The sequence below is a fragment of the Scleropages formosus genome, chromosome 18 (assembly GCF_900964775.1).
Source record: "Scleropages formosus chromosome 18, fSclFor1.1, whole genome shotgun sequence".
NCBI classification, from domain to species: domain Eukaryota; kingdom Metazoa; phylum Chordata; class Actinopteri; order Osteoglossiformes; family Osteoglossidae; genus Scleropages; species Scleropages formosus.
Genome location: NC_041823.1, coordinates 9,768,229 through 9,823,801, shown reverse-complemented (window position 1 = coordinate 9,823,801; position 55,573 = coordinate 9,768,229). Strand labels below are relative to the sequence as shown.

At 40.8% G+C, this 55,573-nt stretch overlaps 2 protein-coding genes across 2 annotated transcripts; one reads left to right on the top strand and one right to left on the bottom strand.

Moving 5' to 3' along the window:
• Positions 1-5,801: 5,801 nt before the first annotated feature.
• snrka (SNF related kinase a) lies at positions 5,802-32,507 on the bottom strand. The gene is made up of 6 exons (XM_029259976.1): positions 32,225-32,507; positions 28,516-29,215; positions 17,162-17,303; positions 13,194-13,406; positions 12,640-12,774; positions 5,802-9,557 (listed from the first exon to the last, which is right to left on the bottom strand). The coding sequence occupies exons 2-6, from the start codon at positions 29,102-29,104 to the stop codon at positions 8,165-8,167; spliced, it is 2,472 nt and encodes an 823-aa protein (XP_029115809.1). The 5' UTR covers positions 29,105-29,215; positions 32,225-32,507; the 3' UTR covers positions 5,802-8,164.
• Positions 32,508-38,042: 5,535 nt separating this feature from the next.
• On the top strand, positions 38,043-54,057 carry pomgnt2 (protein O-linked mannose N-acetylglucosaminyltransferase 2 (beta 1,4-)). The gene is made up of 2 exons (XM_018762713.2): positions 38,043-38,111; positions 51,922-54,057. Exon 2 carries the CDS (start codon positions 51,987-51,989, stop codon positions 53,745-53,747), a length of 1,761 nt encoding a protein of 586 aa, XP_018618229.1. The 5' UTR covers positions 38,043-38,111; positions 51,922-51,986; the 3' UTR covers positions 53,748-54,057.
• Positions 54,058-55,573: the final 1,516 nt, after the last annotated feature.

Sequence of the window (55,573 nt, the reverse complement as noted above, 5' to 3'; positions counted from 1 at the left end):
GAACATGATGAATGCTTCCTTTACATGCCGAATCGCAGCGATGGCTCTGACTCAAAGAGCGGAGAACTGCGTGTCACAGGGCGTGAGAGACATACGTCCCCAAGGGCTGCTTGTCACACCGAGGGTCATCTGCCAGTTGATGTGTCCTCATCTGACCCCAGAGAGTGGGAAAACCACTTGTGTCAGCACCTGGAAACCACACTTGAATGTACGCATAAGGGCTGTCATTTCTCTGAATGGAGCGATGTAACAAATCTGTGTTAAACACTCCTTTTTCACCATTTTTTATCAGTATGTTGTATTTACTAATACGTTGTTCATTCATAGTCAGTAACTGCATGTCTAGTGCAGGGTCACAGTGATCCAGAGCCTGTTCGGGAAGCACAGGGTGTGAGGCAGGGTACAGCCCGGATGGGAAGCCAGTCCGTCATCGCAGCCCAATCAGAGGTACACACATTCACTAGCACATACACATACTAAGGGCAATTATAGTTGCCAGTTTGCCTGAAACATATGTTTTTGGGCTGTGGGAGGAAACCAGAGCACCTGGAGGAAACCCACACTGGAATGTGTTGTATTGTCAGAAATGAATTAAAATCAAATGGTGTTTATTTTTTCCTTTGTGGTGTGTAAGTGTCCAGCTCCGATTTCATACCTTGCAGAACAATTACTGATAAACAACAGAAGGTCCAGGAAAATATTTTTATCCCTAGAACTATTTCTTAAAGTCCCACAATTTCCTGTTATAGCACTGACAGATGGATCTGAACGTTTGAAGCTAAATTTTAAGTGCCAGCTTATTAGTTATACTAGGTAAGGGAGAGGCTTTCTAGAACAAAAATTTAAGGAAAAAAGAAATGTTATGGATTAAAAAAAAAAAAAAATTTCTTGGAAAGGCTCAGGCCTCTGACTTCATAACTTAAAGAATAAACAGGCATTTCCAGCACGGTGGTTAAAGGCATAAACAGTGCTTTCTGGTGACTTGGAGGCGTCTGCATTATAACTGATTATGCTTTTAAGGCCTCTAAGGCTGCACTTTTAATGCTTACTTTGCTGTCCTCCATACATGATCAATATAACAAGAGAATAAACGTAAGATAATACAACGGCACGGTCTTGCTGCTCCCCACTGACAGCTGAGGATGCAGACGGTCTCGGGACTCGGCGTCCCCTGAGAGGTGCCGCTGTTGTTACTCTGGCTTTTATTGCCGTCCGCGATGAAATTTGAAAAGGTGTCTGGAGAAATCAGAAGAAGTAGTACATTTTAAAAAAGAGACGGCGGGTTCAGATGGTTGCTTCGCCGCTTGTTTATATACGGTTCAGGTCACATTTACCTGCACTCCATGTGTCTGGCTAGTGTAGCTATTTGGATTTACATCTAGAGTTCACATTTATTCATTTACCCGACACTTTTCACCAGAGTAAATGTACAATGATTAATATCGAGTATTTAACTGCAGCCTCGTCCACTGTGACTTAGTGTTAGATACACTACACTAAACTCCCTACATTCACCTTTGTACATATCACTGGAGCACCATAACACATACAAACACACATACAGTGCTGGCTGAAAGTGTGTGAGCCCCTTGTGTCCCTTACAGTGGAAAGAAAAACTATGTGAACCCTTTTAAAATTACCGCATTCATGTATAAATTTGTCTTAAAATCTGGTTTTACATTCATCTAAGTTGCAGTAATCAACAAACACAATCTGTTTTAACTAATAACACACAAATGATTGTATTGTTCTTGTAAATATTGAAGATATTCAAATATTCACAGTATAGGTTGGAAAAAGTATGTGAAACACTAGGCTAATGACTTCAACAAAAGCTAATTGGAACTAGAAATTGGCAAACCTGGTGTCCAATTAATGAAACAAGATTGGAGGTGTGGTTTAGAGCTACTTGACTTATAAAAAGCACTCAAACACTTTTGAGTTTGTTATTCACAAAAAGCATCTGTTCATGTGAACCATGGCTTGCAGAAGACTGGCAATCAAGAATTATTGTGTTGCATAAAGATGGAAAGGGTTACAAAGTTATCTCAAAGAAATTAGATATTCATCTGTTCACTGTTAGACAAATTGTCTATAAACAGAGACGATTTAGTACTGTGGTTGCTCTCCCCAGAAGTGGCCGTCCAGCCAAGATGACTCAAAGGGCACGCTGCACAATTCTCAATGAGGAAAAAAGAACCCTAGAGTGACAGTTGAAGACTTCAAGAAATCATTGGAACTGGTTAACATCTCTTTTCATGAGTCAACTATAAGGAAAACATTGAACAGGCATGATGTCCATGGCAGGACACTACGAAGAAAGCTGCTGCTTTCCAAAAAAAAACATTGCTGCGCATCTGACATTTGCCAAAGACCGCCTTGACAGTCCACAATGCTACTGGGAAAATGTTTTGTGGACTGATGAAACTAAGGCTGAGTTGTTTGGGAAGAACATGCAGCACTATGTATTGTGTAAAAAGGGCACCGCATGCCAACATAAAAACCTCATCCCAACAGTTAAGTATGGTGGAGGGAGCATCATGATTTGGGGCTGCTTTGCTGCTTCGGGATCGGGACCACTCGCCGTCATTGAGGGAAAAATGAATTCCCAAGTTTATCACCATATCCTACAGGATAATATCAGGGTGGCTCTGCGACAGCTGAAGCTCAGTAGAAGTTGGGTGATACAGCAGGACAATGATCCTAAACATCGAAGTAGATCCCACTACAGAATGGCTTCAAAAAAAGAAAACTCGCTTTTGTAGTGGCCCAGTAAGAGCCCACACCTTAACCCCATAGAGATGCTGTGGAACGACCTCAATAGAGCTGTTCACACCAGACATCCTAAGAATATGGCTGAGCTGAAGCAGTTCTGTAAGGAAAAGTGGTCTAAAATTCCTCCTGAATGTTGTGCAGGTCTAATCCGCAGCTACCAAAAATGCTTGGATGAGGTTATTGCTGCCAAAGGAGGATTGACTAGCTACTAAATCCAAGTGATCACTTAAGCATTCACAGTGCTGTGGAAAAATTAATTGGATGTGTTCAATAAAGCCATGAAGGATAACTGTTCATGTATTGTTAGCTTAAGCACATTATTTGTCTATACTTATAGCTTTGAAGATGAGATGACATTTTATGACCAATACAGAAAACCAACTAATTCCAAAGGTTTCACATACTTTTTCTTGCCACTGTAGTTTTACTCAGTTTAATCAGAAACAGTCTTTCTCATCTTGCTGTTTAGAGGAACTCGTGGGTGTAGTAGAAACACAGAAGAAGTGCAGGGGCAAAAATAAACCCCAAGTAGGTAAGCACAATCAGGTGTGTGAATCATAATTTACTCATTCTATAGGTCTAAGAAATAATCATGACCATCCCTATAGGGTTCACATCCTTTCAAGCAGCACTGTACATACAGTACATACATACATATTAATGGCAGTTTAGTCACCAGTTCACCTGAAACATCTTTGGACTGCGAGAGGTTTGCAATTTTGTATGTATTGGCATTTCAGTTAACTTTCCAAAGCCCAAAAGGTCGACTAAAGGCAAAGGATAATCTTTTATCATTTAATCGTACATTGTATGTACAAAACCCCTGGAAGCTGAATTACTGATGTAGTCAGTTTTTTCCCTTCACATCCCAATGGATGAGAAATACGGTGATCACTGAGCAGCTTTGCATTTGCTTTGTTTAAAAAAAAAAAAAAAAATTAATCAACAATCCTGAACAATGAGGTTATATGGAGAATAAAGCCATATAACCTCCGACAGCATATCTCATGATGTGACGTAGAGAACATCAGTCTTGAGCTGGGAAGGGTTAGAATATCCTTTCTACAAGATGAACCCAACAACTCGCCCTGTCTATTCACAATTTACACTTGTGCCACATGTCATAAGGTATACAGCCAACAGTACGCCTCTTTTCTTTGTGCATCCCACTCTGCAGGTATCCTTCCAATGCCAGTGAGGTGACTGCTTGCTCCTGGATAAAATCATCTGATAAACAAAGCACTTGAATGGCATTTGCAGAGCTCATCTTTCTGAAAACATTCACCTTAACCTGATCATACCTCAGATTGCAGGGCATGTGGGACAAGTTAAGTCCAGTTTAAACATAATCGGTGTTAATTTCATGCACTTTAAAAAAATAATGAAACAATACTAAGTCGTGATTTTTAAAGGTACCCATTTCTGACTCTTTACCCGTGTCAGCATTTTCTCTTCAGAGTGCCAGAAAATCAAAAAAGAAATTAATTACTAGAATTTAAAATTCAACTGCCGTTCTTTGTCATTGAGCACATTGTTTCACCACCTGGCATAAGCCATTTACAAATTAACCACTGGCAATCTAATAATCTTAAAAGAGACTACTACAGCAGGGTTTTTCTCAGCTTATTACGCTCTGGGTTCTTGAGCGAGGAGAATTTGTATTTCGGAGATATCAACAATTTCAGTTTTTTAATTTTCATCACTTCTCTTTTTTGAAAAAAGTTGCTGTGGAGCAAAAAAAAAAAAAAAAAAAAAACAGTTTCTGAAACCAGTCACTTACTTGTCAGTAAAACACCCTAGAGTAGTCAAGAGGGACTGGATTAATTGATCTCACTACCACAGCATCTATAGCTTGTATTTGGTGTTCCTGAATGCTGGCGATCAATAAGATGAAAAATTTTACAGGTTTATGGGATAAATCAGTGAACAACTATCATGGGATACAAGTTTTATTTTTAATGTAGCCTCAAGCTAATGTTAAATTATCAGTATTTATAACACTGTATAGTTGAGATTTTAAAGAACCTACCCAGCAAATGAATTGAGGTATGTTTATTACGCTTTCATTCATTGTATAGACCAATACAAAATGAAACAGACCAGATGTTGAATATTGCACATGCTTATATGATGAATCGCTTGACAATCATAGAACTGATGTATGCATTTCAACCAGGGTGTCTCACACCCTACACTTCCATTACAAACTTTAAAGCACCGAGACCAGGCATAGGATTAGTGGTCATCGGAAACTGGCAGAAAGTCTTACAGCAAGTTTTTACATCAGTACAGCTTTATCTGAGGATTTCACAGAATCTAAACCATGAGCAAATTGAGGGATGATTATATTAACCTTGGGGGTGTGGTGGCGCAGTGGGTTGGACCACAGTCCTGCTCTCCGGTGGGTCTGGGGTTCAAGTCCTGCTTGGGGTGCCTTGTGATGGACTGGCGTCCCGTCCTGGGTGTGTCCCCTCCCCGCTCTGGCCTTATGCCCTGTGTTGCCGGGTAGGCTCCGGTTCCCCTGCAACCCCATATGGGACAAGCAGTTCTGAAAGTGTGTGTGTGTGTGTGTGACCTTCTATTCACCATGGCAGTGGGTGGATTTACAAAGACTGAGTACTGAGAAGACTTCTGGTCTCAACTGTGTGCATGTTAAGTACTTAATTTCTCTTGTACCACATGATGGTCAGCACTTTGGACAACTCTGCACTCAGTGCGCTTCTTTTCCAGCAGAATACCTTAGCCCAGAGCTGTTTGCAAATCAGTGGATACTACCTTTAATTAGGGACATGTGTGGGCTGTAGAGACAAAAGTGGGTATTATTCTGTATCATACCAAGATAATGGTCAAGTACATTAGCTTTGACCGGAAACACCCATCTCATCTGGGCCACATGACCACCCAGCTCCATGTATCGCTAGACAGATTCAGAGATGTTTCCACATAACTATCAGCTCAGTAGGCACAGATTCAAGAAAATGTGCAAAGGAAGACAAAAACAAGAGCCACAGCTTAAAAGAGCTTTTTACACAACATTTAATTCTGGACATTATCATAGATATGTCATTTTTGAGAACAGGCTTCAGATTCAGCGATACAAAACATTCTCTCATTTAAGTCAGTACATTGTTTGGTCCAATAATATATCTCAAAGTAGTGGTTGTTCTCACCTTGATCAATAATGAAGAATGCTCAACACATGCTGTCTTTCACCTGTTTACATCTGGGTTAAGACAAGTTATGTGTTCTTGTATTTTTTAAATACACTTATCTAATAAGGCTATATTTTACAGTTATGCACCAACGCTACTTCTCTAAATGGGGAGCAATATATTTACACCTCTATTTACAAACTTCTAAAAGAAGAAAATAAAAAGGAGATCTTTTTGTTTTAATGAGCTGCCATAAGTGGCTGTACAGATTTAAAATATATAAAACAAATATGTACATATAGCTGCAACATATAGCTTATTGCCAATGCCCTTTAAATATATTCCCTATATCTTTTCTCATATTTCTCATTAGAGTCTGATTCAAGCCTGCAGCAAATTGCATCTCCAGGGAAAAGAACATCTTTCTCCCAAGAGTTTGCACTTGCAACTATTCCTGAATGAATGAATGAGTGGATGAATGGATGAATGAACAAATATCTCCTTTCTCCGCAGCAGCCTGACAATACAGTAACTTTTGCCCACTGACACGAGTTCACTCCACAGTGAACAACCCGCATCAACCTTGAGCCTTGCTCTCAAACAGCATCTTATAACGGCAGTCCTCATAAAATCCAAAAATAAATTTTTAAATATGCAGTCATCCTTTAAACTTCAGAGAAGTAGCTGTAACATGATTTTACAAAAAAAGACAGGGCCATGCTGAAAAAGGTGCAAATCACTTAACTAGATTAAAAAAAGAAATCCAAAATGTCAAAATAACTGGTAGTAGTTAAGTATGAAGTTGCTTTGATAGCCATTCTTTCTAGGGTAAACTATGATTTGAAAACATGCAACATTTCTCTTTCCTCCAATCCCAATTTTTGGTTGGACAAAGTGGTGCAATAAATTCTGACAGTCAAAAATGAGTGACCACACACGTATTTCACTCTATTTCAGATATGTATTTTTAAAACAAGTTCAAAATAATTTATCTACAAGAATTTGCTGACTAGATTTTCCCCAAGTACCACAGCTATGTAAAAATATTATACATTCTTTAGTTACTCCTGTGTGTGTAATATAGCTTCTGCCTATCTACTGCATTTTACCCTTTATGTAATCACGGTAAATGGGGTCAGTGGGTCTATGGGCAGAGGACACAACTTACTCACAATTGTGGAAATGTACTGCATTATGTCACCGTGTCAGATTCTACTGTAAATATGAACAGTGTAAGCAGACAGCTCAGTGCCTTCCCTGCTATTAAGTGGAAAGACTGCTATTAAAGACAGCTATATAGTCATAAAACCTGATTTAAAATGTTGGGTAAGATAGTGACATATTCACCTGACACCTTTTTGTCTTCGGAATGATGTGCGTGCCATATCAAGGTGGGACACTTCGCCTAGACATCTGGAATGAAGGCAAACCCTCATGTGGCTGCCCTTTGTCCTCATGTGTCTGACAAGCATGTAAACTCCTGTGATGTCTCAAATATTCAAAATAAATTTTCAGTACTGAACAAAACAAGTCATCTGACACTTTAATCTAATATGAATGGGATAAACATTTAAAACAAACTTCAGTAGCAGTAAAGATACAAATAGATTGTCTCTGTGAAGTAATAGCACTCCAGGGTAAAATGCATTCTCCTTTTCAAAAAATAAGTATATATTGACCCTTTTTTATTCTTTTTTTTTTTAAATTTATAACTTTTTCCATTAAGACTTGAGGGGCAAAAACAAACAATTCCAACTCTTAAGGCCCTCCTATGGCCAGTCTTATTGCTGCGCTTCTCTGCTACCGTCGCTCTGCCTGCAGCGTACACTGCACAGGCTGTTCCACTCGATCAGACTCTTAGGAAGCCCACCATTAAGTGCTTGCCCAGAACCTACCCTACATTCTGTCTTAGAATGTAATCTCTATCTCAGATGTTTAATTTCTAATTTTTTGCTTTAAAATTTCCAAGCCTTGACCCAGTTATGATTTATATAATTTTGTGGGACATATAATTTGAGAAAAAATAGTAATGGTGAAAAAACTTTCAGCTATAAAAAGAGAAAAAGAAAGAAATGCTACCAAATGCACATTATTATGCAATGTGTGGACTACAGAAAAACTCAATTTATAAGACAATGGAAAAATTTGATCTGGGGTGAAGATGTGCTAAGGTCATTGATGGCCGATGGAGGAAAGCCATCACTATCGCTCCATAGATGCTACAGGTGTGATTGCTGTTAAATCACCTGACAGCAGCTGACCTGGCTGGAGGTGCACAGCAGCCCATCCTTGGGGTGTCGCTGAATGTTCACAGAGATGGTCTTGTCACAGAGAGGTAGCTGAAGAACGCCATTTTTCAAGTTCATGTGGTTCTCCCTGGCTGCCAGGTCCAACTCATTGATTGCTGCCGACACTGGCCCGGGGTACGACATTGGCCCGGAACGGCCCAGGACAGAGACAGGCAGTGGCGGCCGGTAGAGACTGCTATCAGAGCCAGTGCACATCCTCCAAGAGGTGGTCTTCTCGTGCAACTTGACGCTGGAGAAACTCTGAGGGTCCAGTATGAACCGGCCCATTCCCATGGCCACACCTCTGCTGCCTGCACCCAGGTGGTGGAGCTGTGAGCTCAGACACAGGCTCATGAGCTTCAGGCTTTCTACCAGCTCCCCAGCTGCCCTAACAGAGCTCCGTGTTGAGCCTGTTGTCATGTTGTTGGAGCCACTGCTGGAGCAGTTTGATGGGCTGCCCTGGTTCTTAGTTCCTCCTCCTTCGCCTCCTCCTGTTCCTTCCCCTCCTGCACCACCTGCTCCACCCCCTGGGGGGCTGTCCTTGTCCGGCCCCTGGCTGGCATCCCCATGTGGCTCACCCTGTGCTCCCCCGCTGCTGCCACCACCATTGCCCCCAGGGTTCCCTGGTGGACCTTCACTGCTGTCCCTCCGGTTCCAGTTGTACCCGAAGCCTGAGTCCTTGTCCAGGCGCCGGCGGTGGCTTTCTGAGTCATCATCACTCGTCTCAGAACTGGAGCAGCTGGATCCACGACCCTGGCTTTTACGGCGGGGGAAGCGCTTGTGCGCTGTACCTGGAGACGCCATACTCATCTTCAGCCGACTCAGCTTGGGTGGTAGCCCCTCGTTCATGTCAAAGTCATCATCCGACTCTCCCTCTTCCTCAAAGATCTGGTTGAGCACTGGTGCACTCCGACGTGATGTCAGCCGGCTAGTCACCGAGGGAGGCTTGCGCCGCAGCACCACAGGGGCAGGCAGTGGTGATGGCTCTGCCTCCTCTTCCTCCTCATCATCCTCCTCCACCCTGAACAGGCAAGCTCGCTGCTTTGCGGATGCTACTGTTCCAGGCTTAGGTGGACCAGAGGTAGGAATTACAGCATGGGCAGGGACTGCAGAGGATGGTGGTGGGAAAGAGGAACAGCCAGGAACAGCAGGTGACAGTGGCAGAGGCTCACTGGCATCTTCACGGCGGCCCAGGTCTAACAGACCCTTGCCACGGTGCCCGTTGAGCAGGTTCTCTGCACTGCGAGCCGGTGACTGCGGACCACCTGCATGCGAAATAGATGAGGCGGCCAGGCTATCCTCAATGTCTTGGTGCATGTCAATCTTTGTGGGCCACGACTGCCTGAAGGCAAAACACAAAAACTGATTTAATATTTTATAGGAATACTTGCTGGAAACTAGTTGTATGCCCCCAACTAACACATATTACATGCACTGAAAATGGTGGGGGAACTGAAAATTTAATTTCTCAGAATAACCTCCCTTCGCTTTATCAACAGCTTCCCAAACAAGGAATTCAATTGAGAAGTTTCAGTAGGTCTTAAATGTCTGACATGTATTGAACAGAAGAATCAAGCACACAAATGATACATCTGGGAAAATTATGTACAGTTTTAAATAAGCTATGTAGCTCATGAACAAAGGAAAAAATTATTCGAAGACAGACATTTCTCATAAAATTGCACAAAAGTAATGACAAATGACAGCACTTTGTTCTTATTACAATTCCTCGCTCCTGAACATCGCATGATATACTGCTGTATAGCTCTGCTACTTGTGTGCATTACTACACAGCAAGAAGCTGGTTAGCAACCCTCTAGTGCGGTGAAAGAGGTTTGTCTCCACATCTTGCTTCAGCTATTTCACTCAAATACGGCTACCATGAAAACCAAAGCAAACAGTGAGACACTGAGTGGTGAAGAGAAATAAAGTCCACCTTCCACCAAATTCACGATTCTCATGCAAGTACTTTCCTTTATTCAGAGGTTAATATTAGGTTAACATGGACCTCTCCAAGGCGTGCCAGGTTGTATTAAATACGGCAGGAAGCTATAAGGATGACCTTTGAAACACCTGCTGTTTTCCGGAGTGATAATCAGACTACAAAAATCACACATGCCTGCTTGTTCTACAAACTACTACAGTGATTTAATATGCAGCACACTTGCACAACAAATGCACTTGGCATGGTGACAGAGCACAGCAACAGACAGCCTCTTTTCATATTTTTATTTGTATAAAAAAATACGAGCTTCAAGCTTTGCTGAAACTGTCAGATTTAGTTTCAGCCGTGTGGTTTAGACCCAGGCTCCTGACATGTTTCCGTCAAGAAGAAACATTCCCGGGGCCTCCTGCGACTTGGCACAGCGGGAGTTGCAAAGGACAAATGATAAAACAAATTTTACTGGAGGTTCCTGCTCCCGGCAATGTGCTACAGCTGAGCAGCTGGCCCTTCCCATTCTGACTCATACTAATTGTACCCATTGTTAACCCAGTGCCGATATGATTAAAAGTTGAAAAATGTGACACTGGACCCCAGCATTCAGATATCACTGTCAGGAAGTGATCACCCCTCAAATCTGTAATTGTCTGCATCAGGGACAAATTCAGGCTGGATAATTGAGAATGTACTTCCATATACTTAAAAAAGCAAGCAGTTGTGTTAACAAAATTAATAGTCACGGGCACATGCTTGATCTTCAGAAAGAGTTTGACCAGAGCTGCTGTCGAGATCACACTGCAGCACCTGAAATAAAGGTCACACCTCAAACTAAAATGAAATCTTTCTAAAATTGAAGTGGGTTTACAGCAAAGTGTATAATGAAAAAGAACATTCCTCCTACTGAATCCAACATCCTCCATCCTCCAGGGACAGATCAGAAAAACACTTCTGCCATGACCCACCTTGACTTAATCCTCTCCTATAGAACTTAACTTTGTAAGACCTGGCCACACAAGTCTTTGATTACACAATTACATTAGCTATATTTATTTTCAATTTCCCTCCATTTTCACTGCAAATCTTGTTTTTAATCACTTTCCTGTCTCATTTACAATTTCTATTCTCACCTCCCACAGGGAGATCTGAGCAGCCATTTTCTTCCTTCAAAATCACACCTTTCAAAATGCACTTAAGGTCAAATGAAAATATCTAGTGTTGTTAAAAGCAGCTTTTGCTTTGAAATAGAATTTTCTGTTTTGCACTGCCAGTAAATTTTATGGGAAAAATATATATCTTTAACGCCGAGTTGTTTTTCTCATAACAGTGCAAAGTACATTCCCGATACTCAAGCTGTAACCATGCTTGTTGTCTCTATCTGCCTAATGAGGCAACTAACAATTTTATTACACATATGGGCCACCATTTGAAAGCACCAATTAAGAGTACTGATCTCAGAACACCTCACCAACAACTCGGGGTTGTACCTTTCCTCACGGAATTTCAGTAGTCAAGGCCAAGTGAGGAATTAGCGATTCAGTCCTGCATGGTGCAGTAACATCACATCAATTTAAGGCTACTAAAAATTCTAGGAGTACTATGTACATTCCACATCAGTTTTACTTTTTTCCCCATAACATTTATGCTCAAAAAAAAAAAAATCCTCCTGTGTGAAACTGCATAATAAAAAAAACAAACATTGATCAATTGGCCGTGAGCAATTTAAGCACAAGCCTGTTCATGTGCTTTGAAAAGTCCCATCTGATGCAGTGAGTCAGATGTTCGCTGATAGCTCCTCTCCAAGGAGCACTAAACAGTCCTTAGTTTGCCTGAAAGATTTACCGCCCAGTGAAATGAACATGCTGTCCTAGACATATTTTAAAAAAAAAAAAAATCAGTGCATCCACCTTCCTACTCCTATCAGCCATTTCTGCTTCCTAAAACAATGTCTTGGTAAGTAACTAAAAACATGCATGTGAAACAGGTCTGAATTTTAATGAAACATGTTTCTCAGTTTCTCACTTCTTATGTGCATATACATAAAACATGTTTCCTCATGTTTTATGTATACAAGTTCTGGGCTCTAAACAGCATAAGAAGATAGGGAAGTGTCAATGTTCACTATGAATTCATGAGCTCCCTTTGTGTGGATTCTTGAGGATTTGTCAAGCGTTTTAATGAGAATATGAACTTTCCTCAGGCTAAAATTTGAACAGTAAATTGCTTAGTGTAAAGATTAAAAATGAAAATGTGTGTACTTTGTTAGCTATAAAACTTGTTATGCATTGAGACAGCAAGCACACACATTATACTTATAAAACGAAAAAATTTGGTGTACTCCTTTATGACTTATATTAAAAATTTAGGTTGTTGAAAACTGGTGTACATGCTGCATTTCTCTTTTTTACTAAATGCACCCCAGAATACTTTCAAAAGTGACCACCAATGCCGAAAACAATCTGTTCAAGCTATGACACACTGATACCTGAACTGGGCCTTGATGTTGCTGGGACTGGAGGAGCGGTTTTGGACCTCTTTCTCCTGTTTCTCCTTAAGGATCCTTTCCGCCAGCAGGAAGTATGTGGCCGTGATGTGATTGTACTTGTCAGCCTCCAGAGCCCTTCCAGGAAGACAGGCAGTTGACATTTAAAAAGCCATGAAGAGCTGAGTAAAGCAGGAAAGGGTTAAAGACTCCAAAGACAATAGAGGCTTTCCCAAATGAGTCACTATATCAAATAAGCCTACTCAGATTCTGAAAAATTACATTAAGTTTCTTTTTTATATAAACACTTTCTTCACTAAGGACATTAAAGAAAAAAAATCCCCTGAAGTACTGAGTTCCATATTATTGGTTATATCTTTCATTTCTAACAAAAGAAAGGAATGAACAGAATGAAACCAAATGCAGAGGTTTTTAAAGCCTCTGATCCTCTGTCTATATTTTTTGCCCAATTTATTTATTGTGGATTGTCTTCAATATGTTGTCAATCTGTTTGTGTATGTTTGTATGATGTTCTATTTTCCTGCAGTGTTCCTTACTCTATGATGGCCTCACGGTCAGCAATGTCCCCTAGAACCATGCGCTGGATGATGCTGTTATGCTCTTCCTCCGAGAGGTTCTTGTGGGACACCAGTGGAACGTTGTACTTGGTGGCGGGGGAGGGGTCCACTCCTTGCAGCCAGGCATGGTGCTCGATCTCATCAAGCGACGCCCGTCTCTTTGGGTCCCGCTGCAGCATACGATTGATTAGGCTGGGAAACACAAAAAGGAAATCAGGTTAGATGTGCGTAACTACTCTTCTCCTTCCTGAGGTGATGCTTGAACACTGACTGGGGTTGAAAAGAGGATAAACCAGCTGGAAGATATCAAAATGATGACAAGTAAACATCAGTACATATCCAGCCTGGCCCTCACGTGTTTTCTGTCAGCAGCTGGCTGATGTTATAACAACAACCAACATCTAGGAAAACGAAAGAAAATGCCCATCATTATCTTCACAGACAAGTCCACACATTTCTGTTTCACTAAGTTCAGTTCTGCGACAATTTGCCTCTTAAAAAGAAATTAAAACGCATGCCACTCAACATATCTTTTCTGTTCATGCAATAGCCAGCAAAACCTTTTTATTCAAAACTGCAACTAGCAAGAAGTACTACTCTCATTTCATTGTGCAACGCTGATTGGAATGTCAGGTTAGAAACTCAAAAATGACAGACACGGTCTTCCTTGCCAAACAAAGCTTTCTGGGTTCCAACATAGATTTTTGTATCGCTCTTCGCACTGGCTTCAGCGGCAAGCAGGAGACTAGTTTTGGTGGATATTTTTAGTGCGCTGCTTGGAGCTTTTCTGCCACTTCCTGATTTATGTTGGCTTGCACATAATAAAACAAACAGGCAGAAATATTTACAGAGGAAGCACATTGGGGGGCAGGGGTGGGGAGGACACATTGCTCTGCTTGCTTCACTTGACTTTCCATTCTTCCCAGTCTACTATCCCAACTTGGACAGCTTAAATATCCTTTAAGAAGTGCCAGTATATCATTCAACTGAAGGTAGTCCTGGCAAAAAGAAAAAAACTCCTAAAAATTAATATGTGCAGGTAATTTTTGACATCCAACCAGACTGACTCCACAGGTATTATTTTAAAAATGGCACGGAGGCAACCACAAGATCTATGCATTATAGATCTATACGGCAAACAGAAGAACTTCTGAATAATTTATAAATCCGAGGTTCACATCGATCTTCATTTTAAGACAAACACTAATGCTGTTTGGCTCACGGCCGAACCAGCAATCCCGTCTCTTGCTTCACGAGCACGTTGGACACAGTCATGCAGCACCAGCTCAGTCTCTGATTACAAAAAGCATTAGTCTCCTCCATCACAAACCGTTGTTTTGTTCTTGTAGTAGTGGCTCACAAGAAATAGCGTGAGAACATATGTTCGCGAAGCACATCTTGAAAGCAAACAAAAAAAGCTTGATTTCACTTAAATTGTTCCTCGCCATAAGCACACGATATTAATGAGGCATTCGTCCTATGAGTGCCATGTAAAATGAGGGCAGAAAAATTTTCCAGTAATTACTGAGAAATCATGCCTGACTCTCAGAGGAGGGCAAATACAAAACAGCTCTACACTGTGGTTAAAAAAAGTGGACATTTCTGGGTATCATAGCAGAGCTGCTTGGTTTTACATACCGCTACATATTTAATAGTGGACTACAAACTGTTTCCAAGGAAAAACTCATTTGAGTTAATTTGCTTATGCTGAGATTACCAGAGGCAATTTCAGCACCCCTGTTGAGCTGCAGTCAGTCTTGCTGGTGTCTGTCATTCCTCATATGTTCAGTCAAGGGAAAACTCTTCCATTTCCCAGCCTCCTCCTGGGCACTGGCTGACTGACAGCAGTAAAGAACAAGCGAGGCCATCGAGCGGTGCGGTAACGTTTCAGCTGATGTGCCAGGCTTTCAGTGTTTCTCGCTCCGAAAGGTCCCGCTCCCCGCAAGGAAATTAGCCTGCTAGCAGGGGAGGAGTTGCCACCTGAGGCCTCTCTGGTAATAATTTATCCACATTTGATTCAATGTTTTACTGTGAAATAGCAAACGTCAGCAGCACATAAGTGCTGTAGACTAAAAAAAAAAATGTGTAGATACACAAAAATATTATCTAAGATAATCCAGAAAAGCAGAGGGACTGTTCATCAAGGTAAAATGGCCAGTATAATAGTCTTTTCCTGTGAATTAAGGCTTTACTTTCAGGAATACACTATGAACTTCCTGTGTTATCCAAATGTGAAGAAAAGCAGGGCAAACAAAAAATGGACTTTGCCTCGTTCAAAAAGGAAACGGACTTCACTGAATATGACCAAGGTTGAGCAGTTGCTCTGGTTACTGTTTCTCCTCAGGAGACTAAAACTGAAGTTTTGGTCTCTGGTGTGATGCCAAATCGGTCAAAGGCTTGTCAGCGGGTGGCAGCAGGGAGCAAGACTCCGAGCCTGTGGTTTGTTGCTGACCAGGTCACACGGGACTGGGAGGAGAGATGAAACACTGGACAGCTGCCGATTACCAGAAAACTCCTGTAAGCCAACAACCTGCTTGACTGGTTGCATCAGATTCTTACGGTTTTGATGCAACCATGAAAAAAAAACATCAGCAGCGTTATGCTAGGTCAAGCATGCAGGAGTTTGAGGTCTTCAATGAAGCAAGACTCCTATCACATCTTACAGTAAACACTCGATTGAAATGCAATTAAAACTGGGCTGTACTCTGATAATGAGCTACAGTGCAGTTGCGACAGTGTAAGCCCAGTGTGCTACCTGCTTCATTAGCATATTAATTTAAGTTGTAAGTGGATTATAAAAATGTAAATGTGGAGTCAGACTTGAAATTGAAGGTAAATGAACCACTAAAAAGATTTCAGGGTATCAGAAATTAAATAAAGCTATGCTGGGTCTGGAAACTGGTAGTGTGTTGATTATGACAAAGGGAAAAAAATTTTATCAGCAGAGACACCAGCAAGTAATCAGAGCATCCAATCACTTCTTAAGCTCAGGAGGTCCTCATGCTTTATAAAACCAAAACACACAGGAGTGAGTATAGATGGAATAATTCCTATGTGTATGCACTGAAATCTTTGCTGAAAGTTAAACCTAAACTCCCAGCTGCTTATATCAAAAGACACCACTGAGGAAACAACCAGAAAAATTATGTGGGTTTAACCTGTTCAGGCCCAACATAAGGAAGAAACAATTTCACAAGAGCCACCTTTTATTTCAAAGCCCCTTATACTGAAATGCACACACAAGGAAGAAAGGCAAGGTGCTACAATTGTTATTCATGTACCAATAAGGTTAGCATTGATGAACACTGATGAACGACTTTTTGCTACAAAAAGTAGTTATTTGATTAATTGGTTACTGCTTTTCGTACTGATGTTCTCAAATCTTAGCACAGTCACTGCTAAATGTATGACTGGACAGCTGGAGACAGACCTCAGTGGACTTGAACTGTGAATGGCAGGGCTGTTAGAGCATTCGTAATGCACTCTTCAGCTTAATGTACCCATCGTTATCATCGCAATTAGCACAAAGATGGTCACAAGAGGACATGATTACACGTCTAGCATCACAGCGAAATGCACATGAAGTCTTCAGCTTCATGATTCAGTTAGCATTCAACCCATTAAACACACTGTACTGTAAGCAGCTGGTCAAAATTCTATTTGTTCGCCCGAAACAAAGATCAATGCAAGTGTAATTTATAAATCCTAACTATTCAGATACATTTCATGCATCTTGTAACCTATAAAAGAGGCATTTATAATGATTTCATTACAGAAACACCAGTACAAAACATCCAGCAGTGGTTAAACATTTAATGGCATTTAATGTGTAGAGTAAAAATCCTAAAAGTGAGAATATGTACAATGCAATCCTCAATGAAGTAGAGGAGGTGTGGCAAACAGCAGGGATCTGCCTGCTGTAAATGGGCAGGACTTCTGTAACTTACTCTTTGCATTCACTGGAGATGTGATTGGGCACCGTGTACTTGCAGTCCATGATCATGGTGAGCGTCTCGCTATCGTTGGCCTCTTGGAAGGGTGGTTGGCCACACACCAGCATGAAAAGGATCACTCCCAGACTCCAGATATCTGCAGGATAAGAAAGGAGTGCTGAAGTCCAGGATAAAACCATTTTCAACCCCAGAGAGAATGTATTAGTGAAGACACGTCATTCAGAGAGACAACAAAACCAACAAACCTTGCCTTACTTGTATAGACTCTTACTTGTATGTGATCTCTCCATCTCCTGTGAATTACTAGCTTAAGATGAGTATTATCTCAGCTTTAGATTACTGATTAGTCAGAGCTAGGAAGAATGTCTCAAGTAAAATGGTTTTATTTTAAGCAAATTTCTCATCACAGATGAGGCTAAACATTTTCAAATGTCTGAGGGCATAAACTGTCCATCTGCTTAATGATCTGAATCTTGCCCAGGCTGATCAAATTCCCAGAGTGAAAAGAATGACAGTATTACTTTCATTTTTAAAATCCAAGCCCTTCTCTTGCACCTCATTTAGACTGAAAACATCTGTTGGAGCTAGTAAAAATACATCCCTCAAGTTTAAACAAAGTCTACTTCAGCTGAGCTGACAACCCTGCATTTCATAAATGTGTTCTTAAAGTTAACGATGAACTGGAAATATATAACAAAGTTCCGAACAAATACAACTCATTCAAGTTGACATTCAGGAATAATTTCAACAAAATTGTTTTCATTTCTCTTTTAAAAAACTAAAACAAACATTACAATGGCGAAATTTCCCAGGAAGAGGCCCTAAGTAGACTCCACAGGAGAGGCGTGACGCACCTCTGCCCCTTGCTACAGCTTTAGCTTCTTTGACACTGCACCAACACTACGAAAACTGAGGTAATTAACAACAGATCTCCACATTTTGGAGTATCATGTTGCTATTGGTCCAATTTCCTCAGAAGAGGATGTTAAACTAGTTCACTGTGCTTATTATTACTGCATGAGTCCAATGAGATACGAGATGTGGCTGCAGTTTTCCACAGGAAGTTTGACAACAGTAATTATCAAACCTACCCCAGCATGCGTGTTCATGGTACGCCCCTGAGTACGTTGACATAACACACACATTCTTCATTGATTTGTGAAAGGATGCACACAGAGGAGCAGTGATGTATCAATATGTACGCGGGCAAAAAGCAGCACAAGAGACAAGCATCACAACAGTCCCAATTACAGCAGGGAGTCCATGTAAAACTCAACTCGAATCACATGCCACTCATCTAAATGCTGATGTAAATGTGATTATCATCTTTTGTAATGAGTGGTTCTTTCTATGACCTTTTGTGGGTTTTGGTGTGTACAGATGTGACAAATAAGCTACGAGGACAATTGTGTATTGTTGGTTTGATTGTGATAGGTATTGGGTATTATACATTATACAGGCAGTCCCTGAGTTCAGAACTTCTGACTTACGTACAACCTGTACTTACAAACCACCCCCTTACTGACCAGAAGGGTAATTTTGTCACTCTCAAGTAACAATCAAATGAAAACTTCATAATTAAGCCTATTATATTCAAAATTTGAGTTGCATACATGGTTTGTAGTAACAAATGGGCGCTACTTTGCAACACGCATCAAAACACTGAGCATCTACAGCGCTTTGTCGGCAGGGCGTGTGAGCCCAAGGTAGGAAAAAGACTTCCTTCTTTTTCTGTTAAGTGTCTCATGTGTTACTGTATTTGGCTTTATTTTTTTTGTTTTTACCCTCCTATAACCACATGGCACCAAAATGTAGATGTGACGCAAATGATAGTGATGCAAAGAAAAGGGAAACGATCACAATTGAAACTAAAGCAGAAATAATAAAGCGAAAGGTGAAACGCAAACAAACATTGGAAAAGCGAACATTAAAGTTTCTTTAATGTTTTGCGCGCATACACACTATCTCTCACTTCTTTCCAGCTGCAGAATCTCACTCCAGACAGCCCCCCCCCGCGTTTTCAAACCTTTGCTCTTCCAAGTCCTGTCCCTCATCGTTTCCCAACCATTCGTTTCACATCTCTTCAAAAACGACCACCCACCCTGCCCCTCAACCACGATTTCAGATCCTCGCCTCTATTCAGCTTGCAGACCAACCATTCGCCCGTCCCCGACCACGAGAACACGCCTAGTCTGTTGATTCTGAATAAACGATCCTGCATTTGGTTCCAGCCTCCTTCGTGTCCTCTGTTCATCATGACAGCAGTAACATTTATTATCTCTTTCTAAGTCTCCCTCTATTAAAAACACTGTATTTACATTTATTATTATTGTAATCATCACATTGTATTACTGTATTGTTATACAAAATGTTTTAGTGCATCGGGAAGTGTTTCTTAAATGTTTTTATTGCACAGAAAGGTACATAATATACTATATACAAAGTCAAACATTTGACAAACTGAAGTTAGATACCCACCATACCTAACTGTTCTGACTTGAGGACACACTGAGGACATGGAACTCATTCGTAATTCGGGAACTGTCTGTATATATATGTAAAAAGAGTTATTGTTGGATGAAAGGCATTTTCATTCGAGTATGACATCATTATTCATTGTATTTTGGGGTTGCTGATCTGGGGGGCAACTGGATGAGAAATATATGTTTACCCTCTGAAGTTGTGGAGAATCATTTTATAGAAATATTGATAAGATTCTGTTGCCTTTGTATAATGAGTTTTAGTGATGTGATGTTTTGTGTGATGCGTCTTACGGAGATATGCATTTGATATTTTTAAATATTCCATTAAAATTAAAGTTCTGTGGAGGGGGGGGGATCTTTTTTAATGAGTACAGCAGAAGATCCATCACTTTTGATCTGGGATGTCTAGCTATCTCCCTCCACCAGAGACAGAGACACTGGGTGGTCTTTATCTGCAAAGGACAGCTACACAGATGCAATTCTCCCTAGTAGGGGGAACAAGCTTGGGGGAAGGGAGGGAGAAATCACCTCCAGGGACTAGCCAAACTAAGATTTGTTTTGATGGTTGATTCACTGACACATGCTGTCAGATGCCCTATTAACCTAAGAGTCAATTATATTCACCTAGCAAAGAAGCTCGTCTTGGTTATGGTTGAGGGTGGCTTTGATCATCGTTCCCCCCCCAGTATTACTCATTGACTGCAGACAACCTGATAGTCTCCTTACAAACACCTTTCCATGTCATTTCTGCTAGCAACACATCTTAGATGAAAGTGTTACATTGCGTCTACCAGTCAGGTCATGCCATACCTACCAAATGGCCCAGAGTCAAAGCCTCCATCTCATAGTTACCTTGTGAGAAACACTTTCAGTCACTTCACTGCAGGCAATTCAAACAAGAGTAAAATGGAAAACTTTAAAAAGTACAAATGACCTTCAAATCACTTTCCCACCACAATGACATTTTCATCCTCAACATCTGCGTGTTGGTTCCACCTGTATGACACGGTCAGCAGGGATTCATCTCCAAATCAAGACCCACTCCATGAAAGGAACAAAAACAACAACTCATCCGCAGCAGTGCTGCTTATGGAAAGGTCTACAAATAGCACTAGAATGGAGCCATTCTGTAAAAAACAAAGCAGACAGTCACATCCAGACTCCATAGCTGGAGCTTCCATCTGTTGCCCCCTCCTAAATCTCCTACCATGCAGTAGTCTGCGTCAAAGAACCCATGTGTCCATAAACTCTACTTCATTACTTGTAGGAGCAACGGTCTGCACCGTAACGTAAAGATCAAGCTAAGAGCTCCCAGTAGCAGTTTGAACACAATGTCACCAGTGAATGTGACACTGCTATTGATGACCAGTGGTTAAAGATCATCTTGATGAGAATAACTAGTTATTCATACTATTCATTAGACCCACAAGGCCTTTCCATACTAATTCCAAGTCACATCAGCTTTAGTGCAAAGGGCAAAATGAAAACCACGAACAGAGGTCAAAATTCTGTTTTTGGTTCCTCCCAACATATCACGCCAAAGGAATCAGAAGCCAGTTAATTAACTGTCCCTGATCCTGTCCTACTGCACACAGTGTCCTGGTTTGCAGTATCCATGGCAACAAATCCGAAACAGCCGCAAGCCACGCATGAATGGAAGTATATATAGCTCACAGTGTGAGTAAATGTTACCATTTTGTGAGTGCTGTGGTTTATAACCATTGATGTTCCCTGTGTTTAGCTCTCGTTGAAACGGAGGTGCACAAATCTGGCCCTTGAAGGCCAGAGTGATGCTGGTTTTAGACCATTTTTATTAAAATAAAGAACATTTAACATTTACTTGTTTAGCAGATGCTTTTTTCCCAGAGCGACTTCCAATGAACTCTATGCAGTATTATCAGCCCACACACCTTATTCACCAAGGTGACTTACACTGATAGATGCACTACTTACACTGGGTCACTCATCCATACATCAAACACATGGTAACTTGAATTATCACCACTTAGAACAGACTACCCCAAGAAAGTGTACTATGATGGTGATGATATCTTGACTTCTATCTGCATACTCCAGGGTAACATCAACATTCGGAGTTAGTCGCCTTTCCAAGAAAATTTATGTAAGTGTTTGTCTGATATACAGCCGATAAACTGCTGGCTGATGACAGCTAAATGCAGAAAGGGATGCGTCAAAACAGGCCTTCAACCTTCATAAGAGCAACGAGCACTGTCATGGGGGGGCAGATACAACACGTCTAACAACTTCACTTCACTGGCTTAATGCAATGTTCACACAAATCTTCTAAACACACTTTGGTCACCAGAGAAAATAAAAACATGAGAATGTAGATTGTAAGATCTTTAAAAACTTACAGAAAAGCAATTCACCCACTTCAGGTTAATTTACTCCTGTCTTTAGACAGACTAAACCTTTTGCTTCCTTGACAGTTTTACATCTCCCCATTCTGGAGATGTATCATTGCTGATGTAACTGAAGACCTCCCAATTTGTCGTGTACAGAGGATGCAGATTATTCTCCTGTGTATAACAAGATATCACAATCTGATCAAACAGAGCTCTGTCCAGTTAGTAGTTAGTTACTATGATCTTATAGTGATGGTTCTGCATAGATACTGGCAAAACGAGCAGGGCACGGAAGCAAGTGCCCCGCAGGCTGCTGGCTATGCCTTGGCGCAGTGCTGCCCTAATCTTCCTGAGCTCATTAGAAATCCCTGGGCCATGTCAGGACTCAGCAGCCTGTGTTTGCGTCCTTTGATAGCAGACAGGCTGATTGAGGCAGACGGAGCAGGGGGTTCTTCACACACACGGACCAGGACACGCTGCCATGCTTCCCGTGCCGTGTCCATTGTGTTAACCTAATGCAGCCTTTCTCTTGTAGTTAGGTTTTGAAAAGTGGTTTTACACACCAAAGAGTTTCCAAACAAAACAACTCCTTGGCTCCGGAGCTACAGTAATTTCTAAAACTCAACAACAACATAACTTGTTACAAATTTCATTATTTCATATTTTTGATGGTAAACAGACTTTGTTAGGCAGCCAGTGCCAATTTTAGATATGGCAAAGCACAAGGACAAAGCAGGGCTGAGGTGGGAAAAACATCTGTAGAGAAAGTTAAATTTTAATAGTATCAGACCTTGTCAAATCTCTACTGTGATAATGCATTAAACAGCTGCTTTTATTTTGTCCTCCACTCCCTATACACACACAACTTTGTATGCCTTAAAAAGTTTTTACTATAAATACACACACTACAAAAGAACTTCCACATAACTTGATATGAAAGAAAAAGACTGCTAAATATACAACACAAGGCAAACACTCATATGATTTCTGGGAAATTGAACTGCTTTTCCTTTCCTGAGGTTTAGTCGCCAGCCTCTGCATTGCGTGTGACAGTAGATGAATCTCATTCATTTCAGATGAAGGTTTCATGTGGGCATCTGGTTTGGCTCTGTTAGCCGAGGCAGTTGTCTAGCGAGGAAAGCTTTGTCTCACATGGTTCTTTGTGTCACGAGCCTGATGTTTAGTGAGCCCAGCCCTGGGGACCCTCTGGGTGTGCAGGTTTTTTGTCCCAGCTAAGCTGTCTCAAAGGCTTGGGGACACAGTTAAACACAAGACAAATGATGAATAAACCAGGGCAGAAATGGGAGAGGAGGAATAAAATAACTGACCTGATGGAATCACCTGACCTGAATGTAAAACTGCAATGTTCTTTTGTGGAACTCAGCAGATCACAACCTCTTGAGTACTTTGCTGTAGCAGGAAGAATGATACTGAAGGCCAACATTTTCAAACTACTATATTACACTACTCATTAAACCGTCACTTAATTTCCTGATTTGTATTCTGAGCGCCAGTCTAAAAACTAAGTAGAAAATATGAAGGTAAACTGACCAGGTGAGAAATGAAAACTGCACAGTTCAACTGCATTCAAGACTAAAAGTGTAGTTTTGCGAGCCACTACTTGGTCTAGTCACACAAAAGTCCAGGTCATCACACTGCTATGCTCCAAATAATTGAGGAAAAACAAGGGAGTTTTTCAGCAGTGAATGTAGAAAATGTTACTGCAATACAACACTGTAGGTGAAACGCCAGCATTGGACCAAATGACCCAAAATTAAAACACAGGTGTCAAGTTTGACAGTCTCTGGTAAAAGCACAACGCTTCCTTCACGTGGCTCGGCAAACAAGAACCCCTCACAACACACACATAAGTGCATTCATTTAGCAGATGCTTTTCTCCGAGGCCACGTACAATAATTAACTGGTATTCAGCAGACAGCTTTGTCCAAGGTGACAACACACACACGTGCCTCAAGTTCTACGTATGACCCTGTACCTTACACAGGTAATTATACAACAATTCCGGTACCAGTCCCTGACGAACTGCCCTGCTACCAAGGTCAACGTGTTTCTTCATGTTCTTACCTGGCCCTGCTCTTGGTCAGAGAGCCGATGCCAGGAATTTGCCACGGCAGAACGCTTGCAGCATATGCACCGCAGCAGTGTCTTAATTAGGGGCTGCCCATTTGTCACCTTGCACATACCCTGCTGCGGCAAGGTATTGACCCGAATCCACCTGAATGCATCCAGGCTGGCTGCGCTCCAGACCGCAAACACGAGCAAGGAAACCATCCCACGCACCTAAAGAGAAACTGAAATGCTTGGGGGAAATGGGACTTTCCCATTAAAAGATCCCATCAAACAAAATGTACACCTTTTCTGTTCCCCATCTCAATTATTCAGGAGATGAAGATCAATGTATTCATGTGCTCCTTTGATTTTACATGCATAGTTGCTCAGAAATGGTGCCATCGAAACTCTAACTTTGCTTCATCCTGAAAATGAGGCTCGACTCAGGGCTGGAGGAATTGGTTTAGTACAAACTGCATTTTGTAGAAACCGCACGCTATACTGATGAAAAGAGCATGGTAATATTACAAAGACCACTAAAGCTGGGTTTACTCTTCCTGATGCTGTGGGACCAGTTTTCATCTTTTTCATCCTAGACATCCTTGTGTCTCTTATGGTTCAAAGCAGCACTTTGTTGCTTTATCACACCCAACTGTTTCATGAACCAACAGTAACAATAGTTCTTTTCAAAGACTTTAAAAAAAAAAAGAAAAACAAAAAAACCCTCTGGCGTCAAAAATGTTATGATACTGAGAGATGACTCTTACCCCTAGTCCCGTATTCTATACTCACCTTTTGTGTGCCAGCTGGCATCAAAGTGCCACTAGAACACACCAGCTATCGACAAAAAAAATTACTGGACACCAGCCTCGCAAAAAAATGTTTCATATTGCTCAAAGGTTACATAAGTTGTGGTTTAAGTTACTATACAAAATTCAAATTCAGAATGTTGCCTACTGTGCATAATTAAAATGAATGGACAGTAGTCTATCCAGTAATTACTATTAAACCTGTACAAAAAATTCAGACTCTAGTGTCCAAAATCAAACACACACACAGAAAATTTATGAAAAGCATTTCCTTCCTGCTCTCTAGAAAACAAAGATTATCAGTGGTTCCCCCCTCAACTTCTCTGCTTACACCAACTGAATGTTATTACTGCATATGGACCAAACACAGACATCAACAAAGCCGCATGCTCCGTTTACACTGACAATGGTACCATTCTTTTCACAGAACAAACTTGGCATCAATCTTGTCAAGCTGCCTAAGAGGAAGGTACAAAACTTCATTTTAGTCACAGCAAAAGACAGGACAGGCCTTGGGACAGCCTGATTTGGTCTTCCAACAGCAATACATTCCAACAGCAGAATTCCGTTCAGCGCTGTCCGTATTGTTATTCTTTAATAGGGGCCTGTCTTGGAGGACTACGCTGCACACTGAATTTTTACTTTACTGTGCCTTTAATTAGAGCCGTAAAAGCACAGACCATTCAAAGTAATCCATAGTACACTTCTAGATTAAACAAAAAAAAATATATATATATATGAATATCATCTGATACTTCAAAGCTTTTTTAAACACTTCTGCCTTCTGGAAATGCTTAGAATAATGTATTTGGAAGTGTGACAGAATTATAACTGCTTCATTCAACATGTTACGTGAAATAATATTACATAAGACGGTGGCAAGATGTGCCTATGATGCTTATTTTATGGTATAGGTCATCCTTTACTCCTCCTTGATCTGATTATTAAAGGACAGCCAGTTTCAAATATTGTGAATGATTCCACAAATTCTTGTTTTTATCTGAAGTGTGAGGTGGGTGAAGGAGCACACCACTGTGCCAGACATTTACACCACTATGCATTTCAACTAAACCATTCCTGTGGACTCTGCTGACAGGAACAGCAGCAATTTCCCTCCAGACCTAAAACTGACTTTCATGGTAAATGTCCAGCGTGTTAACCTTCTCCCGCAATCTTACGTTACATTTTAATGATGAAGACTTTTGTACAAATAATTCAAATTAAATTTCAAGTTACATAAATGACTCAACTAAAACCAACAAAATCTGCACAACTAGTACTTCCCTACTGTGTTTCACGCTGCCACAAAAATGTTTGTTATGGAAGCATTTACACAAAAAAGTATCACCTATATTATTTAGCCTAACGTATCTTGGAAAGGCATTAACTACAGATCAGAGAATCAACAGTTTAAGTAAGTGGCCCACACCTTGATTCAAAGACAACTATGTAAATGAAAAACACTACCCTCTGTGTACTTGGAATGTGCCAGCAGTCATGCACATATATACACATACACAACCTCCCAGACTTCCCTCCGGCAGTGCTGGGGAAAACTTGTTGGCCTCCTGGGACTGAGCTGAATTCCAGACATTGGACTCACTCGTCTTTCCCCAGGAATGAGCGTCACAGAGGAATCCGCTGTCGTCACCTTATGGCACCGCCCAATGACTCTTGGATCCCAAGGTGTGGCAGAGAGGGGGACATTAATAATTCAATGTTTTATGGGGATCAGTATCAAGCATTTTGACTGTCACTTATGAGTCAAACTCAGCCTTTAGAGTTTTTGTAACAGCCTCAGGACACAAGCTTCAGACTCATTCATACATGAGCAGAGCTCCTGAAAAAAATTAAAACATCTTTGGCAGTCTCTGAAAGATGCATTTACGGCCCACCCCAAGATCTCGATGCACAGGATGGTGGATGTTGGCTTGCAGTGTGTTGACTACGCCCAAAAACACAGGGAATTTCTGCCCAGCACGTCTCAACTAGCTATGTTTACTGTAGCACAACCTTGGTCGATGGTGCAGGGTGGAAGACAACGATATTTACACCCTGTAATCCTCTGCAGAGTCAGGAACCTTCTACTAACAACAGAAGTCGACTGTGGTTCGATCTTTGCACTGTCAATACCTAAACTTAATCAGAGAACATCACTAAGTACAAATAAGGGCCAATCCATTCCTTGGTTTGTAACTGTAAATAAATCAACCTCCCTTAGGAGTAGCATCTCAGGACAAATCGGCCTACTTTGGCTATTTTGCTTCATTTCTTAACAAGAAACAGAATCGCATATACATATACCAGACAGTAAGCAGAATCAAACAATTCATTGCCGCCTGGAACGAACACCTCCTGAATTCAGGCCTCCAGAACGGCACTTAATAGCCCGGAAACACAGGCTGGAGGATTGAAAAATAAAACAAGCTACAAAGAACAAAGTTACATTTTCGACTTCTGACCATCAGGTGCAATTTTAGGCCTCAAAAGCTCAGAAGTTTGGCACCCAGCATCTACATTTGATATTATGCGCCCATGCAAAGAATTTCCTTTCTGCCACACCAGGCAACACTATACAGCTAAAGAGAAAGCTTTGGCAGCCAATTTCAAGCTTGCTGAGTTTCTTTTCCATTTGTCTATGTACACAGAATGTCTTAAAATATAAGCAGTTTATGGTAAGTTATTGTAAGCTGAGTGGCCACTGCACCTTCATGCTATTGAAAAGGGCATCAATCTCACTGGAGTCAATTTCTCAACCAGAGACAAATATATCAAAGTCACCACTGGCTAGACTGCAGTCTAACAAAAAGTAACCCAGCAGGGGCACTTTAATCAGAAAGGTGATGAAACACCCAAGAAAACCACTCTGACTTGGTTATTCACCCTAAATGCACCCTCACCCACATTTTGGGCATACACTATGGAAATGGACAATAGCAAACAATATACATTTTAGTTTCTACTTTAAAATATTCTTTCAACACCTGTGTGAACCTGAACAGATTCAAAACACTTTCTCCAAGCAATTCATTGCCCTGGTGGAAGTTTGTGAACATGGTATCTACATAGGGGTTTCTCCAGTATGGGTTTTTTAGGTTTGTGCTGATAACTTCTATATTTGGACCATTTCAACTGATAGCGATACCCCAGCACAGCCAGCCATGAAATACATACCAACATCAGAAAACAGCCATTGAGACAGCTAATCATTAATGTCTTAAAACTGTTTTACAATCATCTCTGGAAAACCATTTGAAATTACCACACTGCTGACTGATCAGTGACCTATGAAAGATGGTTCATTAGTATCTCATCTGGTGTCCACGTCTTTCGTTATGCATCATCCTTGAAAAATACAATCTGCCAATACCCGATGCTGTGTTTAAGCCGCCTTGGACTGATACTAATTGTGGGCTTATCCATCAGGACCTCCCTATTTATATCCCATCCATAAAACCGCTTAACTTAGTATTAAAATAAAAGGGAAAAAATAAGCGAAGCAACAGTAGTGGAAATTAAAATAAGTTATACTACCCAGTTATGAGGACGTTTCTTGGTCTAGCAATATTCACACTGAGAATTTCACTTTGGTGCCATTTAATAATCCAAAACCACCTTACCTACAGCCGGTGCATCATACTCATCCCCTAGCAGGATCTCAGGAGCCGAGTAGGCCAGGGAACCGCAACTCGTGGTCAGCTTCTTACCAGGCTGGAACTTGTTGCTGAAGCCAAAGTCAGTAAGTTTCACTAGACCCTGCTTCTCAAAGAATACCACATTCTCAGGCTTGAGGTCACGGTGGACCACATGCAGCCGGTGGCAGTAGGAGATGGCATGCACAATTTGGGCAAAGTATTTCTTGGCCAGCTCTTCACTGAGCCCTTCCTCGTGCTTCATGATATAATCGAACATGTCTCCTCCGTCACCCAACTCCAGGATCAGGTAGAGCTTAGTCTGGGTGTCAATGACCTCATAGAGGCGCACGATGTTGGGGTGCTGCACCAGCTTCATGCAGCGAACTTCCTGGAAGAGGTGGCCTGTAGCTACACTGTCCAGTTTGGTCTTGTCGATGACTTTCACTGCCACCTTCTCCCCTGTGAAGACATGGCGGGCCAGCTTGACCACGGCAAAGTGGCCACGGCCTAGGGTCTTGTCCAGGTCATACAACCCGGCGATCTTGCCATCGTATCCACGTTTGAAACCTGCCATTGCTGGTTTTCTGTTGATGTAATGGGGAGATTCACTGGGTCAGGATGCTCCCATTTACTTGAGTAAATCTGTGATCAAGCTGGGGCCCATGGTGCCAGCTTTCAAACTGCCCTGCATCATGTTGGAGAGGGAACAAGAAGGAAAATGTTAAATTGCAATAAATATAGCCTTGTTAGGTATACACTATTCCTCTGACCACAGTTTGAGCTACATTGACCACTGATTAACTTTCACATGCTGGCAGGATATATGTAACTGAGGCCACTTCCCCATTGAGCTCAGAGAAAGAAAATTTTGCCGAGAGACATCGATGACAGATTCACCATTAGCTACTCGCGTCATGTTGTGTGACCTGTACAGTATTAAGAAAGCAATCAGTGTGAATGGAATGCAGTGAGGCATCCAAGAGGAGGGAAGCTGACATGTAATTCATACATTGAAACTCAGTTGAGGGCAATGAGCAATTTTAAGCATATGGTACACATGCAAATGAAAAAAACGCTTTAATCTGCCAAATTACCTGAAACAGGAACCTGTGCTTTTTAGAAAATGGCATGAGGCATATCTAATAACCATTAAAATGTTTACAATCTTTAAATTGCACAATGAATAATGTACCAAAAATTCAAAGTCCATAAAATGTAACAAACTGTACCTACCAAAAAAGAAAATCCATAATTCACACTGAGACATCACCTAGAGACATCCAAGCACAGACTTGGAAGCAACATGCTCGTGCATTTCAGCTATGACAACTATGAGCAGTTGCACAAGAACTGACAATGAACCACCTCGAAGGAATTCTCTACTCAAGTGAGATCAGCGTATAGCATCCAACAAACGGGATGCTCTTTGCAAGCCTGACACATCATCGCAGGGAGACATTGTGCAATAGTACAAATGAAAAGCAATACAGCTTTCTTATATGAAGGCAATCTGTACCATTTCTGGAGGAAAAACCAGTTGAACAATGTTACAAAGGCTCCCATGCTGTAGTATGGCCCGACTGTTAAACCTAAGATCAAAATACATATGCTTAACCACTGCACTACCCACGTACAAGAGAAGGAAGCTTCTAGTTTAAATGTTTGAGTAGGGGTCTAGCAGAGGTGTCCCAATCAAACTACACCATGCTGACAGAGTGACTACATGCAGCTAAACTGGCACCAGCCATCAGCACGAAATATCCATCAGGATCCATATCGATTTCCCCTTGTTAGCAAATGAACTGAGGCCAGTGGGACTGCTGTCAAATGAGCACAAGGACAAAAAGCTCATTTACCAACAAGCATAATTCAATCAAACTGAATTAACCATACAGTGGCCTGAGGATTACTCGATTGGGAGACGGCATGGCTTTCATTATTCCACGTTATGCTTTCTGTGCAAGATTTTGTTTGCTGCAAGACATCTGTTGCACGATCGGAACACAAAAAAAGCACTGTCCAGATGATTTCTGCATTTGCCCTGAACACAAAGCAGGTATGTCAGATTTTTTAAAGACTGTTCCTGATCAAATCACCAGGCTGCCCAACAATTTGAGGCTTTATGAAGAACCACAGACGTACAACAGTACGTATAATATGAAAAAGCACTCGTTTTGCAAAAAGTATAAACACCTACTAAGTCTACATATGACCGCCTCCATCCAATACATATCAAATATGTCGAAAGGGAATTAACGGAAAACCGAAAGTATGATGTGTACCTTCTAAGAAATATTTACTGTAACATATCTCCACTACTTAGAACCACCTAAATAATTATGTATCATTCACAATTTAAATGCAAATGGTAAATCATGTCAACTTAGATATTTTAATGATTAAGTATCATCAGTTGTCAAAGCATCCTGTCGATTTTACAAAAAAAATATAGATTACCATAGTATTTCATTAATTTCTCTGAAAGGCATGCAAAACCCAAGAGTTCATACATTATTTAAGTATACACAGTGGCCAACAGTAAATTCGCAGTTCGACACGCCCTACAGAGGTGCTCGAGATACTCGATATGGAGCGGAGCAGAACAGAATGTGCACTTCAGATATGAGACAAGACTCCCAAAATAAATGCTTTGGTTTGTCATGTTGCAAGTTATTACCTCATCTAAGGCTTACTTGTATGCGTCTGACTTTCTGGGCTACTTCTGTCAGACAGAGAATCTGCAAAGCAACAGTGCCTGCAGAGGTCATCTGTGACAGAAGCAGAGTGAGCGTCCTACAAAACGGCACGTCTGCCCACCTATATCCGTCCACCTTGTATGTATGTCAACATCAGCCCGGTGCATTCTGGGAAAAATTGTCAATCAGGAAACGAGCCTCATGAATGCATTAATCCCCCTGCTGTTTCCACACATATATGTCAAAGCCAAGGTTGGAATGAGTGTTTGGGGTCCAGATGGAAGACCAGGAAGCTCCAAATGACTCCACCACCTTGTCTTTGTTCTTCTGCTGAGGTTACATCTCAACCATCATTCCTGCACCACTGAAATTCAGGTTGGTCATCATGAAGAGTCCAACCCTGAATAGGTCCATTTCTCTTCTTGAGACCATTCACACTGAGTCTGAGGAACCTGTTCTGGTTCTTCTATCCGACATCCACCTGTCATTCCTACAGAAATAAATCATTTTGACAAATAATATGCTACAAAAAAATTCAGCCTGACACTGACAGACACAGAGAGAGAGAGAGAGAGCACTATGAATGCTGAGGGGAATTTTAACAGCTTCCGCGAGAAGCAGTTGGTTGCTCACGTTCAGTTGCGAAGGAATTCGCTCCAAAACAAATAAAATTCAGAAGTTGAGAAAGAGGAGCTGGAGCAGCACTAACTAAGCAGGCGGGCCCTCCTCCAGCACACCCGCCCTGAGCGCCCAGGGCTGTACGCGGCCGCTGGAGGAGCCGTGCGCGGGGTCGGCGAGACGGCCGATGCCAGGCAGGCTGTACAGAGTCTAGTCTATACCGGGCTTGTGACGCCGGAAATAAAAACACAGAAAATGAAAGTGTGCGGAAAATAAATACGTTTTAAATTATTATTTTTTTTTTTTTTGCCTTTTTTTTTAAATTCAGCGCTCGCGGAGCCTTTGTCAGCACGGCGGCTCGGCTGCGCGCACACACTTACCCGCTTCGCCGAAAAACAATCATCTATCATTTGAGCTGGATGGCGGAGATTATGGAGCTCAGGCGGAAATGAGGTCCCTCGAATTCAGAGCGCCCGAGAACGTTCCGCGGAGACGGCTGGGTGGCTCGTATTTCAGCGTTTTATCGTCGGAATCCGTCTCATTGATGTAAACACAGGAAGGCGCTGCTACCGCCGTGCTCCGGCAGCGCATTACTGTCTCTCCTGCGCCTCGCTCGACACTCTCCGCTCTCCTCCCTTGCGCGACTGCGGCGGCGCACAGGCGGCCGACAGCGTTCGACACGACGTCAGGCGTCGCGTCGACCAATCAGGAAGGGCCTTTCAGAACGGTCTGGCGAACGGGTACTTCGATGGCGTTCGATGTGATGTCACACGCACGTTGACCTACCAGGAGCGCGCGGCGCTGTTTTTTTTTTTTTTTTTTTTTTTTCGGCTCGTGGAGGTTGTTTTGCGGTTGTGTTCCAGACGTACGAATAAAAAAAAATGCTCCGTATGTTATGCATTGTTCACGTTCATTGTTTACAGTGGCTGTACTTAAATGCGTCAAACCTTTAACTGTCCTTCGTTTCACATTTTAGATAATTTGCTAATAACAGCAATAAAAATACGGGGGAAAAAAGACTGGTGGAATTGGACACTTGAATTGAAACGTATTATTAAAACAAGATAAGATGCAAATCAGGGAGATAAAAATAATTTAAAAGTTTCAAAGTCAGAGCATCAGGAAAGAAAGTCAACGTTAAAGAGGATAAAATTAACCTTGGGCGTATAGGCCTATACAGCTCCATATATTTTAAGGAAATACATGATAGTAACATTATTGCTATGAAGAGAAACACGCATATAAAAGCTGGCTATAATATATAATTAGTAAAAATACATATGCATTTGTATTAGTGCAACAAATGTAACGTTAGCATGCCAGCAGTCAGCTGTCCTCCTTGTATCTGTCGAAACTTTTGTTTCCAACAAAATGTGACCAAATGATGATTAGTTTTTCAGAAAGTAATGACAAATAGTGGGCTTTATTTACCAGCTGTTTCTAGACAGTGATTTATGCATCTTCACTTACACATAGCTATTAGAAACAATATGTTTTAAGGACAACGCCATGACAGAATATAATGACTTCTACTGTATTCAATGTAATAAATATAGGTATAGTTTAAAAACTGAATATAATATTGGTGCCGAGTGTGAAATGATACATACTAAAAGATTTGAAGGACCTGCTGGCAGATTTCCTAAATTCAGTGTAGAGACTTTAACCACTTTTAATAAGAATGGAAGGCTTACATAGATTTATTGACCTCTTATACAGGAAATCAATGTTTTTGATACATTACAAAATAATTTTAAATTTAGTGCAGGTAGGTGTTAGAAGGAGCCTGGGTGTGAAAATGGTACATTTAGACTTCCTTCTTCCAAGGGTCAACAGCAGGGCACCATCTGGAGGGCAAAGATGCCCAGATTGTAGACAAGCTAGTATGTCTATAGCAAATATAATACTGTATGTTCCATGCATTGAGGATTATGGATGTGAAATTTGTTTGTCTTATCCTTTTCTTTCCAGATTCTTTTCTTAAGTGAGAATGACCACTTGTGGTAACTTGCGGTAACGTATCTACCTTTATTTTTAAATTTCATTTTAATTTTTAAATTTTTTTGTCTTTATTTTAAATTGTTTTCAAACCTTCACAAAATTAAGAAAAAGTGTCAGAGAAAAATGTAAAAAAATATATATATATAACTGAGAGAACAGTGTTATGGTAAGTTCTAACAGGGAGATTAATCGTCACGGCATTTTGGTTATTTATTCATACTGTCAAACCAACAAATTTAACAGAAATAGTACACACACACACACACACATTTTCAGAACCGCTTGTCCCATACGGGGTCACGGGGAACCGGAGCCTACCCGGTAACACAGGGCGTAAGGCCGGAGGGGGAGGGGACACACCCAGGACGGGACGCCAGTCCGTCGCAAGGCACCCCAAGCGGGACTCGAACCGCAGACCCACTGCGCCACCGCGCCCCCCTACAGAAATAGTATTAATCCAATATACATTACTTGACTGCTGCAAAGCTCCAAATGGAGGTAAGTTTTCGCTAATGCACTGCATCTTATGCAATGCATTTTTATAAAAGATTGCAGTATGAATGTAACAAAATTATCCATGGTTTTTTTTATTTACAGGGGTTAATTCAGGCCTTCTTACTTTTCAGGGTCCGAAACATCTACCTTGTATGTAGTCATAGCATGCAACAATAATATGCATTTGGGTCATAAACATGACAAATTTAATCAAGTTATTTGACATAATATATTTCTATAAAAATGCCAAAACAAGCTTTTCCATATCAAATGAAAAAGCAGGATATAAGCCCCAAAGCTGCTATACCACAGCAAAACTATTTCTCTGGTTGCTTGCTGGATAGTTACTGAATGCAACTTTTAGAAAATAGCGACATTAGAACTGAAACGTATTGTATAATCATAGCCTAATGCATTTTGGGGTCTTTTAGGATCCTTCTTTTTCCCTTTATTTGTTTCAGTGTCTGACAGGTAGTTTTACATATATTCATTTCATATTCGTATATTCATATTTATTCAGTTTTTCCTTGATTATATTAAATGGGTTTTTTGGTAAGACACTGTGGTCCAGTGTCCCAGAAGCATTGAATTTATGGTCTAGTATGTACAGAAAGAACTCCTTCTTGAGCCCTCTCTGTTTCATTTTGTTATTGTTTTACAAACTTTGTTTACAAAATTGTTAATACTGTATGTATAGTATTTTATACATTTATTTGACACTTTTATCCAAAGCAACTTGTAATTATTTACCCATTTATATAGCTGGGGTAGTTTTTTCATTGGAACAATTCACAGTAAGTATGTTGCTCAAGGGTACTACAGCTAGAAGTGAAACTTGAATCTGCAGCTTTTGGGTCCAAAGGCATCAGCTCTAACCACTACAATACCTGTTGTCCCTTATATGGTGGTACAGTCTGTGACAAATTGTGGTGAGGGATCACGTGCCTGCATCCAGATCTCTACATCTTTTGGGCTAATGTACTTTTTATATTCTTCTCAAAGATGTACATCACTTTGGAGAAAAGCATCTGCGAAATGAATAAATGTAAATATATATGTAAACCACACACAAAAGCGCTACACTAGTAATTTCATCTATTATGCAGTAACGATATAAATATCCATGCTCTTCGCAAATGACTGAGCTACAGCATTCACTCTGAAAGTTTAAAGCCAGAAAAAGTGAAACTCACTAATTCTTACATAATACTACAGTGCAGAAAAGAGAAAAAAAATCATAATCTGGCTGAATTGTGGCAGTCACTGAAAACCATCAAAAGTGTATTATTTCTTAATCTGACAACTAATAAATGAAGTTGATAAATATCTGTGTAAAGACACATTTTACACATAGCAGACAAGAAAACTGAACATAACCTTGAATATTTGTATTCACAGTAGAATGCAGAACAGATCAGAAAGGACTGAGTAAAGCAGGAGGTAACTCATAACCACCAGGACAGCAGGTAGCATGGTGGTTTGAGCTACTACCCTTGGCTCAGAAGGTTGTAGGGTTGAGCCCCCCCCTCTGACTATACTACTGTTGAGCAAGGCACTTACTTTGAAGTTGTTTATCAGCACACAGCTACCAGCAGTCCAGGACACCTGCTGCCTCAGAAAGACCATGTACATCATGAAAGATCATAGTCATCCCCCACGGGCGTGCTTCTCTGCCGTCCGCAAAGCGGCTCAGGTCTATTTGAACCTGCACTGCTAGGTAGAGGAACAGCTTTTACCCCAGTGCTATAAGAGTATACAACAATCACCAATGTGCCACCTTTCGTAACTAGAGTTGGACTGTTCTTTCCAAGAACATTGGTAGATTACGCTGTCAATTTAGGCATCAGCATTCTCACTCTTACATTCTGAGCTCTCTGGCTGTCTATTGTTATTATTGTTACCGTTATTTATTGTCATTGCTATTAGCATTACCCACTGTCATTGTTTTGTTTGTGCAGTATTTCTGTTGTCTTTGTCCATAGTCTGCGGAGAAGCATTCAAGAAGAATTTCATGATACTTGTACACGGTACTTGTACCTATGACAATAAACTTGAACTTGAACCAGTAAAAAAAACATATCCAACTGTATAAATGGTTAAATAATTGTAAGCTTGTGATTATTATAACCTTAACATTGTTAAGTTGCTTTGGAGAAAAGCATCAGCTAAATAAATCTAAACTCACTGACTAATGTAATAACTGGATAAATCACTGAAGTTCTCCAGTAAAATATCACGTTGCTGAAATAAAAACAATTGTGCTTTATAGCTATGACTACATGAAACATATTAATTATGGGCTATAATTTTTACAGTTGCTCCAATTGACAAAATGTGTATAATAGTTTATATATGTAATCATATAACCAGACTATGCTTTCCTTCACTGTTTGGTATTAACGCAACTGTAAAAAAAAGCCTTTGCTCTGTTTCTCATGGTAGAAATTTTCATTATTCTAACTGTGAGTAACCAGAAATTGAATCTGATTCCTTTTTTCATTCAAATAAGTCAGTGCAAAATTTCAGAACAAAATTAATTTTATCTCCTCACCCTCCTATGACACTATGATAAAAGATCCCGATGTGTTCAGTGGACTGTGTAGGCCAAGAAACTTTAGAGAGAGCGCCTCTATATTGATTTTTGGGGATGTGATTTTATGTGACAAAGAAAAAAAAAAAAAACTAAATGAAAAAAGGCGAAGATATCAGTTATTAAATAATACACGAAAAGCAACAGAAATGAAAATGGGCCATTCCCACTCTCACGTTTTATTCTATTCATTCAATCGGAACATATTATTAGTACTGTAAGAAAAACGTCTTTAAAACGCAGTAACAACATCGTAATGGAATTGCGCGTTTCTTTATTTTCACTTCCTTTTTTGGACTCACGGTGGTGCTGTTGCATGTTATTTTCTTTCATACCGTTCCATAGGAAAACGAGAAAAAAGCAAGCAAAACAAGTCAGCTTTATTACTGAGAATTCTTTTTAAACGCGCAAAAAAGAAATGGCATCGTTTCATCAATATACAATTTGTTTAGTAAGAAATGCTAGGTTAAGGACAGTGGCTTTTACGTTTCGTGTACGAATATTGTCTTTGTCGAGTCTGCACGAAACACGTGTCTGCAACAGTAACACGAATATACGCATAATTACTGATTCAACTGACGTTTGTGTTATTTCAAAATTTTGAAAAATGTGGCCTCCTCAAAATGTATCAGAGAATTTCTCTTTACAAATTATTTTTGTATGTGTACTACATTTTTGCAAAATAGCTACATTCAAACTGAAAGTTAAACACAGCCCAAAAGCGCTGCCGTCGACACACCCCAGAGATTATTATTGAGGACGAACGGAGCGCCGGCTTCCTCGTGTCGAAATCTCGCGAAACTTCGTCGTGGCTCCTCCCCCTCGCTGTAGGCGGGTCGTGACGGCAGAGCGTGCGCGAGCGTTTTGCGGAATCGCGGCGGCGGACAATGGGCGCGAGGGGCGTGCAGGAACAATGGGAGCAGAAGCGCTGAGGAGCTGAGGCAAGAATACCGTTATACCCGAGAGCCGGCGGCTGAGCGCGGGCCTCTTTTCGTTCACAGCTCCGCCGGCGACGACGCGCCTGAGTGTGAATTCGCCCCGTGCCGGGCTGCGGCGCCGCGGCTGTAAACATGATGGTATGGGGTCGCGGAGCGCTGGATGGTGCAGCTGTACTTCAAGAACATCTCGGAACATTTTAAGCTGTACCGAAACAAGAAAAGAAAACGCAAAGGGAATCCAAGGTAACGTCGCGCGCACGGCGTCAGTGAGTCAGTTCATTTCATGCGTCAATGCTGTGCTCCAAGATGAAGTTCGCGGGTGGGAAAGTTAACTGCGGAGCGATGAGTTGCGCCTCAGAGAGTCAAGTCAGTTGGCGATTCGACGCGCGTGACTCTCATCGGCGCGTTCCTCTGACATGCCCGGCGCGAGGCGCAACGGGTGCAAACCTGTTGTTGTACACCTGCATGGCGCGCGCGCACACACCTGAAGGTCTACTGATCCCTGGGTTGTTTGTGCATGGAGAAGGACTCATTTTGCTTGATTTCAAATGCATCCCTGAGAGAGAATTTTTTTCAGTTTTTGTTGACTCGTTCACAAGTCATGCAATGCATGTACTAATAACACTGATTTTTTTTTTTGCATGATAATTTCAGAAGCTGTAAGAATTGTTTATACGTTGTACATTTTTTTATTCATCAGTTTTTTTTAAGATGCTTATGTAAAATTCTTGACTATTAATTAATGAAACCAGTCCAGTCTTCATAACTCACTTTGCATAGTCCGTAGTAGTGTGTTCATGTAAGTTAGGATCCGAACACCACAGATTGTCCATGCTGAAGAGATTACTGTTGGACTGAAGATGAGGATGCTGATTGCACTCCATCTGGAGGTCTTGCAGCAAATCTCAGGAGGCTGGGATGAGGGGAACGCGAGCCCAGTAATTAATCCCTCGGTTCGTCTACCAGTTCCAAAAAGCAGCCCTTTGCAGCAGGGAATGTTGCTGCCGCCGCTGCCTTTGTGTACTAACTCTGTGCCACTAAGAAATGTTGCTCTTTTAATAGCAATAACCCTGTAAAGTTGGCATATTAACCAGCCTTTTTAAATGTAAGGTTTTTTCCACTTATGTTCCGAGTTGTGCTTTTATATGTACACTTATACATAATGTAAATGTTGAATGGTTTCCTTTTTAAATTTAAACTTTAAGCAGACAAAAATCAGTTGCTGTACAAAAGGTAAGTGTAATATAGCATAGGAAGCACAGTGGCTTGAAGTGGCACCTTGTCTCCAAGGACTCGGGTTCGAATCCCGTTTTATGCAGTCAAGGTACTTGCCCTGAATTGCACCATTTAAAAAAATTACCTAATGTTTCTAATTACTCATATTCCTGTGCTGTTACTATCAATGATATGTCTGTGTAATCTTAATTTTCAGTGCAATATTTTTTCAGATTTTTGTAAGAGGGGTATCACCTTATATCAGATTATTCAAGTGCCCAGTGGCCCAGAGAAGATTAAGATCCTCTCCGACATCAGTGTTTTGAACTGTTTAGATAGGACTCCTTTTCTGATTAGTGCACAATGACACATGTGGGCCACACTCATAAAACTTCTGAAGATAGAGTACTGACTTCTTTAAGGCTTAGATATATCCAATAATGAGGGGCTGTCTGTCTTCCCTGCCCTGCTTACAGTGTTCAGAGAACTGTGTCGTGAGCGCTTGGCTGCTGATTCAACCAGACACTCTGGAATCGGGGTAAAAATGAAAATAGCAATTGAAGGGGACGTGTCCTGCAGCAGTGATGAGAAGGTGGGCAGGGTCCATCCGCAGAGCTGATGTAGGAGGGCTCTCTTTACGACTAACCAGTTGTCCTCTGGAAGGTGACATGGAGCAGGGGAGCCCCTCTTGTGCCGAGAGCCCACATTTAAAAATGCCTTGGATATGCAGCATCGCCCTATGCTACCATCTCCTGGGATTTATCATCCATGGGATTCAGAGCACCACCCCCACAAAAAGAACAACACAAAGATGCTGTCTTGCTGCCACCAGCTGCGTCCTCTCTCACTGGAGGGGTGTGACAGTGTCGCGGTCAGGAACTGTACTGGACCAAGAAACGTGCGGACTGCCGCGCACTCACATGTTTTGTGCGCCACTTTGTTCAACACTTTCAGGCAGCAGTTACAGTGGTGCACTTGCGCCCTGTGCTTCCAGGTTAGGCTCCGGATCACTGCGACCCTGAATTGGGTGATCAGTCACCAAAAATGCATGGAGGGATGGATGAATGGACCCTTCCTGCAGTCCAAGCTGAAAGCACGGGGCTTGTTTTCAATGAGATATACCAGATTTACTTGTGTTTCTAAACTCCAGGGATTAGGAGTGTCAGCTCTTTTGTGATATTGATAATTTCTTTATGATATTCAGCACACATAATATTCATTTGCAGCCTGTGTTGGCAGCAGGCAACAGAGTACTGCTTTTCCTTTGGACTTGAAGGACCTAGGTTTCAATCCTATCTCTTGCTGTATTACCACTGTGCAAGGTATTTACCCTGGATTGATAAGGTAAAAATGACCCAACCTTGTAAATTGGTGTTATTGTCAGTAGTAGCTTACCATTGTAAGTAACTTTGGATGGGGGGGGCATCAGCTAAATATGCAGCTAAATGTCATTGTGCAGCTAAATGTCATTGTGCTGACAGAGATCTGGTGGCCTAATTCAGTCTCTCTCTTAGTTTTGTGTCAAGTGGGGGAGGGTCTTTTTGTGGTTATGGCAAAATAATGTTGTGAAAAGGGATTTTAACAGGGTGCATCTGTGAAAGGTTGTTCTGGTTGTCATCTGGGATGTGACTTGCCCAATGGATGGCTGGCCTTGCTAGCATTGCAAACCCATAAATTTGTGGCACAGGGTGGGAGCTCTGTATTCATTAAGCACCACTTTTTGAATTTCACATGATTGATTAGTTATTGATACCCCTATTTGGCTCTTGTATAGTCTTATGTCACTTGAATATAGTATTGGAGTTTGCATGTTTGTCTTGCTCTTGAAAATGAAATGAAGACAATCAATAAGGATGTTCAGAGATGCTCTAGTTGTGGGTGACAGCTGGTTTGTTTGACATCCCCGGGGGTGCAAGAAAACAGCTTTGTGACCTCAGGGACCTTTCCCTGCTGCAGGGGCTCATGGTCTCCCACCGGGCTGGAATAGCTTGGTAATGCAACTGAATGCTTCTGTTGCTGTAAATAAAGACATGACTCACTTCCTATATCGTTTTGCTACTGTGACAGACTAAGGACAGCAGGGACTGCAGGGCTGACCGAGTTCTCGTCATTGTCCTGGAAACGAGTAATTCTTGCTCTTAGCCTGTGCTTTTATCACAATTCTAGTTGCAGTTTTAACCATTTACTTATTTTACAGGGATGATTCTGATTAATTTCCTTACTCAAGGGGTGTGACAGTAGTATCCCTCCCTCCTGGGTTTGAACTGATGATCTTAGTCTTTTAGATTTTAGTCTTTTTCTCTAGTGATTAGACTAGCTGCTATAATGTCAGAGTGGAACAACTGGTATAGGAGTAGCTATGTATGGCTTTTCATTCAAAGGTTGGTATTTCTTTAGGGGAGCTGGTGTCTGGTCCAGTCACTTGCATTTTCCTTCTTTGTGTTTCCAAAAAAACGCTTCTTGTTTGTTTTCTCTGAGGGCATTTACTTTTAGTTAATGCATCTTTTTATTATTTACAAGTGTTCAGGCTAACAAAGGTTTCTGGAGTATTGAGGAGAAAATATTACACTGGGCGAGTTAACGTCAAACTATTACACATGGGAACCCAGAGGAAGCAGACTGGATGCTAATGGAACTGAGTGTTAATGTTGCACTAGACAGAAATGGAATTCAAAAACTGAAACAAGCCCATCTGATATTCTACTTCACATGTGCATTGTGGTTTTTTTTTAATCTTTGTAATGCTTCTCTCATGGATTATTTTTGCCATAAAATCTTTTTAGAGCTTTTTGGCATTATTGGACAATGAGTGATGGTTGTGCTGTATGTAGATGTGGAGACCTGACAGCTACTCAACAGATGACAAAGTGACCAGTGGATCTTGCTAATTTCAGTCCCTAGAAAAAATGCTCAGCTTTTGCACATTTACTCATTAAACTGCTAAGCTGAGACTGCTACCTTATGTAAATGGTCCCATCTAAAGGAAGTGTAATGGTCTTAATTTCCTTAAACGATCTTAATTTTTCACGGTTTTTGTGACGGACATTGAGAAGATATGGTTCTCATTCACTGATACCAGTTGATTGTTTTAGCAATGGTTCAGAATAATAATATTTGGTGAAAGGGACATGTAGAAAACTGATGATCATTTAGATGCATTCAGAAATACATTTAATAAGAGGGTGAAAAGATGAGCAATCCTCTATGGGGTTGGAGCTGTATTTCTTAAATGTCAGGAAATATTTGCTGTCCCGCTTGATTAGTAGGTTCAGCTGTGAAGAGTGCAAGTATGACACATCACTCCTTTCATAAGGGAGAATTTCAGCACTGTAACATCGTATCATTTATTTCTTTCTCTCAAGTTAGGGAAATTGTCAAAAAGTTGTGTTCTAGCTGCATGGGGCTTGGATATCAAAGTACAATATGATAGTGATTAAAATATGCATCACTGATGAGACTGGCAACATTTCTGTAATTTACTGCATTTGTGGCCTGAGGTTGAGACATTTTCAAAACCAATTTGATGAGTGAGTCAGAAATAAGGAATAGCAGAGAATGTTGTCAGTAGGGAATATGCTACCGCTCTATATCATTTAACAATGCATCCTGTTTTTAATCCTTTCATAATAAGTGAGACATACTTTTTGAATTTGAAAAAAATATTTTTAAATGTTTTAAAAAGGCACCCTTGTTTCCAATTTTTAAATCGGACCTTTAAATGTGCACAGCTGAATACAATATGAATATGACTGTGGGTATGTAGAAATGTATGTAAATATAGTGAAAACAGTATGTATTACATTTATAGTATCTTCTGCGTCTTTGTGCCAATGATATGAGTTTTGCTTTTTATGCACCTGCTGAACTTGCATGTGAGTTTTAACCCGTAGCTTCATTTGACTAAATATGCTTGTTAAACAAATAACAGTGTATGCAAAGAGCTCCTGTGGGCTTTTACCTGTCTATTTCCCCAGAAACCTTAAGCAAATAGTATAGTAGACCTTCCTCCACTCTTCAGATCCTCCTGGATAGAATCCAAGTGCTGACTCGACAGCTTTCAGGCTCTTTCCTTTTGAACACACACATTCTTGCAATTAAAATGCATGACTTCGCTAAGGACTTCACTGAAGTGTCACTCGCACAGTTGACTACAGGGTATATATATCATAATGCAGTTTTTACAAATACAAAGAACATGATGTATATCTCTGAGTGGTTGCAACATTCTAGCAGCATGCTCTGTGTGTATGTATTACATATTTACTGTATGTGTGTATTATATGCATTTATTTATTTTTAAATGCCCCCTCCCCCTTAAAGCAGATGTTGTTTGACTGCTAATGCAAGGAACTGCATGGACTTACTAAGCTTTTGCAAGATGAAACTAAATCTTAATTTGATATTTCTAACCCTTAATAACCTGCTCAGCTCTCAGTACAGCCACTTTCAATGGTTATTACTGGGAGTACAGATCACTTCATGAACCCAATGTGTTTGTACTTATGTATCGTTCAAACAAGTTACCTTTCATTGTAGAGAATGTGGTCGATGCTTCATTTTACTACTAGCACAAAAAAGGCCGTAAGAAAAAGCCCTTTGATTTTGTGACAGCGTGGACAAATACAGTATAATGTACAAAATTATCGTCAATATTTTTTTTTATTCAATATTAAACTAAAGCTATTTTGTGCTTGACATCATTGTCTGATAGACAGCATTTTAAAATTCAGCAGTCATTTTCTTTCCGTAAAGAAAATATGAAATGTTGCTCTGCTTTAATGTTGTTTTGTATCATGTGTAAATCTTATTTGACACAGTTGTTTAAATTGCATACAAAATCGGGCTTTGACCTTAAAATTAATTTTTTGATTTCCACAGGGAATATTTGGTCTAAAAATTAGACAAAAAAAGTCTGTCAACTGTAGGAGGTTTTTTCATTTTGAATTTTGAGTTTGTATAATTGATGTTATCTTTTGCTAAATTGCCACAATTTCAAGACAGAATTGCTTTAGTGTCTTATAGGTTTGGTCACAAGCCCTCATCTTAGAATGTCCTTAATCTTTGAAAGCAGTTTGCTTCAGCTGGGGAGGATAATATTGAATATACTGAAGAACCAATTAAATGCATTAATTGGATTTGTCAGCTGCAAAGCATCCTGGGATGACACTGAAGGCAAATGTGGATTGCAGGAGGACTCGTTTTTGACTGAAGCCCCCAAGAATTAGCCGCGTAAGATGAAAGATACCACGTCTAAGACACTGAGAAGCTCATCTGCCTCGGATGGAGCGAGTCCTCTGCTTCCGTGTGCACCAAATCATCCTTTATTTGGCACTGAGAAATTGTGGAAGGATAATTCGTATCTCTGTTCCCTGCTCATGAAAGGGATTAGAATTCCCTTCTCTAACAGTCTGTCGCTATGGTTTTCCTCAACATTCTAGAGGATGTTTCTGCTTTAGTGTTTCTCCTGTTTTGATGTTTTGCACAGGAAATCAAATTAGGTTTTATTGTCTTTTGTACCCGGGCCAGAACCGGTAGAAGTGTTTCCTGTCTGTCCGAGTACTGCTTGGGTAGCAGGTTGAGGGCCCTGGCTTACATTTATTCATTTAGCAGATTCTTTTCTCCAAAGCGACTTACATCTCATAGAAAATAGTTTGTGCATTACATGGAGAAAGAGACATAGTTGCAGATGACTGATTCTTAAGTACAGTTAGTTTTTTTTTTCCCCTTCACAGTATGCACCGGCGTTCATCACACAAGTAGTTGCATAAACCTTTACCAGAATATTGCCGATTCCCAGTCACCATCCTAGTTTTTTTTGAACGTACATATAAACATTTGTTACATTGCAGGAGTGGCTCTGTAAAGGGCTGATCTGAGCATGATGTGAACATGTGTATCTTACAGGCATGAACATTTATACCTTAGATGATCTGAAGAGATCACGAGTAAAGTGAGTTCGTAAGAGATTGGTTTTAAAACCCTTTTTAAATGTGGACAAACATTCAGCAGTCCTGAGTGAGAGGAGGAGGTCGTTCCGCCAAAACCGAGAACTTCCGTGCTTTACCTTTCATGCGTGGGACCGCCAAGTGGGCAGATATGAAAGAGCGTAGCGGTCCGGTTGGGGTGTAGCGCATGATCAAGTCCTGTAGATAACTGTGAGCAGTTCCATTGATACATTTGTAGGCAATAACTAGGGTCATAAATTTGATCCAGGCAGCTATAAGAAGCCAGTGCAGAGAAATAAGTAAAGGAGATACATGGGAACGCTTCGACGAGTCAAACGCAACTCGTGCAGCTGCGTTCTGCCTCAGCTGTAGAGATTTGATGGCAGTAGCAGGAAGGCCAGACAAGAGAGTTGCAGTAGTCCAGATGGGATGTTACCGTCGCCTGGACAAGTAGCTGTGTGGAGTCTGTTGTGAGGTAATATGGTTCCGATACCTTTCTCGGGAAGTCATTTGTTTTGTGTGTGTAAGCTTGCATATGTCAGATTTTTTTTTTATTGTAAGTAAAATAAATAGGTCATTAATTTAAATGTTTCCTGTAGCTGTCACCTTGGAGGAGTTGCTGGTTTTGTGACTCTTTTTGAGGCATGGAGATCTGCTTCCTGTGCTGCCAAATGTTGCCAATGTCCGCTTTAAAAAGAATGTAAAATCAAGAATATAATGATACATAATAAATATAGAGAAGAGTTGGACATATTCTATAGTACCTTTATTTATTCCTTTTACTGAGTACAGGCAAGATGCCTGGCTTAAAGTGTCCATTTTGATTGACAGATGCAGAATTTATCATTGTAAATCGGAGAAACAGGCAGTAAGCCCTGTCAGTCTTAGACCTTAAGCAACATACTGCAAATGTAAAAATTACTTTTTGTTTTTTTTTTTTAATTTGATGGGGATTCTCAAGTTTATTATCTGCCGTCTACATGCCTGAGCAGTATTTTTTTAAATATGAGTGCTTCCTCTGCAGGCGCATTTGATAGTGAGATTTGGCTCAGAAGGTCCAGAGAAGGATGGAGTTGTACTGAAATTCAGGGAAAACTGTGTGCCTTCTAACGCATATATTTAGTTTCGAGGAGACCTTTTTTCTTCCTGTTAACAGGGTCTGTCTGCAGGAAGCTGAATGCCTGGGGCTTTAAACAAACAGCACACAACTGTTTGTAGTCCAGGGGGTTAAAAAAAAAAAAAAAAATCATACTTGATGATCCCAGCTATATCCTGCATGAGTCTCAAATATCATACTTATACCTTTTCAGAGGAGTGACAGGAAAGAGATCTGTTTAAGTAGGTTCAAGTATACCTATCAGACTTTAGAAAATTAGCTTGGGTATTATATTACTGCTTTCTCTTTTCTGTTCTGTCACGTTCGATGAGCTGCACGCAGAAAAATAAAGATCAGCACTGATGTCTCTAAGTAAAATGTGAGTATGTCGTTGTAAACGCTTATCAAGGGGTTAGAAGAATTCCAATAAGAGCGAGAATGTGCTGGGGGGAGGGCTAGCAGCTGACTGCATCCCATCAGCCTTTTGTTGCAGGTTTGAAATGCAAAATAAGGCCATTGAGTGCGCAAGTGTCTCCTACTGACATGCTGTCAGGAATAGAGAGAGAGAAAAAGGGAATATATGGAGTGGAGAGGAGAGGAGTAAAGAAGCGATGGACCCATTGTTGATGTTGATTTCAGCAGGGCTGTTTTCTTTGAGACTTAAGATTAAGAGAAGGTCCTTGAGGTCCTCCTCCTTTTTAATCTCCTGTGAGAGGAGGAAGAGAATCACATAGTGTGTAAGAGGGTGTGGTCATGAGAAGAGCAGGATGGGAGATGGAGGACTGTGGCTGGACCTCACTGAGACCACCATTTCCCTTGTGCTCAAGGAGAGCTGCAGCATGGAAGCTTCAGTCAAACTGTTGGCATTGTAGAGGAAGTGATGTGCAGGATAGATCAGCTCTGTGTGTCCCATTAAACATGTGTTGAGTGGGTTGGTACTATTTGATGATTGTTCAGAGCGGAAGATTAGGGAGATGAAGCAAATGCCGTATTAACGTATGTGGCAAGCAAGTTGTCGGAGACCGCAGGTTCACCTCAGCTTAAGCAGACGCTCCGCATTTGTGCTCATGTTATATGTATTTTGCATAAACTTCTGTTTCTGCATTTCTTGTCTACTGCACATGCTGTCTTTATATTGTCTCTTGTTGATCTGAAGAAAAACATAAGTGGGATTTGATGTTGAACTAGGTGGTGTAACTGTCATCTTTGAAATTAAGTATTACGGGAAAAGTGTGGAAAAAATGCATGTAGTGTAGATACGTTCTTAAAATGACATTTTAATGGGCATACTGCATTTATCATTTTTAGGTGGTTAGTACATGTTGTGCTTATAATGGCTGAGCTAAGATTGAGTGGCTGATGATGACATCCATTTACATATTTACCAAGGCAGTGTCTTTCCCCACTGACGAATACTGGTATTTTGTTTGTGTTCCCATAGTTCAGAATGTAAATATGAACATGCTAACATGTTGAAATTGATCCAGCTAGATTTGTAGTTTATTTTATTTGTCATTTTGTCAACTTCCGTTCATCTACAAATTTTGTGTTACTGCTATCAGAGCAGTATATCTTTTGTCTAATTTCTTGGCTAATTTAGTGGATGAGAGGATGAATCCTCCTGACAGTTCTTTGTTTTGACAATGTACAAACCCCACTTCCAGAAAAGTTGGGACACTTTGTAAAAATGCAACAAAAACTAAAAACTAAAATCTGTTCATTCACTTGAACCTTTATTTAACAAACAAAAGGACAAAGAAAAGATTTTCAGTGTTTTCACTGATGAACTTAATTCTATTTGTTAAATATAAACAAATTTAGAAATTGATGCCTGCAACACATTCTTTTAATTATACTTTGTCATCGTTTGGGAACTGAAGAAATCAGTTGTTCCAGTTTTTCAAGTGGAATTTTTGCCCATTCTTGCAAGACTTGAGCAGTTCAACAGTCCGTGGTTGCCGTTGTCTGATTCTCCTCTTCGTGATGCGCCATACATTTTCAGTAGGAGACAGATTTGGACTGCAGGCAGGCCAGTCAAGCATACGCACTCTATGCCTCTGAATCCACGCTGTTGTAACTCGTCCAGAATGAGGCCCATCATTATCCTGCTGAAATAGACGTCGTTTTGACAACAGCATGTGTCTGTCCAAAATTCCAACGTAAGCCTCCGCATCAATGGTATCTACACATATATGTACATCACCCATGCCATCACAGAGGCTGGTTTTTGTACTTTTTGTTGGTAACGGTCTGGGTGGTCTTCTTTATCTTTGGCACGTAGAATCCGATGTCCGTTTTTTCCAAAAACAAGCTGAAACGTAGACTCATCTGACCACAGAACATGTTTCCGCTGTCTTTCGGTCCATCTCAGATGACTTCAGGCCCAGAGAACTTGGTGGCGTTTGTGCGCAAAATTAATAAATGGCTTCCTCTTTGCATAATACAATTTCAAGTTGCATTTCTTGATGCAGCGGCGGACTGTGTTGAGTGGCAGTGATTTTTCAATGTACTCCCGAGCCCATGTGGCTATGTTCATCAGGGTAGCATGATGGTTTCTCAAACAGTACTGCCTGAGTGCTCGATGGTCACGCGCATTCAGCAGCGGTTTCCACCCTTGGCCTTTGCGCACTGAGATTTTCCCTGACTTCCTGAATCTTTTCACGATATTATGAACTGTAGATGGTGAAAGACCTAAATTCTTTGCAATCTTGCACTGAGAAACACTGTCTTTGAACTGACTGACAATTCTCTCATGAAGTTTGGCACAAAGTGGTGAACCATGACCCATCCTTGCTTGCAAAGACTAAGCCTTTGGTGGATGCTCCTTTTATATTCAATCTTGATAACATCACCTGTTACTGGTTAAACTGCTAATTGTGGAACCTTCCAGAACAGTGTTACTTGTAACCTTTTCAGTCTTGTTTTGCCTTTGTCCCAACTTTTGAGTGTGTTGCAGGCATCAATTTCTAAATTTGTTTATATTTAACAAATAGAATTAAGTTCATCAGTGAAAATACTGAAAATCTTTTCTTTGTCCTTCTGTTTGTTAAATAAAGGTTCAAGTGAATGAACAGATTAGTTTTTAGTTTTTGTTGCATTTTTAGAAAGTATCCCAACTTTTCTGGAAATGGGGTTTGTAAAACAAAAGTATTATTTCTGCTGTCATTTGTTACTCAGATATGTTCTCTTTTCTCCACAGCAGTGTGCAGTGGTAAGTGATTTTTGTACTTTCAACGGGAGCAGGGATGCCAACCTGAGCCCTTCAAGTGCAAAGCAACAGCTCTAACCACTATGCCACCTACTGTCTAGTAGCAGGACTAAAAATGACAGCATGTATGAAAGAAAGAAAAATGGCACTGGAAAAATGAAACAACTGGGGGGGGGAAGTGTAAACTGAAGCTCAGGGGTAAACAGACACCTAACAATAAACACAGACCCACAGTACAATAGCTTGAAGATCTTAAGGAGTCTTTAAAAAAAGCTGTACCATATGAGCTTCTCAGTGTTGGTATTTATGGTAAACCTGCCATTTGGAAACCATTTGTGTTCAAGGCTAGTGTAATGGGTATAAAATCTATTCTGCTGAGCAGTGGAAAAAGAAACATGGTCACATTAGTTGTCTTGTTTTTTCACCATACAGATGAGTCTCATTCTCGGAGAAGCCAAAAAAATGCAATCTGCCCGTATAGTCTGCATATTGCGTTGGTGGATCTGTGTGCAGCTATGGGGTCCAGTAATGGCTTGTCATGGTCATGTAACCGCAGGAGTATAAATCCGTGTTGGGAGATCAGGTTCACGCTGTAATGTCAATCTTCTTTTCTCATTTTCAATATGCATCTATATTGTCCAAGATGAATGTGCCTCAGAACATACCTCCTGGATTGGGGGTTTTTTTTTTTTCTTTTTATTCATTTTTGAACAACATAATGAAGTCATTTGCTTCCTGTGACTGATTCAATCACCAGATCAAAACAGAATTGAACCCTTCGGGGCTGTACCAGAGCACAGTACATTTTTAACTCCATCTCACCTGGGGGCTTTTCTGTGTGAAGAATTGTCTAGTATCCAATTTTATGCAATATGACACAATTCCCAGAAGATATAAAGCCATTTGAAGTCATTGAATAGTCATTGACTCCTATGTGAATTATGAAGTAGGGCAGTTTTTTAATGTGGCTTGCAGAAAATGTTCATATGGTATTGGTTTAAGTTGAGTCAATTAAAAATTGTATGGTGTAATTTAAGCCTTCCTGCTTTAAATAGATACAGCTTTTTTCCATAATCCTCAGGCAACTGATGCTCCAAGTCCCTAAGCTGCACTGCACTTATTCTCATCCAGTCCAGAAGTTTCTGTGGATTTGCCTTTGTGTGGTATAATGGGTAATATTTGACTGGGAACAGATGAGTCATGGAGACACATCTATGATAAGTCTTTCCCTTCTTCAAACATGAGGCTTCACATATTGTCATGGTTGGAGTAGTTGCCTTACAATCTTGTGACTCAAGTTGAAACTCCTGCTCCTACCATAATACTCTTGAGCAAGGATACTTACCACAGTAATCTTAACAGTATAAGTTAAGATATTTAGAACAAGTAGCTTGGCAGGTAGAGTAGTCTCTGAGGGCTCAGACTTCAATGTAAAGATGATCCTGGTCTTTGTAACCTCAACTGCTGTAATGGTCTAAAATATCCAGCTGAAAAATATAGCATTTCAAGTCTCTTTGAATATAAATATTGGTTAAGCAGTCTGGTTACAGTAGTATCATTAATAGCGTTTATGCATATTAACTCCACATTTGGTAGAGTGTTAATCACCAGGGCGTAAGGCCAGAGGGGGAGGGGACACACCCAGGACGTGTGTGTGTGTGTGTGTGTGTGTGTGTGTGTGTTAATCACCAGGTCCCATTGCTGATGCATCTCTACATGAATGACTGTTTTGCTGTGACCTCCAGCAGGCTAAAATGATGTATACATGCCATTATGTGATTCTTTTATTGAATATTCAGTAATGTGATGAATTAAATAGTAATTCACGCTGCTTATGTTCAAGTTCTTTTCCATCTGTCCTCTAAAAAAAGAAAAAAGATAGAATGGGGTTGAATTAATGTGCTTTGACTACAACACTTTCTGGATCGACATTTTATTCAACCACAGCTCTCAAAAAGCAATCTGACTTTTTTGGGGGGGGGGCAGGCAGGCAGGCAGAAGATTTATGCTGAAATGTTATATGATCAGATTTTTTTTTTTTTTTACCCATTTTCTTCACAGTAATGGGTAGCATGAAGTATGATATTTATTATTATTATTATCGTATCACCATTGGCTTGAGTTTAACGTTTCAAGATTTAACTTTTAGTGCCAGAAAAGAATTATACATTTTGACTGTACATGATCTTTCTTTGTAGAATCTCCAAGTTCTTTTCTAAACATTTCATCAATATTTTAAAAAAATCCTACATAAAACATATGTGGCTTTTCCATTCAGCCTTATTTAGGTACTGCATTTTGTTGAGGTAATTTTTAACCACTGAATATTCACATACACCACCTACTCAAACTTAATGCCTACTCATATTCCTTTGCATTATGTTCCTATGTGGAGCTCATATTTTTTTAGTTTAAAGTTTTAATATTTAGTGATCCATTTGAGATGGTTGAAAGTTGTGTTTGTTCTTTGCTTTTCTCTTGTTAAAGCTTAAGACCCTATCTCTTTCCTATTCTCTGGTTTATCTCCTGTAGACTTGTGGTATCTGAGCCCTTAGTATTTTGTCCTGTCTGGATCCCTCTCTACCACAGCCTCTACAGGCTTAACTCTTGGGCATGACCATAGCATCTGATCAGAGGGTGGTTTCCTGGCAGTAATGCGAGCGCCCACCTGCAGGATGAACGTGGCCGCGGTGCTCAACGGGCTCCTGGTATCTGTGGTGGCGGCCCTCCTGTGGAAGTATGCCAATCTGCGGGACCATGCTGCCCAGCTGGAGGAAGAGCTGCTGCTGACACGTCAGTCTCAGGAACTTTTGCAGGTGCGTGTCGACTACCACGCTGCCCTGCTGGCCCTCCAAGAGCAGGGCACGCGCATGGTCTGCACAGGCAAGATGCACACTGACCGCATTTGCCGCTTCGACTACCTGTGCTACTGCACAGAGGCCGAGGAGTTTATCTTCTTCCACAGCAATGCCTCCGTCATGCTTCCCAACCTCGGGCCCCGGCGCTTCCAGCCAGCCTTGTTGGACCTCTCGTCCGTGGAGGATCACAATACCCAGTACTTTAACTTTATGGAGCTGCCTGCGGCTGCCCTCAAATTCATGCCTAAGCCAGTATTTGTGCCCGATGTCACGCTCATTCTTAATCGCTTCAATCCTGACAACCTCATGCACATCTTTCATGATGACCTACTTCCCATCTTCTACACCATGAGCCAGTACTCCGACCTTGACAATGAGGCCCGTTTGGTCTTCATGGAAGGCTGGGGTGAGGGCCCCCACTTCGATCTCTACCGCCTTCTCAGCAGCAAACAGCCACTCCTCAAGGAGCAACTGAGGAACTTTGGCAAACTCCTGTGCTTCACAAAGTCCTACGTGGGCTTGTCCAAGATGACAACCTGGTACCAATATGGATTTGTCCAGCCGCAGGGTGCCAAGGCCAATATACTAGTGTCAGGCAACGAGATAAGGCAGTTTGCCTCCTTCATCATGGAAAAGCTCAACATCACCAGGGAAGAGAGCCCAGAGAATGATGAATACATAGTGGTTTTCAGCCGCTCCATTAACAGGCTCATTCTGAACGAGGCAGAGCTGATCCTGGCACTAGCTCAGGAGTTCCAGATGAAGGCCATTACTGTGTCCCTTGAGGAGCACTCACTTGCAGAGATTATCCGAGTCATCAGCGGGGCATCCGTGTTAGTCAGCATGCACGGCGCCCAGCTGATCACCTCTCTCTTCCTGCCGCGGGGTGCTGCCATGGTAGAGCTGTTCCCCTATGCTGTAAACCCAGAACACTACACTCCCTACAGAACCCTGGCCTCCTTACCAGGAATGGACCTCCACTATGTGGCCTGGAGGAACACCATCGAGGAGAATTCCGTGGCGTTCCCGGACCGACCGTGGGAGCAGGGTGGTATCGTCCACTTGGACGCGGAGGAACAGGAGCGTATTCTGAAAAGCAAGGAAGTACCGAGGCACCTGTGCTGCCGCAACCCCGAGTGGCTCTTCCGCATCTACCAGGACACCAAGGTGGACATCCAGTCACTGCTGGAGGTCATGAGGCAGACACTGAAGTCCAAACCCAGCCCGAAGAAGGTTAGGCCCACCAGCACTGTCCACCCAGGCCGGGTACGAGAGCCTAAGTGCCAGACCTCGGTTCAGGCTGCCAATGAGGCCAGGATGACTGTGTCCTGGCAGATCCCCTGGAACCTGAAGTACCTGAAGGTGAGGGACGTTAAGTATGAAGTGTGGATTCAGGAGCAGGGTGAGAACACATACATGCCTTATATCCTTCCACACCAGAACTACACCTTCTCAGAAAACATTAAGCCCTTTACCACCTACCTGGTGTGGGTGCGCTGTATCTTCAACAAGAACCTTCTAGGCCCCTTTGCAGATGTTTTGATGTGTAAAACCTGATTTGATTTGAGCAACGGTACTGGAAACCAGTACCTGGCATGTAGTTCCTGACAACCAGACCTTGTGGCAGGAGAGCAATTGCTGAAAAAAGCAGTTGACAAACACATTTTTCTTTTCTTTTTTTTTTTTTTAGTCACCTGAGCTCAGGCTGAGGCAGAACAAACCTCTGTTTAAAAGGCGTTGAGGTTTTCATACCTGTGAGACCAAAAGGTCATTACCTTTATCTCTTGGGGGGGGCTCAGGAGGACTAGTGCAAAATTACCATGAAGACTTTTAAGTGAATATTAAGTCATTCACAACTATAAAGAGGCTGGCCCTATTTATGATTCTGAAAGTATGCTTATAGTCAGTGGTATAAGATTTAGAAAGTGTTATCTATACAACGTCTTATTTGTTTACAAAATATTTATAAACGAAAAGAACGTGTTTTTGTATTTATTAGTCTGAGACTTCAACTTGTATTTTGGACAAGTGGATTGTGTTAATATTTAATGCAGATTTACTGTAAATTACATGTTTTCGATATTGTGTGATTTTGTCTTATTTTTGCCATGAGTGAATTAAAACTAAAAATGTTTGAATTATGTTAAATTAGAATCAGATAAATTAGAATTAACTTATCATCTTGGTTTTAAATGTGCTGCTTGGTCATTTTGGCTTCTTCATCATATCTTTTAAAGTAATGTGGACTGAATTTTTGAAAAGACACCAAAGTGTTCTGTTTTTAAGATATGTGTGTGTAATTGTGATTTTTGTCGTACATGTTCTTGAATGTGTATTCCATAAGCCATTTTGGAGACCATTGCGGTTGCACTACAGCAGATAAACTGTGGTCCTCTAAGCTGTTGTCCTACCCCTATCCAATTTTATGATATTTAATGCATATTGTAAATGGAAAAAGTTATGTTTTAAAGAGATAATAGAAAATATGACTATTAATGGCACATTTTGATTGTTCTTAGAAGAAAACTGTTTAAAGATGTTTAAGGGTAGTAGACAAACTGTAGTGGGAATTGAAAAAAATCTTTCATTCCTTAATATGGGATATATTGTACATACTGCACTGAGGCCATTATATGTTCACAATAATATGAATATCTAACTGTTAACATGATCTAATTGAATTAGACATAGTTATCTTCTACTTACAACATAACTAGGCTGTAATAATTAGAGTTCATGGTTATGTGGATAACAAATATAACTGAATTATGGCTACTGCAAATTAATTCACTCAAGGTTGTGTGCATGCTGAATTTATGATAAACCCTTTCCTTTTTGATTTAATAAGCCCTAATTTGTAATAAAGCTGTCAGTTTTATTCTTTCACAATGTCAAAAACATGACCTTTTTTCAGCCTGTAGTTTTACTGGAAAAAGCTCTTGTTTTATTGCTAATATTTAATTTAAAGTGTATAAGATATCTAAATTTTTCCTTATTTTGAACACTGTCCTGGGACTGTTTCTTTTTTCTCGTGTATGACTTGTGTGTATGAGGAGTGTTTTGTTCAGGGTATTTGCTTACTCCACTATTGTTAATTGTGACCCAGTCCTGTGTCATATATATGTGCCCAGATGTGTTCTGTTAAACAATATGAACAGTAAAGTGTTTGCACAGGAGCTAAATTAAATTATTAAAAAGCATTACAAAGTGTGATACTCAGCCTTTTCAACCCCTCCATATAATAATACTGAAAGCAGCTAAATTGTGTGTTTTCTCTGTGGTTGAGGAAGGCCCTTGTTTTGAACCTCTGACTCATTAGGTAAAGTACTTTCCCAAAATGTCTTCAGGAATACTTTGGTTTATAAATAGGGTAAATTATTGTA

Excerpts from the sequence above, each read along its gene's own strand:
- snrka (XM_029259976.1), bottom strand. The coding sequence starts at position 29,104 with ATGGCAGGTTTCAAACGTGGATACGATGGCAAGATCGCCGGGTTGTAT. Across the intron at positions 13,407-17,161 it reads ATCTCCAGTGAATGCAAAGA|CCTAATCAATCGTATGCTGC; the intron begins GTAAGTTACAGA and ends TGTGTTTCCCAG. Across the intron at positions 9,558-12,639 it reads AACATCAAGGCCCAGTTCAG|GCAGTCGTGGCCCACAAAGA; the intron begins GTATCAGTGTGT and ends TTTTGCCTTCAG.
- pomgnt2 (XM_018762713.2), top strand. The coding sequence starts at position 51,987 with ATGCGAGCGCCCACCTGCAGGATGAACGTGGCCGCGGTGCTCAACGGG.